This window comes from Dryas octopetala, chromosome 9, assembly GCF_963921425.1.
Source record: "Dryas octopetala chromosome 9, drDryOcto1.1, whole genome shotgun sequence".
Taxonomy (NCBI): Eukaryota; Viridiplantae; Streptophyta; class Magnoliopsida; order Rosales; family Rosaceae; genus Dryas; species Dryas octopetala.
In genome coordinates this window covers 1550198-1620952 of record NC_141374.1, presented here as the reverse complement: position 1 = coordinate 1620952, position 70755 = coordinate 1550198, and the positions used below count along the sequence as shown (strand labels likewise).

The following is a 70755-nucleotide window of genomic DNA, read 5'->3' as shown; positions in this document are numbered from 1 at the left end:
AGCTACCTGAGTTCCATAACTCCTCAACAGGGACGTGTCAATAGGACCTCCCGGGAAAGGCTCAGCAAGCTCGTTGGGATTATCCTCATTATAATCCTCAACCGGAACCTCAGCTTGTTCAAGAACTGCCTCACGACTAGCTTGTGCTTGTACTAGCCTTCTTCGCCCAAAAGCTGTGGGTCGTGTTCTGTGCACATCATCAGCAACATCGGGGACTTCCCCTCTAGATGAAGATGCACCACGTCTTCCTCTTCTTCTGTCCATCCTATATTTTCAAATAAGAAATTGAAAATTGTTTTAGCAAATATAAGATTTTTCAAAAGCTTTAAAAAAAAAAATCAACACAGGTGGTTCGGCAGGAAACCATCGAACCAATGTTCAGTGTTCGACAGTTGGCTGTCGAACCAAGTACAACTGTTCGGCAGATGGCTGTCAAACCAATATGAATTGTTCAATAGTCATCTGTCGAACCAAAATAGTAAAATCTGAAATTTTGCATTCTTTCGGTAGCTGGCTACCGAATGAAATGAATTCGTTCGGCAGACCAGTGCGGAACGAGCTGCGAAATCAGAAAAAAAAACCCCGAAAATCCTCACTCTAAAACCTGAAAATCCTCACTAAAAATCATCTCAAACAGACGAAAACGGTATTTGAGATGGATTAACTAATTGAAATTAGATAAAAAAGTATTAGATTTACATTTAAATAATCAAGAGAAATGTAGGTTACGGAAAAACTCACTTCTAGTGGCTGTGGTGGGGATAGGAGTGGCAGAAACTCAGTTCAAACACGGATGGAGTTCACGGCGGCGCTGACGATAGTGATAACGACGGTGATGAAGCCGGAGGTGGGTGTTGGCAATAGAGGGTGAAGAACCGGTTAGGTGTGTGCAATGTGGTTGGTTGGTTGCACTACTACAAAATTGTCAATAGATATCAGTCGTGGACTGATATCTATTAGGGTAATCGTCTGATATAGCGCGTCATGATATCTAATGTGCACATTTAAGATATCAGTTTTTAACTGATATGTAAATAATTTTATATATCTTTTTTTTTTTTCCAACCTGATGTCCTAAATACCAAATAGATATCATATTTTATATTATTTCTGATATCTACAAAATCTGAATATCAATAATTCTGTGTAACGACCCGACCCAAATTTTCACTAGAAATTTAAATTTTTATTTAACTATGTTTTTAAGAGATTTTTTTTTAATAAGATGTGGAATTGTATTTTAAAGATTTTGAGATATTTTTGGGAAATAAAAAGGGTTTTGATTTAAATATTTATTTTTGTTTTAATTTGGGATTGACCCAAAATTTGACTTTTAAAATAAATGGGCTTTCGATTTTGACTTTGGGTCCGTTAGATAGGTTTCGATCTCACGATTTCATAGACACGCGGCACGCGTCGTTTCGAGTTACAGTTTGAAAGATATGGGCATTTGAAGCGAGGGGCAATTTCGTAAAATGACAAATTGGGTCAGATTTTCTAGAAATTTCTCTCTCCCCCTCTCTAGAATATTCTCTCTCCTTTATATCTCTTTCTCCCCGCACTCTCTCTCCCTGTCTTCACTCCACCCCCGCGCCTTCTCCCCTGCGCCACAACCCCAGCCACCCCCACTCACCATCGGCGACCTCCCTGCCGGCCTCGACCTCCGGCGAGCACACCCCCCAGGCGCCGACCACCCCCCCCAGCCTACTTTCTCTCTCCTCTTCTCTCTCCCCGTGTTCTCTCCCTCTCCTGCACACGTCACTGCGCAGCACCACCACGACCAGAAAATCACGCCACCGGCCACCTCCCTCCGACCTGGGCTCACCGGCGTGATCCCCACAAGCCGACCACCACCTCCCCAGTCACTCCCTTCGCCGGCCAGCACCCACACGCGAGAAACACGCCAGAAAACCATCCAGCCGCCGCCCCTTCTCTTCGGCGATTCCGGCCACCTCTGGCCACCGTTCGAATTGAAATTAGGCGAAACGACCGTGGCTCGTGACGATCCGGCGGAGGATCGAAGCTAGGGCTGTCACTGTGAGTGGACCCTTCTTCCTTAAAATGATTTATGAAATTTACATTTTTATCTTGGTTAATTGAATTTGTCTTAGTAATAACAAATGTGAGCGAATTTTGGTTTTCAAATAAATTCATAAAAGATTTCATTAATCCTATTATGCATGATAGTTTGAATTTGATTTGAGATTTGATGAAAATGTTGGATTTCGGATTTCGGATTTCAAATGCTTCATAAGAAAGTTTTTAAAACATATATTTACATGTTGGTTTTAGTGAGTCGTTGGGCTTTGGAAAATGAATTTAGTTTCTCATTTTATATACAAGGTTCATTTAATATTTCGGTTTTGTCGAAAAGTAGTATTTGATTTTTGTATATTGAATTTGATTCGGATTTCGTATGTTGGTTTATGGATTTTAAGTTTCTTTTTAGAAAAGTATCTTGATATTTATTCTTGGTGGAAAAAAGATTTATGATTTGGTTATGGAAAATGGTTTTCAAAGCCACCAATTGCAGTACCCTACAGGTTATCAGATTTAATAGGTCTTTGGGACCCATCACGGCACACATATAGGCTTTGGGCCGTGTGTCGGGATGCTTCGCCCTTTGGGGGCTGCTCTGCGTGCACGTATGACCAGGATTGCCTGCACGTGCTGATTTATTCACACGTGTGTATGGCCAGGATATTGCCTGCACGTGTTGGATTTACTCCACGCGTGTGTATGGCCAGGATATTGCCTGCACGTGTTGGATTTACTCCACGCGTGTGTATGGCCAGGATATTGCCTGCACGTGTTGGATTTACTCCACGCGTGTGTATGGCCAGGTTATTCAGGGTATATAGCATGGTGGAAAATGAAATTGATATTTTCAAGAGTTTAAATATGGATTTCAAGTGAGAAATATCTTTCGAGTTTTATAATGATTTCGATTTTTACTATGATTTTGATAAATTAAATGATTGGCTTTTGAGAAAAGTGTTTTGAGTTATCTTTACTTTGAGTTCCTTTAGTTTTATAATATTCTAAAAGCTTGGAAATGATGGTTTTTTTTAAACTGGGGAATTTCAAAGAGTAACAAGAGGTTTTAGAGTTAAATGCGGTTTTGAAGGATTTTCTGAAACAGAAAGTTTACGTTTATTTTCGTTTCTATTAAACTGTCCACTCACTGAGCCTGTCTCACGGTTTGTTTTGTTTTGTCTTAAATTGTCCCCCCAGGTAGTGGCTTTGGTGGAGGTCGAGCCAATAACGTCGAGGCATTCGCGTCCATCTCCCTAGTCGGACTCTGTAGGCGACACTTTATTATATAAAATTTCCTTGAAATAGGATAGGAGCTCTGATAACCACTCTAGAATTTTTAAGTTGGTTTCTCTGTGAAATTGTTGGGTCTGAGACCCTATTTGGTTGTGGTAGAGGTGGTTGCTGTTTAGAAGTGTTTTTAACAGGTTTAAAATTTCTGGGTTAGTCCATTTTCAGGGGAGGTTCTGCCGAATTTTCGGTAGGATTTTCCTTGAATTTGGATTCCCGCAGGACCTCTCCGGGTTTCAGGGTGGAATCCGGGGGCGGTCCTGTCATTCTGGTCAATAGATATCCTATTTGACACTAATACTGACATATAACCTGATATCAATATCAGGTTTGAGGTAAAATATGATATAAAATCATGATATCAATATCAGGTCTATGGTAGAATCTGATATATAATCTCGATATCAATATCAGGTCTATGATAGGTAATCTGATATTTACCTAGGTATCAATATCAGTTTTTTTTTTTCACCTAAAAGGGATATCAATAAATTGAACAAACAATTGTGCCTGAAATTTGAATCTATTCCATTTCCATAAATTCCAACATCCAAATTAACAGTATTCTGATAGTTTACAAAAAGGATTTGACAACCCACAAAAATGGGGACAACCCTCGTCCATATCTCCATCCTAATATCTAAAGCTAGCCCTCTAAATTCTTTTCAAGTTCCCTTTACAAAAACAAATACGCACATATATATATCACTAATACTAAATCTTTGCATGTGATGATCACCAACATCTCTACATGTAATTACCGACAAAATTGACCAATGAAATCTGCACCTCATCAACTTCAATTTCCTCCCATGTGTTGTGCTGCCTCAGATATAACAGCCCTACATAAGAACAAAAGATGGTTCAATAAATTAAGTTAACTAAATAGTTACATGAACTAAAAAATTAACATTTACATGAACTAAACAACAAAAACCAAATCTAGGACAACTTGTATTACAAAAAGCCCCAACAATACTATAAGTCTGATGAAAAGAATGATCCACTTAGCTACCAGACTTGCAATCCTCATTCAAAACATGGTCTGAACCCAAATTTCATTGAAGTTAAAGTGCATCTCCAGTACTTTGGCTTCTTCCCTCTCCTTTCTATCAGCTTGGCTTCCAGCAAACTTCTTCCTTAAGGGGGAAAAAGTTAAATGTCACGAAGTTGTTGTGAAGACAAACACTCACAAGGTAAAAATGGCCAAAAATGAGAAGGGGGAAAGAAAAAGATAAGAGGAGGAGACATAAGTGAGGGTACATTGGTAGATGATATAAGAAATGGAAAGCACATACCAGTTAACTTTAAGTACTAAAAAGTTCAACATGACAAATCATTAATCTGAGCATTGGCAACAATTCCTGCAGTAACTGTTTTCATATTGACCAGGACCTTCCTCTGAACCAAACAACATGACTAACCAGTCAACATTAAAGAATGTCACAAGTTTTATAAAAAAGAAATATATTTGTATGGTGATGTCAAATTAAATGAGAAGTCAGGACATCAGTGAGTATTTATTTTTAAGTCATTTTTCTCTAAGTCAGCATGTATGATTTATCCACAAAGCCTAGCAGTATTTATTTTTAATACTGCTTGACACTATAAAACATGTAAGCAAAAATAAAATAAAAAACATGTAGCTTTATTATGCTAGAACAAAAAATCCTTCAGCAACCCAAAAACAAGTAACTCATGTAAACAACTAAACATAGCAAGTCATATGTGCCACTTTTATGAAAAAAGCAATATATCAGAACCACATTGTTTTAGATACCCAAATCTAGAAGGGCATTGGGGATTGATGAGAATAAGCATAGCCTCAATGAGAAACAATAGAAACATATAACTTGCTCAAATGAAAATTACAATTATAACAACAAGAAATAGTAATACTTACAATTGGCTCAAAGTCTGGACTAGACAAGTTCATGCTGAGGTTTCTCATCAACAGCAAAACCTGTAGAAATAACCAATTACAATTACAGTCACATCACCTCTCATAATTATAATAATTATAGGCACACCTGCCCTCGCTATTTATTTATTGGCCAAAAACCACCATTATACAGGGTCCTTTCCTCTATCTGATGACAATAAACTTTTCTCTGTAAAAATGCTAGACAGGCAAATCTTACACAATTTCAAGCATTATAGATTTTAAACTTGCAAGAATAAATCACTGAAAGTGATATAGTTTAATCCAACTCACAGTTTCGAAATTGATGGGATTCATTTCCTTGAGTTTCTGAGCATGGCCCTTTGTGTCTAGATCAAAAACACTCCCAATGAAGCTATAAACTTCAGCAAAATCAGGAATACCTGCAACATATGAAATAATATATAAATTTTCATTTGTTAGGGTGACCATGTTTGCAAGTATAGCTACAAACGTGAACTCATCACCCATTAGACAGGCTAGCTGGATCATTGCTCAGCTGGTGGCATCCGAGGAGACTAAGCATGCACCCTCCTAATGAAATGGTTCATCCCCTAAAAAACTCACATGCTCACATTCCAAATGAATCTGAAAAAGGGTGATCATATTGAACAAAATAATTAAACAGTAAAAAAAAAAAACATAGGTTCGTATATGTGATGAAAGCTTGTACTGATATTCAACCACAAAAATTGAATCTAGTACACAGACATGCTAGATAGAACACATGGGTTTTATTGTACACTTCCATTATGCACCCACTGCACTCTAAAATATGGTACACTCATATACATTATTCACCCCTTTTACCTGTACATAGAGGAAGGGATCAGCAACAAAATTACTTGGGAAACCAGCATCAGTAACTGAAGCACAAGTCACAACAGGGTTGGCCACGGGCCAAGCCGCACTCCTGTCCCTCCATGCATTCATCTACACCAAATTCCATCCCATTTTCATAATTCAAATCACCCAAAATCAATAATTTAACAGGTACCCATCTCAGAACAATTAAAAAAAATTCAAAGCCCAAAAAAAAAAAATTAAAGAACATACCCAGATAAGAAAAAAATAAATTAATGCTTAAACAACGGCGACGGCCAGAGACCTGGAGTGGAGAGAGGCTGGGGTGCGAAGCAACTTGCGACGGCCAGAGAGATGCCGGGGTGCGATGCGACTACAAAGAAGTCGCAACCAAGTCGACAGGTTCAAAGCGGCGAGGTGGCAGCGACGGTGGACCTCTGGACTGAGGAGGGCGAGATGACGGCGAGACAGAGGGGCGAGATGACGATGGACCTCTGGGTTTCTGGCTTTCTGAGAGAATAGAGAGTGAGAGTCTGAGAGAGTGCGATTTTTGGGTGAGGTAGATCGAGAGTGAGGGTTTGGGTTGATTTTAGTAATCGATGGAGGCTGAGAGTCGACGACGAGAGAGGCGACTGAAGGAGACAGAGAGAGGGCAGCGCAAGAGCGTGAGTGTTTCTGTTTTAGGTTTTTGCCTTTTTGGGTGAGGTAGATCGAGAGTGAAGGGTCTGGGAGTTTGGCCAAATTGGGGCTAGACCTAGGTTTTTAATTTTTAGTATATCTGTATATGTCTAAGTGTTGGGACTTGGGAGTAGGACAAAAAAATTTAAGTCAGAAAAAATACATTACATATCAGTGTTAGGATAAAAAATTATAAGTATTGTTTTAAGATATCAGTTAACAATTTATACTGATGTCTTTATAAGTTCTTAGAAAAAATGAAAATATTATATATCAGTTGAAAAAAACCATGTGATATCTAATAGAGTTTAGAAATCAGCTAAAAAATTATCTGATATTATAAGTTTTATAATATCAGTCATATTCAAATCTGATATAAAATGGGTCATATCTATTGACAATATTCTTGTAGTGTTGTGAGGTGAGATGGGGTGGGGTAGGGAGGGTGTGTAATGTAGATATGTGTGGGGGTGTGTAGTGTTTAGGTTGAGAGGGTGTGTAAGGAGAAATTTAGACATATTAGTGACATTGGGGTATTTTGGTCATAACATGGGTGTGTCAAAAAGAAATTTTATGTTTGAAAAATTGGTAAGGGGTGTGTAGGAGAAAAATGTGTGCAAAAAGAAATTTAGGGTTGTGCAAATAGCAGCTCTCTAAAACTAACCTTTGGGTTATAAAAACCCCTTTTATGCAATTTTACAAAAATACCCCTCACTTTGAGTGTCTATAAAACTCAAACTATAACTCCATTTTACGTGTGCTTTGTGTCTACGAACTCATGAACTCGAGACCTACCTAACGTGCCCAAAGTCAAAGACGAAAGCCCACTAATTTTAAAAGTCAACTTTGGGTCCACGAAAGTTTTAAAAGAAAATTAAAAATTAAATCACAACCTTTTTCATTTCTCCAATAAATTCCCCACTTAAAATAAATTCTCAAAATATTAAAATAAATCTTTGAAAAATACGAGGTCTCACATATATAGTTACTACTCGCCAATAACAGTTGCCCTAGCTATACTTCCAAATCGCACCCAACACCTACAAATCGCGCCCACAGTAACAATAATTGTCACTGTATGATAGTAACTATCATCCAAGATAGTTACTATTCGACAATAACAATCGTCTTCCAAGAAAAAGAATAAGAATCTGACAATTAACTATACATTCTTTACAATTAATTGGAGGAATGAAAGGAAATTAAAGTGCAACAAACAAGCCATCAAGGCATGCTTCATCAACCGACTTGACATCTCTACAGGTGGCAATATAAAACCAACATTTCTAGTACCGAGCATCACTTACTGTTCCACCACCTAATGAAAATAAAAGTTGTCTTCTTTTCCTTTCAATGCCAATTAGACAAAAAAAGGTGTAATGTAATGAGTATGCATTATTATCCAAGAGAAGCAATAATCAGTATGCATAAAAAGATCTAGTTTAAACATGGAAGTTATGAAAAATGACTCCTAAGGATTTCTCTTTAGACATTAAATTGAAGCAAAAACTGTCTCTATAGACAAATAATTAGCTAGACAAAACATGCTATACAGCTAGTGGTAACAATCATAACCTCATTTACATATTGTTACTGACAAACACTAACAATCATAGCCCCACTTATATATTGTTATTGACAAGCAGTAACAACCATATATTGTTACATATTATAGCCCTACTTACAAACAGTAACAATCATAGCCCACTTACATATTGTTACTGTTTGTTAGTAACAATCATAGCCTCACTTATATATTGTTACTGATAAGTAGTAACAACTATAGCCTCACTAACATATTGTTACTGCTTGTCAATAACAATCATAACTCACTTACATATTGTTACTGACAAGCAATAACAAGCATAGCCCCCACTTATATATTGTTACTGACAAGTAGTAACAACCCTAGCCCCACTTACATATTATTACTGCTTGTCAATAACATTAATCATATCTCACTTACATGTTGTTACTACGTCCCAAAAGTAGCTCCAATGAATCTAATTATTGTACCAACTACAATTTTCCAACCAAATTTCATTTCATGCTTATCCAATTTCACCACATCAAAAGTGCACCAATAACAATTAAAAAATATAAAAGAGACTAGGAGGAGCAACTAAAGATAGGTTGATCCTTTGTTTGAGTATGTTTTGTTTTAGAAATATGATGCCGGACAATTCACACATCATGTGCCTAAAACAAAAGGGATCGGAAGAAGGATCAAGAGTTTCGCGTTCACCTTTGTCTTCCCTTCAATAAAAAGAAGAGAAACGTCCTTAAACAATGAGAATTCGACTTCTACCTTTCCTTCTAGCTATGGCTATGCAGTGATATTTCAAGTAGTTTGGATCAATGAAACATGTATGAGTAAACTAGTTTCTATTAATCAAATTCAATTATTTCACCTATGCAGTTGGAGTTTGTACACATTTTTCCTTTTCTTTTTCTCACTATGGGCCTTCTAAACATAAATTCAAAACTGATACAAGCACATTATTGCTATGGGATATCTTCTGGCTCTTTGAATAGCAAACCAATATTTAGGCCAGCCCACTCTATAAGATAACCAGTTTACATATGTATTTGTTGTTATACATTCCGTACGTAATTTAGTTTGATTAAATTATCTAACTCATGTTTTTCAATAAAGAATTAGTCAGAAAGATTCTCTTTATATTTTATCCAATTATCCCCAGCCATACACAAAGTTTGATGCAAGACAAGGAGACCCTTTTGCTTTGGAAGAAATGGAAGCCTTTGCCAGCGAGGCCACCACACAATGAGCCATGTCTTTCCCAACAAAACCAATTGTGACAGCAACACACACACCACAATGACTACAGAGAAAGTATCAAAACAGAGCAAATTAATTGTCGAGACTTTGAGAAGACTAGTTATCTGGCCTTTATGGACTATTACAAGTTTTTCCTCTAAGCACAAATCGAAATCTATAGCCCATGTCAATAACAAGGACAACAACAGTAGGGGCAGTGATCTTAAGTGAGAGAGTACCTGGCCCAGAGTTTGAAAGGAAATGGCCTCCAAAAGCCTGTTTTTAGCACAAGATGCAGATTTGATTGAAATCGATCAAGGAAAAATTGAATCGCAGATCAAAACGAATAAATCAACAACAGAAATAGAGAATCGAAGCTATAGAGAGAGAGTGAGAGAGATGGATACCTGGATACCGTACTCGATGACCGGTCCACCACCAGCCCTATTGATGCCAATCGAAGCTATAGAGAGAGAGTGAGAGAGATGGATATCTGGATACCGTACTCGATGACCGGTCCACCACCAGCCCTATTGATGCCATCAACGATTCAAAGCCTACTCCGCCGAAGACGATTCGATTCCCAAGGCTTGTATCAAGATCGTCTTCGCTAGCGCGAAGAAGCTCTGCAAGCAAATCTTCCAGGGCATCGACATAACCATTCAACAACGAGCTCTGAGCTAACAAGGTGGGAGAGAGAGAGAGGTCGGAGAGAGTGACTGAGAAGAAGGGAATGTTAGAATGTGAACAGGTTAGGTGTTATTAGACTTCCTTCGAAACAGAAAAAAGCACATGGGTTTAAAGATATAAAGAGCCCAAATTTGGATTTTATAATTATTTACTTAAAAAAAAGTCATAAAGTTTTGTTTTTAAATAAGAAATATTATAAGGATTAAACTGTAATTGGTTTTATTTTAATTGTTCCAATACGTGTTTTTGTACATTTTGATTTTACCTATACAGGTAGGGCTGAGTTTAATTACCAAAATACCGAAAAATACTGATGTCATACCGGTTCTGATACCGACAAATACCGAACTAGTCGGTTACCGATACCGATGATTTCGGTAACGGGACCGGTTCACATAGCACGGTACCGACGGTATACCAATACCGACCGTATATTAAAAAAATATAATTAAAATAATTCATTTTTATACATTTCTATACTATATCGATATACCCTAAATAAAAAATACTAAAAATACTAAAATACTAAATACCTTTCTATATAATTTATAATGTTATATAATACATTTGTAATTTTCTATAATTTATATAAAATATATATAAATTTATAAACCCTATAACTTATTAACTTATATGTTTTTTAATTTATATAATACATTTCTATACAAAAACTAATTAAAAATACACTAAACCCTAATATTATACTAAATTATAAACCCTATATAGTATATGTATATGATATCTCATACTAAATTACTAATTTCTATACCCTAATAGTCTAATACTATAAATTTATACTTCATAGATTCATAGTTGGTAACTTAGAGTTTGATATATAGTATATAGTATAATACTATAATATGGTATAGTATAGTATAATATGATAATATTAGTAATTTAATTAGTATATTGTATAATATGATATAATATAGTAAAATATGGTATAATATATTAATATCAATATGGACTATGGAGTTATGGACTATTTATGATTTATGTAATTACCTCAATCATAAATGTATAATATGGTATAATATATTATTATTAGTATATGGTATTAGTCATTTAGCCTAACAACTCTATTAGGTATATGACCTATACCATATATCATATACCATAAGGTTTAGAAGATGATAAAAATTAAAAAACATGTAAACTATTAAGTTATTGACTATATACTATAAATTATAAAAAACATATGTAATAAAAATAAAAAACTCCAAACCCTAAAGTCCAAACCCCAATTGAAATTTGAAACCCCAAAATACCCTAAACCCTAAACCCCAAAATCCAAACCCCAAACTAAACCCCAAAATACCCTATTTATTCTTTATAAAATAAACTTTATTTTTCTTATTTTTTCTTTTCCTTTCCCCCTAGCCCAGTGCCCCCCCTTTCTTCTTTCTTTTTTTTTTTCTTCTTCTCTCTCCTCCCACCTGTGTCTCTTTTCTTATTTATTTTTCTCTCATCTTCTCTTCCTTTCCCCTTCCTTCTTTTTCCTCTCTGTGTGTGCGACCCAGCTCCCAAGCCCCAACCACCACCATCAATTCATCATCTCCGACCATCACCACCACCACCATCATCTATTTCCCTCTCCCCAAAATACCTTTCCCCCATCTCTCCCTCTCTGTCACACCCCCTTCCCCACCCCGCCCAACCCAGCCCAACCCACCACCCTCCCTCCCCACCTTTCCTCTCTGTCTCTGTCCCTTTCTCCTTCTATGTCGCACCCCCTCCCTCTCTTCCTCTCTTTGTAATTTTTTTAATTTGGTGTTGTAGTCGACAGCCCAATACCGCTTCGACACCGCCACTCTTTGATCGATACTGAAATGAACGGTTATCGATTACTGACGGTACGGTATCAGAACCAAAAGTCATCATTCCAACTCCTGTCGGTCGGAATTTGGTATGGGTGTTTCGGTATGGTAACAGTACCAAACCCAAATAATACGGGAGTTAAGAATATTCAATTATAATAATAATACAACCAATAATAATTCATTATGAAAAACTTAGAGAAAAATTAAAACTCCCAAATTTGAACATAAAAATATGGAGCAAATTCGAACCCTAGCAACTATACTACGATCAAACGAAATTGGAAGAAATATGGCCGGCATTCAACCATTCCATTACTAAACTCTCTCTCACTCTCTCCTCTCAGACTCCCACTCTCTCTCAGTCCCTCTGTCTCGCCGCCCTCTCGCCACCACCTCGCCACTCTCTCTCAGACTCTCACTCTCTCTTCTCTCAGAAACCCAGAAACCCAGTGGTCCACCGTGACTCGCCCCTCTGCCTCGCCGCTTTGAACCCATCGACCGTGAAGGTATGCGCTGCAACTCCAGTTATATGTTGAATTTGTTTGCATACTGATGATTAGAAGTGATTTGAGTACTGGATAGTTTTGTCCCTTTCTGCTTCCAGGTGTTATTTGTTTACCCTTCAGAAAAGCAGCTGCTGGTTGGGAAGATAAACTTCTATTTGTGTTTTGCTTGAATCATAGTCTTTGTCACCTTATTCAGATTTGAGGCTATTAATATGGTGTGTAAAGAGGCTGTAAATAAGTCAGCCTGCCTTGCATTTTATGTTTTCTGTCAGGAAAAGGCAACTTGTAATCTTGAGTGCAGGTGTACATGCTTTGTATTTTTTCTCCATTCCTTGCATGCTAATGGAATCTTCCCAGTTTTGTGATTGTCTTTTGGTGTGTGCGTGTGTGTTATGAAAATTTTTCACTTGGGCCAAGAAGCATGACTGAAATCAGGAAATGATTTAGGCTTGATGGGGGTGCTTCTGCTTAAAGTAGACTATGTTTTGGCATTATTAAGAATCAATGATAGTTTTTAGTAGTTAGCTGGTGTGTTTTAGTTACATAAGCTCTAAGCTGTAATAATTTCTCATTTTATTACTGAATTGCGTTCAAATAGAAATTTTATGATATCAAAAGCATACTTTTGACTGGCAGTAAACAGCATCTTGAACGACTGAGTATTGTTTGAGGTTCATATTCTGATAGTTATCTGCATTGTTTTGTAACATAGCTCTTACAATTGGTCAAATGCAAGACAAATTCCAGACAGTTGTTGTCAGACATACTGGGCATGCCATACAAGTATGTGTTGTGTTAATGAGTTTAATCCTATGTGTTGTAGGCTACAATTGCACTCTCAGCCAAAAAAAAAAAAAAACTACAAACTGCAGAGCAGCGAAGTGAAGACACAGAGAAGCAAAGAGTTGCAGAGGCTTTCTCACTTGAATTGCAATCTACAACTGTGTTTTGTATACAAATACAAAATTGGAAGAAGAATTAGAGAAGTGAGAGCATGAGGAAGAAGGTGGACGAGCGTATCCGAACCCTAATAAGCAATGGCGTCAAAAACAGACACCGCTCCATGTTCGTCATAGTTGGCGACAAGTCCCGTGACCAGGTAAAGAACAAAATGTTTGCGGTGTTGTTGTGCTTTGGTTACTGTTTGTTTGGATGCTGAGAAATTTTGCTGTGTAGATTGTGAATCTTCATTACATGCTAAGCAATGAAGTCAAAAAATCGAGACCTACTGTGTTATGGTGCTACAAGGACAAGCTTGAGCTCAGCAGGTTCAGTGTTTATTTATTTATTTTATGGTGCATTTTATTTTCCGTTCTTTTCCTTTTAGTCCTTAGGTTTCAGTTCAAAAATAGCCTGCACAATTTTGATTTGTTCCGACTATCTAATGCAGTCACAAGAAAAAACGTGCTAAGCAAGTGAAAAAGCTAATGCAGAGGGGGCTGCTTGATCCTGAGAAGGTTGATCCTTTTTCGCTTTTTGTTGAAAGTGGGGGATTGACATATTGCTTATACAAGGATTCCGAACGGGTTCTTGGTAATACCTTTGGAATGTGTATACTTCAGGTAACTTACAAATTGTATCATATCAAATGTTCGAAAGTCTATTTGAGCCCTTGTATAATTAAAGCTGTTGGTGGTGATATAAATTTTCCCCCCTATTTTTTCAACACTAATTTTTCTGTTTTCTCTGCATTAAGGATTTTGAGGCACTGACTCCAAATCTACTGGCAAGAACAATAGAGACGGTGGAGGGTGGTGGGCTAGTCGTATTGCTGCTTCGTTCTCTATCCTCACTCACCAACCTATACACCATGGTTATGGTATGAATAGAACCTTTCCTTCTCTTACACACACCATGGTTATACTGAGTTGCATACTGTTTAATTTTGAAAACTTTGAAAATTTCACATTTTATAGCTTTTTGAACATTCAGTACCGATCTTGAGGCCTATACTGCATTTTGACAACTATCTAAACAGAAATTCCTGTTTGCAATAATGTCATTTTTTGCTTGTTACTACTATTCTTCACAGTTCCTTCGAGTGTAAAATTATCTCTACTCTTATACATGGCTTTTTGATTTCAGGATGTTCACGATAGGTTTCGAACTGAATCCCATTCTGAGGCTACTGGACGCTTTAATGAACGTTTCTTATTGTCTATTGCGTCATGCAAAGCATGTATAGTTATGGATGATGAGCTGAATATTTTACCAATTTCATCTCATATAAGGTCAATTACCCCGATTGCAGTTAAAGAGGTAACCTTTTGGCATCTTCAATTTTTGGTAGGAAGGACACTGAAATTCAGAAATCTAGACATGCTTTTTTTCCCTTTTTTTTTCTGTGATATCTTGGGCTAAATTGCCAATAATAAAAAAGCTAAATCTGTCTATTTATGTGTATGTGCAATATTATTGTTCTTTTACCATTTTCATTAGGATAGTTTGTAGGACTTAGTGATAATATTGTCCACTGAAGCTTTGAATAACTGTTTTCTTTTGTCTCATGATCATGATCAAAGGACTCTGAAGGGATGTCAGAGTCAAACAGGGAATTGAAGGATCTAAAGGAACAGCTAAGTGATGCCTTTCCTGTTGGCCCTTTAATTAAGAAATGTTGTACATTGGACCAGGTAGACTTCTTTTGTCTGATTTGTATTAGTTCTCTCCATCATGTGTTTTACTTATATGACTCGTACTGTGTTGGTAACTGTTCTTAAATGTTTGAACAGGGAAATGCTGTTGCAACATTTCTTGATGCAATCTTGGACAAGACACTCCGAAATACTGTTGCCTTGCTTGCTGCTCGTGGCCGTGGGAAATCGGCTGCACTTGGGTTGGCGATTGCTGGAGCTGTTGCTGCAGGGTAGTATGCTTGCACAGTTTGTAGAAATTGTTAGTGTGTGTGCACTCATGTGCATGTACTCTTTTCATAATTCAGACTAATTTTTGTTAGATTATGACATGAGATATATATCTTCTCAGGTTTGCAAATATCTTTGTGACTGCACCCAGTCCCGAGAATTTAAAAACGCTGTTTGAATTTGTTTGCAAAGGTTTTGCTGCACTGGAATATAAGGTACATGCTCTCTGCTCCTTTGGGTAATTCCGATGTACTCTTGCGGTCTTGCTAAAAATGTATTTCTTATAGAAAATCCACTTCCTCTGCCTTATCTTCAAAGATTCTGTTATTTCTTTCCATGTAAACTATCCCAAAGATATGCTAAAACTTTCATCCCCAGAGAGTAAGAATAGCAATGTATTTTCCAAACATACAGCACTCGGAACATTTGCAACAACCTAACCCAAAGTTGCAAATGGAAGGACAATGCAAACGAATATGATCAATACTTTTTGCCTCACCTTTGCATAAAATACACCCATGTGGAGACAAACAAGCATAAGGTCTTCTTTTCTGGTGCTTATCACAATTATTATCTTTCCTATTGACTATCAACCATACAAATATCTGCACTTTTGTAACACAAGCCTTCTTAGTCATCTTATATGGCTCAAGTACGAGGTCAGCTCAATTTTATATGGCTCAACCGTACAAAAACCTCCAAAAATTAGATTGATAATGAATTGTTAATTGCTCATCTCCATTAGTGTAGTTAAGATTCAAATGTTCCATAAAGTTGTCAATTTCGTGCTAAATCTGATGGCTTTTACACTGAAATTGTTTAGTTCCCAAGCATGGTGGTAGTTGAATATTTTATCTGTGAACTGTGCTTTAGCTTTTATTCATTTCTTATAAACTTATTCGTATTCCGTATTCTTTGTTTTTCTATCATGTATTGAAAACAGTACACCAGTTTTATTAAAGCATACTGTTGTAAGTTGTAACCTATGATTACAGGAACATATAGATTATGATGTAGAAAAAAGTTCCAACCCCATGTTGAAGAAAGCAACTGTACAGATCAATATATACAAGCAGCACAGGCAAACAATTCAGGTAAATTGATATGGATGGTTGGTTTTATCTGTAACATACTGCTTTAGCATACTGTGGGTTTGTGAATATTTCTGCAATTTGGATAATAACCATTTTAATAATGTTTATGCAATTACTGCTTGTGTGCATATCAGAAACTGTTATTTAAAAATTATTGGCTTTAGCAGAGGAGATTACATTCAGCAGATACACAATATGGATGAACTTTTAATTTGTGCCCAATATTATTCTTAGAATTTTATTTTTTTCCCTTTGAAAAGAAACATAATTTTATTCCTGTCAACCAGTACAAACTGTAGACAAGGAGTCCACTAGAACAAGAACCTAAACACACAACATAAACAATGGCTTTTTTTTTTTTTTTTTTTTTTTTTTTCTTTTCTTCATATAATAGAAACTGACAAACTAAGGGCCTGTTTGGTATTCTATTCAAAAACTATTTTTTTTTTCAAAAACAAAAAAACAAGTTTTAGTCAAGAAAACGTGTTTGGTAGACCATTTTCAAAAACAGCTTTTAGAAAAAAATTCAAAAACATGCCTTTTTAAAAAACTGATAAAGCATCGTTTTTCTCTTTCTTTTTTTTACACTTCCTTCTTTCTTAGCTGTCATTATTTTTAAAATTTAAAAATTATTTTCAAATTTCATACCAAACAAGTTTTCAAATTTTAAAAATTGATTTTGAAAACTCACATTTAAAAAAAAATCTTAATTTTTGAAAAAAAAATTTGAGTAGGATACCAAACGGGCCCTAAGGTTCTAGAACCTGAAAATGAAAACATCTTTTCTGTAAGACACAAAGGAACCGTCTAACTAAATCATCAACCCACTGCAGCTCTTGATTCTAAAAAATAGCGGAGAAAGAAAGATCCCTGAATTCTACATCAACCGAAGCCCAAAGAGCTGACCAAAATCTAATTCTATCCCAAGGCTCCTCCACTTCTGCCCCTTCATAATCATAAAAATTTCTTCTATTCCGTTCCTGCCAAATAACTTGACATAATGCTAACACTAGGCAGCATAAGGCTTTTTCTTTGTTTTCCCTACCCGGAAACTTATGCTGCTCACTAAACAACGCATACCTATCCTTCAGTATAACCCAGCTCACTTTAGCCTTCTTAAACAATCTCCACCACAGGTTTAAAGCAAATAGGCAATGGAGTACATGTGATCAACACTTTGATGCAGCACAACACAAGGTTGGTGTTGCCTAAGGTTATGTGGGCTTAGGATGAGAATTTAAAAGATATAATAGGTATAGAGAACAAAGAGGATTTATGGCTGCTGGAAGTTTAGAGAAATAAGAGAGATGGAGAAGAATGTAAAAGGGAAAGAGAGGAGAAGTTAGAGGAGATACCAAAGGACCAAGCCTTTAACAACACTTAATTATTAATTATTCCAAATCTGATTAGGTTTACTGCAATAGTCCCTAATTTTAAACCCCTAACTACCATAAAAGTTTGCTTAAACCCCCACCCATCTAGAAACTCTCCCAAAACCCCCTATAATTTATAATAACTTTTTTACCCTTCTAACGCATATACTGACGTGCTGACGCACTAACGTACGGACTGACGCGCGCACTGATGGACTAATGCGCGTTGACAGCTTGCGGCCCCAAAAAAAAAAACAGTTACACCTTGACTAAAAAAAATTACATTATTACTTGAGCAAGAGAAAAATAATTACACCATTACAGATGATAGAGCTTTGTGCATTTTTTCAATTACAATTGAAACTGAACCAAAATCTTTAGAACTTCAAATCCTCAAATCTTTAAATCTTCAAATCTTTAAATCCTATCTGAAACTGAACAATAAAACAATTTCAATCAAAACACTATAATTATATACAAAACATAGTTATAAGTGAAACTGAATTTTCTAGAATTGAAATTGAATTTTCACGAAAAAATGCCCATGAGACCTTTTCTGTGTTTCAAAATGCCAGATATATTGATTTGAATTAAAATAAAACATTTACAGCTACACTGAAGCCAAAGAACCTGAACAAGAATTTCAATTTCAGTATCCAAACCTGAACCAAATGATGCAGCTCTCTTCAGCAAGGCAGTTTTGGGTACTTGGCTCCACTTTTGAAATTATGGTTCCATCTGGGAGGCCTTGAGAATTAGAGTGCATCTTTAAGGCTTTAATAAATGGACAAATCTCAAGCTCAGGATCCCCCATTTTGTCAACATGACTAAACGTATCCCTGTCATACACACAAAGCACGATTGGAAGATTTAGGTCTGCAACAGAAAGAGTCAATTGTTCATCCCACTCAGTATTCACATTCCTCTTCACCACACGAGTCTTCTCTTTCTGGGTTTATAATTGGAATATTAAAAAGATTCATTAATACTCAAAGATTCATTAATACTCAAAGACATTGCATTTTCCTTTGACCCAAATAAATACACTCTTAATAACACTAGACTCAAATAAATACTCTTAATAATAATTGACATTAACTTTTAGGTTGACTCTTCATTTATTTATTTATTTATGTATCTTTGTTGACCGACTCTTAAACTACCTTGGACACTTCTCTTTGGACCAAAAGGCTTTAGTTTTAGAGTTGGACCAATGAGCTTAGTCTTGGGCTTCCAAAGAGGATACTCCTTTTCTAACCATGCTGTAGCCACTGCATCACTCTTTTCCCCTCATTTTTGCACATACTGCATGAATGAGGAGAAAAACGTCCATAAGGCATCCTTCTTTGAACCTGATTACTCGTATTAGCCCTCCTGTGCACCTCAGTGCAAGCCAAAACCTCTGCTTTAGGTGAAACCCTGGCTTTCAATATTCACTGGCAAGGATGAAATAAGAAAAGAGAAAATTGTGGCTTATACAAAGAAAACTAAAGTAAGACCTGCAAGAGTATTCCCCCAAGGATTCTAACCTTCATTCTTTTCATCAAATCTAACCGGGAATAAATGCACATTCTCCAAAAATAGTAACAGCGCTGCAAGTTTCTCCACCTCTATTTTGTCTAGATTCCTTCTAACCCCAAGTCCCAACTATAAGGGTAAATGAAAGGATCAGAAAACCTGGAAATAAATGCATTATGCTGTCTGGACAGCGAATATAACCTGGGGAACAAAACTTGTAGAGGCCTCTCCTTCAAAACCTTACCCTTTCTCCATTGCCCACTTTTAGCTAATAGCTAGTAAATTTAATTATTCATTTGAATCGAATATTCTTAGTGAATGAATAATTAAATATCTGGATATAATCTGTTTTCTATAATGGATGTACTGATAGATTAGTAGGAAGTACATATTAGTACCAATGCAATTTAAGTTGACTCAGAAACTGCTGCGGTCTTTTCCCTTCTTTTTGGATGATTTGATACCCTTAAGATGCTAATTTGTCTGTTCTATATATTAACACATCATAATCCTAGTCTGTTACGTAGCCAATCACCTTTGATTGTTCATTTGTCTTACCTTCAGACAATTTTTAGGTTTTCCTACAACCTAGCTTAGACACAAGTAACCTCATGCCAGCAATGCATACTAACAATAAAACAGCTAATAATGTAATTCCTCTTATTCAGATGCATATATGATTGTTTAGGTTTGATGCACATCAATGCATTTTGTATGCATTCTTTTTTTTGGTTGCTCTGTGTCTCATATATAAGGTGATTTCCCTTGGTGTATTTGATTTCCTGATGATGTGTTGTTTGTCAACGAATGAGTATCAGGAGGGAACTTAGGGTCAGCTCAGGTAGTAGAAGGGCTAAATCATAGGTTCTTGTCAAGCCGCAAAGAAAACAAAAGGGATAAAGTGTTAATTCTAAATCAAAATACACAATTTAAAATGGAAAGGTTTTATGTTATATGCATATATGGAATCAACAATCAATTTATGAAATACGGGTTCAGTAAATGAAAAATACTGAATAGAGGTGAGGGGAGTGTAAAATATGATGGTAAGCAAATATCACTGACCATGAATTGTCTGTATCTTGGCTCAATTGCTTATAATAATGTAAACATAGATGATTGCTATTTGGGAGGCTCTATTGGCATTCCCAGAAAGTAATCCTGCACGACTTGTATTATGCCCACAAGAAAGCCCAAAGGGTTTTTAAGAAGAAAGGGGTGAAGCCTAAAACATTTTAGAAGGCTGAAAAGTAATTGATGGAAATTTTGTCAATTGAATTAATAGAAGGAGATTCCCTTTTATTAATTTGATTGCTGAAAGTCATTATGGCATAGAGTATTGGGTAGTTAAGGAAATGTAAGATGATTAATAAGCTTAGGATATTATAAATGGGACTCTTTGGGATAGCGTAAGATTTTGGAATTCACTTTGGGCTTCAATTTCTCATACATTTATCACTTTTTGTTATTCTTGCAGATTGGCGGACTGTGCTTAAATAATCTTCATCATCGTTTTATCTTTTGTCTTTTTGTTGGCTGGTTGATAAATTGTATGTAGTGGAAAACTTGTCCACAACTTTGCATTCTTATAAGGCTATTAATAAATTGGTTTCTTATAAAAAAATGAATGAGCATATTTGAAATGGGATTTGTTCAGGCAGCTAACGGAAACACTAAAAATACATAGAAAAAATAATTTTTCAATATAAGGTGGGGTAGCAACTGGTGTGGCAAGATCCGAGGGAGTTCCGTGAGTTGAATTAATCATTTACTCATGTGGCATGAAAACAAGATCACTGAGGTTGTGAACACCCTGTTGTTCATCAAGTGTCATGGTAATGCAGGAGCCAAGTTCAAAGTACTTTAAATCAGTCCATCCAAGTTCCAAGCACCACATGAAGAGTCTTTTTTCATTTAATGAATGCAATTTACACATGAAGAGTCTCTTTATGTCACCTGTTCAAGGCATTAAGTGTTATGAGTTATGTCTCTTAGAATTCCTAGGCGTATTAATGTGGGTCTTATTGTTCATGCATCAATGGCTCTATAAAGGGCTGGTTTGTAACCTTTGAGAGAAGTTAATGGTGAAAGAAATCAGATTTTTCTGCTTGTGTGTGAAGCATTAGTTGACTTGGAATGATTCCAAGCCACCTTCGGTGAGATGCCGAAGGCCGGTTTGATGCCGGAATTTTTCTATTTTTTATTGGAGTGATTCCAATACACTTTTGGTGTGATGCCAAAGGCCGGAGTGAATCCAGATCTCTATATTCTCATCCCTACTCTTACTATTGTCCTACATCACATGGTTTTCATTTACGTGAAGTTTTCATCCCATCTTTGTGCTCTTTATTTCTTTGCCTGATATATGATTATTTCATATCTTTTGTTTAAGTATTATAGAATTTATTTTCTCATTCCCAATGCTTCATTTTGGTTATGGTTGTGAGCATATTGAACAGCCTCTAAATAGTTCATAATATTGTGTGCGCAATGCATTAACTTTTCTGCTAAAAGCAATGTCCCAGAAATGCCAACCCTTTGGGGTCACCCTAGGGTATTTCCTGGTAATCATCTGGTATGTTTGGGACAGAGGCACTCCACACACTTATGAATTAATCGGGCTCTTTAAGAGACCTATATCCCTCGTGTAGCCAAAAAAAAAAAAATAGAGAAGTTTTTCATGCTGATTGCTTATAGGGCTACTTGTTTTTTTGTCACATCTCCTTGCAGTATATACAACCACATGAGCATGAAAAGCTTTCTCAAGTTGAATTGTTGGTTGTTGATGAAGCAGCAGCTATTCCACTGCCAGTGGTGAAGTCTCTGCTTGGCCCGTATCTGGTCTTTCTTTCATCTACTGTTAATGGGTAAGAGTTAGCCATGCTGATCTTCCATTGTATTGTGTGTTTTTTATGTTGGGTCTTAATAGTTTCATGGAAGGAATTTCACTTTCCTTGTGTTGTTTCCACGTTTCCTTTACTCATGCTTGATGATGTCTTCCAATGTATGAGGTCAATCTGAATGCAAATTACATACTAATGCTTATTTCTCTTAAAAATGTAAGCTATGAAGGTACTGGTCGATCTTTGTCCCTAAAACTTATACAGCAATTGGAAGAGAAAAGCCAGATGTCTGCTAAAGGCCCTATATCTGGTATGCTTATGCTTCACTGAACGTGTAGTTTTCCCCTTTCTTGCTCTTGTATTTCTTGGTGAAACACACACTGTTTTAACTCTATAATTGACTTCCTGCCTTGGTTAACTGAACTCAGAATGAAACTGATCACACTGAACTCAGAAGGAATATGATCACATTCATCTGCTTGTCTAGATTCATTGCTCACTCTTTTGGCTTCATTAATGATGATCTTACTTTTGGAAATATGGATAAATGATATGCATAAGATAAAATTTAGTAAGGAATTAGTCAAATCAAGGGAACATGCAAACCTCACAAGTTGATTCAGCTTGTTGAGTCAAGACTTTGAGAAACTAGATAGCTTTCTTCAAGTTATTTCTTAGTATAATAGTAAAAAACAATAACATTTCTTAAGATGCAATAATTTTTAGTGTGCATTATTTTCTTTTGTCTACAACTTGAAGTAGTCAGAGTATTTCCACAATGAAGCTTAAAATTTGTGAGTATATTTATGTCAATGTTACATTTCATCAACTTATCTTTCCTTTATGAAAATACTTTTTCTATATGTTTTTTAATTTTAGAACTTCTTTATGGAGTCTTAGAACAGCCTTATGCTTTAATTGTATAGGGCATGATGCTGTTCTGGTCTTCTTTTGAACATAACCTCTGGCTTAGTTCTTTTTGTCTTCTTGTTTCTTTTGTGAATTAAACTGACCTGCTCTTATAAAAAAACTCTGTTTCTTGGATGGGCTTTTTTTACTCTCATCATAGTTTTTGTATACTCTAAGCTTTAGGAGCCTTTTTCTTTTTGCTGCTCTTTTCTATGTACTTGCGTAAACTTGGGCTTGCTCCTTTCTTCTCTGTTAATTATTTTCTTCAATATACTAAAGTCCTTAAGACTAGTGGGGTGTAGCTGGATCTGATTTTCAAGATCCTTTGAAATATTGGCATTTGAATACACATGTATATTTGGAACTCAAGTGATTGTAAGTTGCCTTCTGAGTAATATCATAGTGACTTTTTTCGTCTCTATCTTATCCAACCCAATCAATTCTTAGGTTAAGTTGAGCGTTTTATTTTATTTATTTGGTAATATTCTTGTTTCTGCGACTGGAGTTGTTGACTCTTGTGAACGTGCAATGGATACAAATTTTCAAGGGTTCCGTTTTATGATATTTGGGCATGATTTGCTGAATTTATATATATCCTTGATTGTAGGTCGACTTTTCAAAAAGATAGAATTGAAAGAATCTATCAGATATGCTTCTGGAGATCCAATTGAATCATGGCTCAATGGTCTACTTTGCTTGGATATAACCAATTCCATCCCTAAACTTAATGGGTAAAATAACTGTTTAGAACTCTAGAACCTTATAATTGAGGAAGATGAAACCATCTCCATTATCTTCATTGATGACCCTCTGTCTCTCCCTCTCTTGGCAACTAGGTTACCTGCACCTAGTGAGTGTGATCTGTACTATGTGAACCGTGATACACTTTTTTCATACCATAAAGATAGTGAGTTGTTCTTACAGGTAACTATGTATTAATTTTATTTTGATCAGTAATTTTGAGTTTCATATTACTTTTTTTGGTGTTTACAAAATCTAATATTTGCAGAGAATGATGGCGCTATATGTTGCCTCACACTACAAAAATTCTCCAAATGATTTGCAACTAATGGCCGATGCTCCAGCACACCACTTGTTCGTATTACTTGGTATATATGTTTTCCTTTGAACTGGTTTTGCTTGCTTTGTTGCTATGGGCTGGACTTGATTCTACTTTGCATGTGCAGGTCCTGTTGATGAATCAAAAAATCAACTTCCTGATATTTTGTGTGTCATTCAGGTGCGCATCTGTTCTCCTAGCCCCAACAATAATAGGATCACCACTAACATTACAGATAATAATGCCTAAACCTGCACTTGAAGGTTGGCAAACAAAGCCAAGTTTAATTTGACAAAATTAGGTTCAGGAGGGTGCTATCTTGTCCCTGAATGATGGGGCCTATGCACCTGGAAGAAAAATGGAGCCAACAAAAAACAAGTAACCAAATGGATAATTTTACTAGGATGAGGCCTATCCTGCAGAAAAATGGCAGAATTCCTAGTGTTTGTCTCTTGGACAGAAATTTTGATTTTCAAATTTTTTGTAATTGCATGTGATATTGTGATTAGCTTTGGTCTATGCTGATTAGTTGTAGGTTTATGTTCTGTTAATATTAGTGATGGAGAATGATGGAAATCATAATTGTAGGGTTTGCTTGAGCAATTTGATGTGATTAAGGATATGATTAGGGAATTATAATTATTAGGATTTGATTTGGTTTGACTTGATGTTTTGATTACTTCTATAATTTGGGCATTGTGCAACTCCTTTGACAGACTTGAATTATGAAATAATGGAACCCTAGCCTTGTATTCTCTCGTCCCTTCTTTCTCTCTATGTTTCCCTCTTCTATTTATGTTTCTTTTCTAGCTATTGTACATCATCAATCAGTGTCTAATATTTGGTTTTATCTCCCTGATTTAACTGCTTAGACTTCTATTGGAAGGATTTTTAACTTTTTTTTTTTTTTTTTTTTTTTTCTGTTCATATAGTTGTCTAAAGGAATGTGATGCTCAATGTTGTATGTTCTATCCTTTTTTCCTCAGGTCAGCCTCGAGGGACAGATTTCTCGTGAATCTGCAATCAAAAGTTTAAGTGATGGTCATCAGCCCTTTGGTGACCAGATACCATGGAAATTCTGTGAGCAATTTCAGGATATTGTTTTTCCCAGTCTTTCAGGTGCTCGGATTGTACGAATTGCTACCCATCCAAGTGCCATGAAGGTAATCTCTCTCATTGTTGCCAAATTGAGTTTGTTTATCCAAAGTTTTATTGAAATGGTGATTGTTTCTTCCTTAATGATTCTTTTTGGTAGATTGGATATGGTTCACAAGCAGTACAACTATTGACAAGGTATAGTCTTCTTTCACTTCCTGCCCATCTTACCATTTTTGTATACCACATACTGGATCTGTATGCGGATGCCTTAGGTTTTGGAGAGAATTTGAATGAATGATTCTTTTATCCCTACATTCCAAACACATCCAAAGAAATGGTTGAAGCTTATAGGTATCAGTCATGCTTCAAAAATTTCCTAACATGTATTGCATGCCACACTGGAGAGTGGAGTCTGTTGATCAAATGTGCATCTCAGTGATGGAATAATTAGCGGCAAGTAGATCAATTGTATAACCCTATCACACAGATTTAAGGAACATCCAATGTGATACATGAGAGTCATTCTAGTGTTTACCTCTCTGGTGCACCTGTGATGGACTTTGTTTGCATATGGTGCACCTCATTGTTGAAAGCACAAATTTATGAGGGTTTTAATTTGTTAAATAGGCCACACATTGAAATCTTATTGTGTTTTTGTACTCTTTGGTTCTAGAATTTTTTCTTGAACATATGGTCCATGTGCTGTTTACTGCAAAACATTGTTGGGGAGACAGAAATTTAAGGAACATCTTATGTGATATGTGGGAGACATTCTAGTGTTTACCTCTGGTGCACCTGTGGTGAACGTTGTTTGCATATAGGGCATGGTGTTCTTTGTTGAAGTGCTCCAGATGGCTTGAGGATTTGTGAACATAGAGCAGTGGTTGAGTAGTGTTCAATCTTTTGACTTATCTTCAAGGAAATTTTAATCCCCCCTCCCATTAAATTAGTTGAAACATGCCCTTTAGAATTATTTTGTTTTTATGGCAGCAGAATATGTATTACTTTTGTCGCACTCTGTTAAATTAAAGAAATTGAATTCAGGCTACCGTATGCCTCATTATAATAGTCTTCCAATTATAACTGTTTTGGTGGAGTGGCTATGTTGAGAATGGGACACTGTTCAAGCATTATTTTGTAATTTGATTTTCTGATTAATGTAATGTCCGAAATTCATTCTGCTCTAGTATCGGTTGTACTTAATAGTACTTCATTATTGAGATAAAAGTGAGATATTTTGATTGAATGTTATTTGGTTCTCAGACACGATGCGACACACTTATGCTTTTAGATTTTAAAGAATGAGTGTTTATACTTTACTTCTTTACAGGTACTACGAAGGACATTTCGCCCCTATCTCTGAAAGGGATGTTGAAGATGTTGAGACACTGCCTGTCAGTGTCACAGAAGCTGCCAAGAAGGTTCATTATAATCTCTAAGCTTAGTTCCTTTGGTGCCGACTTTGTTTTTTCCCAAATTAACAGCCAAATAAATGAAAAGTTGCGACTGTTCTATGTATCACTGTATTATTGGTTACCTTAATTTCAATACAGCAAGCTAATATTGTAGATATTTTGCAAACTTGATACTGAATGCAGTACTTGTTCTCTCAAAGTATTTGAGTTGGTCAAACTTGGTTTTGGTGGTTGTATGCTAGAAAAAAAAGTTTTGTTGTTTCAATTTAGAAGTCTGAAAAACTTTGTGAATCGTGACTTCTCATATAAATATTGAGAAAAATGACAATGATAACTCCATGAAAGTATATTACGTATTACTTGTTTATTGGTCTTAATCAACTTGTGACCTGGACTCTCCTTTGATTCTTTTTGTGGAATCATACCTTTGTTATATTTAATGTGTAGGTTTCATTGTTAGAAGAAAGTATAAAACCTAGAACAGATCTTCCTCATTTGCTCATTCATCTTCGTGAAAGGCGACCTGAGAAGCTCCATTATATTGGTGTCTCCTTTGGGCTTACCTTGGACCTTTTTCGCTTTTGGAGGAAACATAAATTTGCTCCATTCTATATTGGACATATTCCAGTTAAGATTAGATTTTTCTTCCCTTTCTGAATTTTTTAATATTATAATTTGTTGATGATTTATTAAACGGTAATTTGGCATTTTTTTTTTTCCAATGGATTAGAGTGCTGTGACGGGTGAGCATACATGTATGGTCCTGAAATCTTTGAAGAATGATGAGCTTGAAGCTAGTGATTTTCATCCATTTTACCTAGGTGGGCACATTTTTTCTAAGAATAACCTATTGCTCTACTTAATTTTTACACGTAGTTTATATGGTTTCAGTTAATAGCTTGATAATTGGTTGACTACTCTAGATTTCAGACGAAGATTTTTGAGACTGTTGGGTCTTAGTTTTCGGACAATGGATTATAGGCTCGCTATGAGGTAGTATCAAAATTTTTCTTCTTCTAATACAGTTCATTGTTCAAGTACTCATACTACTCACAATCTTTCAGCATATTAGATCCTAAGATCAGTTTCATGGATCTAGAACCCAAAACACCAGCTATAGATGGATTCCTAAGCTCAATCAAAGATTTATTGTCCCCTTATGATATGAAGCGATTGGAGGCTTATACCAACAATCTTGCTGACTTTCATATGGTAAGATCTCTGAAAAATGGTTGGTGGCCACTGTAATAGTGCCATTTATTGCTTTTGGGTTTTTGTATTTGTATCTTTTGATTTCTTATATTGGGAGGACCAATTAATCCCATGCCAATTCATATTAAAAGGAAAAACTAATATTTGTATTGAAAAGCATAATTCGCTTTGCTTTATTATCGAAGCATCATCTCAATGTGACAATGTGATTACATGGTCCTTTTTTTGTCGCTTCTTATGGCGAACTCCCTGTTAATTTCGATTGGTTGGGGATGTTCAATTTTCCAAAGCATAAACAGTATTAAACAGCACCGTGCTTACCCTTTGCTTACACCGTGTTACCTGTCTCCTGGCACATGTTTTATTCTCTTCAAATTATGTGCCCCTCTTTTTGGTTAATAAAATTTATTTAATTAACAAAAACAAAGACAATGTTAATGTGCTTGTTATAACCCTGCACTGCTTATGACATATATTTCATCTTATGTTTCTCATTGCTGTTCTTACTGGTAGAAATTTCTAGTTAAGTTGATTTTTTTTATGAGGACTTACTACTAGTTCACCAACTTGATTCATGGATATGCTTTTAAATGAGGGATTAGTTTTGGCTGTTCATTTCTTTTTGGCCATTCCTTCTCCATTTTATAAATGAATATGAATTTGAATGGTTTGATTGAGAGAGTGATTTGTTTTCTTTACAAGAACTAAGTTCTCTTTAGGAATTTTTCCTCCAGAAGCAATTGGAAAACCGATGTTGCTGCCCTTGAAAGACTACTAATCTATGCATCGAAAACCCAACACCGTCACATTAATTCTGTGTTTGTGAGGTGGTTATTTGCTCTTTGTGAAAATGCAGCCTGCTTTGCATTTGTAAATTGATTTGTAATAGAGAGAGTGAGTGAGGTGGTTATTTACTCTTTTTGAAAAAGCAGCCTGATTTGCATTTGTATATTAATTTGTAATAGAGAGAGAGAAAGAGAGAGAGACAGAGAGAGAGAGAGAGATGATTTATTTTATTTTCATCCATTTTCTATAATTGAACAACTTGATTGCTACCTGTATTTAGACCATGATAGAATATTTCACCAGTGGAAATCATACTAAATGCTGCATATTTATATGTCTAAGTTATGTTTTGTTTTACAGATTTTGGATCTCGTTCCAATCCTTTCACATCTATATTTCCAAGAGAAACTTCCAGTGGCATTGTCATATGTCCAGGCTTCCATTTTGCTCTGCATGGGTTTACAAGGTCAAAATATCTCCTATATTGAGGTTTGTTTCTCTACTTGTTCATGTGATTTTCGTGACTATGTAGTCTATGTTACTAGTTAGATACATGTGAACATGCACTTAAGGCCCATGATGTTTGAGCTTGTTTTACCTCCCCTTCTCCCCCACCCCAACCAAAAAGGAAAAGACCCAAAAAAGCGGCAGATTCTGAAAAGGGATATTCTAATCATTGATCATCTTAGTGTTGGTTTTACGCATACTCTAAATCAGTTGTCTCTCTATCAATGTCAATTGGCCATGCTGTAGTACATTGTCTTGCATGTGTATAGTGTAGAACATTTTGCCTTTCGTGATGTCATTTTCACTTCATGTATGTAGGGGCTGATGGAAAGTTTGAAAAGGGAGCAAATATTGTCTTTGTTTATAAAAGTTATGAAGAAGTTCTACAAATATTTATATGCTATTGCATCTGAGGAGATTGAGTCAACCTTGCCTCAACCAAAAGAAGTAAGTTGAGCAGAGTGTTAACTTCTTTTTTTTTATTATTATTTAACGGGAAATACGTGTGAATGGGTTCTCTCTCTCTCTCTTCCCCCCCACCCCGTCCCCCTCCTCTCTTCTATTTTCTTGACATAGGACATGTTATCATTTCCTGCCTACAGATGCTTATATTGTGGGATCAGATTTTGGAAATTAGGGTTTTGGTGGTTTTTCTTGTGGCAAAGTATGTGTAAGGCTTGGAAATAAATTAGGTGCTGGTAGGTTAAAGTTCAAGGGGCATGTAGAGCTAGTTACATAGAAGACACCTTGCAACTTCGTTTTTGTATCCAATGTGGGACTACTGAACAGATGAACTTCCAAGTTTTGTTGGTTCTTTATTCCCAAGGTTAAAGAGTTCTAGTGTTTGGAATCTCGTGTTCAGTTCTCAACTCTTTGAATTAACACTTTGGCTGTTATGGATGGCTTGTCAGCCTAAAGAACTGAGCATGACAAAAGTCGGATGCTTGACTTTTTGACCTTAACTGATGCTTCAATTCGGCTTGATTAGTTGATTGAACAAGCTTGGGCCAAGCCTCATTGAGCAGCTTGTGAGCATTAGTTTGGCTCATTTGCACCTCCTGTTGTGATTTAGCTAAGTGATTAATCACCAACTTTTGATGTCATCTATTTTCGAGCCACTTGCTAGAGAAAGTAGATTAAATCACCAGAAGATTAAAGATTTCTATCATACTGTCCACTGAGATTAAAAGTGGAAACAAAATAACCCCCGTTGTAGTCTAATGGAAACATCAATATGCTTATGTATTAAATCAGTGGGCCCAAGTTGTGCAACAAAAGTGGTGTGGTGCAAACCTCCACAGTAGAATAGTTAAGTTAGCATTGCCCATGCATGCAAACATTTTATAATGTGTGTGCATGTGTGTGCAAGCATACACATCCTTTCTCAAATATATTGCTGATATCTAACTCCATAACTTGGTAATTTTGGGTTCAGATTGTCATGGAACCTCACAAAATCTCTGTCGATGATGATCTCAATGATGCTGCAAGGAAAGTTGAGGTATGATACATTGCTTTTACCTTCCCTATTCCCCTGAACTACCTCTTTCTCCCTCATTCTGATTTGCAAAAGAGTTTAGCTGATTTGACTGCACACATACAGGATGGGATGAGGTCTAATGCAGCCGGATTGTTAGATCCTGAGTTACTTGAACAGTATGCGATTGTGGACAGGGACGCAGATTTTGAGAATGCATTACAGAATGGTGGCGTAAAAATAACGGCTGGTGGTGTTGTTAGTGTTAAATCAAATAGAAACAAAGTGGAGGAGAAGGGAAAGCAGAGAAGTCACAAGAGTGGGAAAAAGAGAGGTAAAAATGAGCATGGCTCCAATTCCCACAAAAAGAAGAAAGTTTCACAATAGTGACGGTCTTACTTTAATATCAAGATCATGTATTCAAGATTGACAATTAGTGAATTACTGGTCACGCAGCGTTTACAGTTCACAATTTTGACAGGAACATGCCATGTATCAAGAATGCATTGTTGTCTCCAGACTAGAATCTAGATGCCTATTCACATGTTTAATACTACCTAATTTTGACCTTTTGTTAGTCATTATATCTTGTAGTGTATCAGTTGTATTCATACAAAAATTTGGAAGTTACAAAATAACAAATCCATTATGAATTCTGTCAAAAAAAGATAGTTAAATGCCACTTTGAACAATAATGACGTCGATTTTATGAATAATGTGGACACCAAATTTGCTCTATATGGATTAATAATGTCATATTGATTAAAAAAAATTAACAAAACTTTTAATTTCTCTAAAAATAAAACTAAATATGACATTATTAATCCATATGGTTTAAATTTGGTGTTTACATCATTCAAAAAATTCATGTCAACATTATCTATACTGGCATTTACCGTCATGATTAACAAAATTTGTAACGAATATATTATTTTGTAAATTTTTATTAATTAGTGTACTAATCTGAAATATTTTTTTATTCATGGACTAATCTGAAATACCCTTTATGATTGGTGGTTATGATTGGTGGGTGTATTTGTAATTGAGCCTAATATTTTTAACAGCCCTTGTTTAAAAAGGGAAAAAAGAGTAATCTTTCTACTTCTGTATTCAGTTACTGGTCGAAACTAGAAGCTGTTTAGAATGGAATTTAAAGAAAAGCCCTTCATTTGAAACTCTGTGAAAGATGAAGTTAGTTGGGGTATGGGACTCAGCCTCTCACGTCACCATTCCTCCATCAATGGTCAAGACCAGCAACAGATCAGTAGAAAAATTTGATATGTCAACCACCGAGAGCAACTTCACAATATAATAGTGCCAGTTTCCTATTTGTAGAAGGAAAAATATTAATTTTCAAACATTTACCTGTCCTGTAATATAACTCAATAACATTATTTCCATGCAGAAAACAGAACCACAGTCCTATGACTCAATAACATTTATATTTCTAATTTAACTAATGAAAATATTTAGGGTTTATTTCATATTTAGTACTTAAACTTTGACCCTTGTCTTAATGTGGTACCTAAACTTTTATTTGTCCTAATTGAGTACCTGAACTTTTATTTTGTGTCTAATAGGTACCAAAATGAATTTCTATTAAAATTATCAACAAAAGTTAGGGACAATATAGTCAAAGTATATTTTAATTATTTTCTTTATATGTTTAAAATTATTAAAAAAAAACACACAACAAACAAAAAAAATAAAAAAAATATAATTAAAATATAAATTTTTTGAAGTGACTATATTGCCCCAAACTTTTGTTGACAATTTTAACATAAATTCATTTTGGTACCTATTAGATACAAAATAAAAGTTTAGGTACTCAATTGGAACAAATAAAAGTTTAGGTACCACATTAAGACAATGGTCAAAATTTAAGTACTAAATATGAAAAAAAAACCAAATATTTAATTTCTCATAAATTACTGCACAGCAACTACAAAAGGCTTGATAGAAATGTTTAATAGACTAATAGTCAACTGACTGATCTCACCTAAGGGGATGGACCCCAGAATTTTCTTTTCTATGTCTTCTCCAAGCTTGGCAGTCATATCAGATGCAGTAAAACCAGGAGCAACAGCATTGACCACCATGTAAGACTGGAAATATGCTAGAAATTTAAAATCTATCTGCTTGCATAATTAATGTCTTGAAACTTGAACCCCATAACCACTGCTAAGTTTGCTGTGGTGGTATTACTGGTAGGGACTTGTTTCTGTGCCATAGCTACACTCAAGGCGCTACAATCTTGCCTAGCAGACCACCCGTCCCGCCCTTCCCAAAAAAAAAAAAATGAAGAAGAAAAAGAACTTGTATCACATATACATACATTAATGTTCCTACTTGAATATTCCTTTGCAACACTCTTTGTAAAGCCAATTACCCCAGCTTTTGCAGCACTGTAGTTGGCTTGTCCAACATTGCCAACAAGACCAACAACAGATGCTAGCCTAAAATTAACACATAACTCTATATAAACTTTTCTTTTTACAGACAAAAATTGAATTTTCCTGATTAATACATCTCTTCTTTTTCTTTTCATCAAAAACCCACAGCGCATCCTCCATGGGCAAAATTGATTGAATGGCTTTACGTACCAAATTCCAACTCCATATCCCAAATCAAAATCAAAAAATCATTTCAAAGAACACAACCCCACTCCCAATCCATAACTCATTGTTGCTGACAAAGCTTCTCCTGCTATTCCACCTCTCTCTCTTTTTCAGGCTAAACAGCTCAACGTTCAATCAGGAAAGAGATTATATTCTGCTCCACAAAGCCGATAAAAGGATCCCAAGACAATGACCAGTGCACTCAAGCTCATCTTTTTATATTGACCATTATGAGCATTTTAGATTGAACCTCTGATTCTTATGTGCTTAATTTTTCAAATAAACAATAATGGTTGGTATTACTTTATAGAATGCAAAAGATAACAGCCACAAGAGCCCCTGCCACATTGCTAGTTTTCAATAATGAGAAGGGTTTTTCTTCTAAAAACATAGACTCCATTTGCAGTGTTGGACAGTCCACCAAGAAAGGCAACAGGAAATCAACACCAAAACTACAATGCACCAAAAATAGACTTCCTTACCACCGATACTCACCAACAATACAATGCACCAGTGAACACCGCTAAGAAAGTTGAAGAATAAAGAACCATATTTCAGTATAAGACTAGAAATCTCTCAAATGTAGAGCAAAATGATGAGCCAAATCAACTATTACAATTGTAGATGTATAGTTAGCCCAGTTCACATACCAACACACAATCTGCACCTAATACAAAATCTACCAAGTCAAATTCTGTCATTAGGTCTCAAGATGACAGCTTTACTATACTGCTTGCTGAACAATACTGCCACCTTGTTGAACCCGTGACTCGAAAAAGAGTCTTACAGTAGAGTAAATTAAAGAAGGTTCAGCCATTGCACCATTCCCGTAATCCCCGCAAGCCAGCCTCTTCGTGACAGGTGGGATGAGTGAGACTCCAAGTTCATCTATTGACATGAGATGTCGCTCTGTGAAGGGATTGTTCCACATTAAGGTGTTCATGGACGGTGCAACAAAGAAAGGCTTGCTGTAGTCCCATGCTCGTACAACACAGGTGAGTAGATTGTCACAGAGTCCCCCAGCAATCTACAAGAGCAACATTGGACATTAGTTAAATTGAAATTTAAAAATAAAGGAGTCAAATTATAGATTCTGCACATGATCAAACCAGATAGAGGGGATGAGCAATAAAATGACAGCTTGAGTGACATGCATTTTCCAGTGAAATGAACTTTCACCTATATCACTATTGCTTTTTCTTTTTGGATAGGAAACAGACATCATCCTGTTTGCTAATCTTAGAGGGAAACATGCCTTTCTTTGTATGTACTAACTTAACACATTTCTTTTTCGTTTTTTTATTTTTTATTTTTTTTATTTTATAAATAAGAAACAAGCTTAAAACAACTTTCTAAGTAACAAGCTTTCCACATTGCTAAATATTACCTTGCCTAGTGTGTTTGCTGACAATGGGGCAATAACTAGGATATCAGCCCATCGGCGGAGCTCAATGTGAAGCACGCTATCACCTATTTTGTTCCAACTGGCCCATTCATCCTCATCGGTGTAAAGAATTACATCTTTGGGAAGTGATGCTCTATCAATGAAATGCAAAGATGCTCTTGTGACAACTGCTCTCACTTCTGCCCATTCAGAAAAGCTATGGCAGAGGTTACCAAACTTTATGGCAGCTACACTTCCGCTAGCAGCGAGTAGAATCCTTGGCTTCCTCGGAGCACCATTGGTTTGTATTGGCTGGATTTGTGCACTCTCAGATTCAGAGCAAGAAGCCATAACCTATTCAAGAGATGTCAGACACCTTAAGCATCCTAGATGCAACAGTGGTGATTCCCTCAACAATGTCTATGGTTCGCCCAATCACTAATACTCCATACAAAAACAGGTACCAAATTGACCAGAGATGATGCATTCAGATTATCAAAACTCATAAACCCAAAAATTATTCCACTTAGAATTTCAAACCCAATAAATATTGCATACATATTATCAAAACCCATGAATCATTTCGCCCTCAAAACTCATGTATGTAAAATAGATAAACATTTGATAACTACCTAAAATAGGTTGAGAATACACAAACTTTTGACATGTACGAAGATTTTCAGTAAGCTCTTCTCCTCCTCTGATATCAAAATTAGTGTTTAATATAACTTCCCTCAACCAAACACCTGCTAACTAACTTGACCAATGTTTTATATATATTTGAACCAAAGAGAACTTGTCAAATTAAATAAAATATATATATATATATATATAAAAGTTCTCAATTAATGAAACAATATGATGAAAGACTACCGAGAAAGGAAAATTATTTTCCCTTATTTTCTAGCCAACGAAACGGATCAAGCATTAAACAATCTCAAGCATAAGTGAAAGTGTAATTCGTATTTGTTGAGCAAGACGTAAACATTGACTTTATCCCATGGAATTTAGTACTAAAACAAAACAAAATTCCAGTATTTTTGCGTAAGAAACTGTGACTTACTTGGAGTGGTGAGTTCCCTGTGGTTTCAGTTGCTTTAGGATTTTGGCAGAGAAACTCAGCGAGAGAGGTGGGTTTCAGAGCTCAAAACGCACTGTATTGACCTTCTGTTGCAGTGGACAGGTCTCATATTGTGTCTCTCCAGAGCGCTCCAAAGTCCAAATTTGAGCGCAGATGGGTGACGCGTTTCTTCCTTTCAGACTAGATAGACGACGTCGTTTTTGTTCCCGTAAAGAAAAAACGTAGCTGGGCTTTTCTTTTTCTCTTTTCCGCCAGAGAATTGGACTATAAGCCTATACCCCACTCGTATACGGTCGCACCCGTAGACCCGTTAACAGCCAATTGGGGTTTTTCTTTTCAAAAGTGGGTTTTTTTCTTTTCAAAAGTGGTTTTTTTTTTTTTCTTTTCAAAAGTGGTTTTGTTATTTTGCTTCTTTTTGTTTTGGGTTATGAATTTAAGTCTTTTAACAAAATATAAAATTCTAAAATTACTCCATTATTTGATTTCAAATTCCTAATCATATACAGGCAGCAAACAGGTATAGCAACCAATATCAATGTAGTTTACTAAATTACTCACAAGTTAGCAACCAGATATCAACCTGCCAGAAATCAAATCCATAAAATTAAGCAACCAAACTCACAACTTAGTTTACTAAATTCGTTTAGAAAAAATTAGCTTTCTAATACACTTATGTAAGCAATTTTTTTATTATTTGTTTTTTAAATCCCAAAAACAAATATAAGCATATTTGCATATATGATATATCGAAATCTTACCTTGCTCCTGTTCTGAAACCAAACTTCAACATGTCTTGGCTTCAGGTTAAATTGCTGCAAGTGCCTGTTTCTGAGCCTGCGTAAATTAGTTCAAAATCCAAATATTAAGTTCATGAAAGAGAAAGAGAGAGAGAGAGACTTTGACATATGAATAAAACTACAAAATCAAATGTACACAAATCGATAGCCCTAACCTGGGTGAGAGAGATAGATAGAGTCTGAGTTTTATGGTTTATGAGAGATCGAAACTCGGTGAGAGAAAGAGTCTGAGTGAGTTTTCTGGGTTTCTAGGTTTCGAAACTCAGTGAGAGAGGGTCTGAGTTTTCTAGGATGATGGGCGATGGACGTGCTAGGATGGGTTTCTAAGTTTTTTGTGTTTGTGGTGAGAGGATGGCGAAAGGGTGGCGAGAGGGCGAAGATTCAACGAGAGGGCGAGGACGATGAGAGAGAGTCTAAACTTTCTGGGATGGGTTTCTGAATTTTCGGTGAGAGGATGGCGAGATCGAGGGTGGCGAGAAGGCGAGGATTCAGAGAGAGACTGAGAGGGCAAGGGCGAGGGCGGCGGCGAGAGAGAGTCTGGGTGAGGCTAGGTTATTTCTTTTGAATCGAGAGTAAGGTGAGAGTGAGATGAGAATGTGATTTGTGTTTTAATTTTTTGCTTTAGTGAATTTTTTTTTTTTTTTGGCCAAAGTGATTTTCTGTTTTAGTTTTTCAAATTTCTAATTGGAGTATTAAGTATTAACTAGTTTAATAAAAACCTTATACTAAAAGTCCAAAACTATATACATTACTTACATATTTAGTTATTTACATATGTTTTAAACTTTTAATTATTATGTGTTTTATAATTTCTATAAAACATATATATAATTTATAAGGTCCGTTCATTATAACTACTAAAGTTTAATAAAGTTTTAGTTTAACTACCAAAATATAATTAGATTTTAGTTTAAGTACCAGTTAACTTTTCAAAGAGTCTGAATACATAAATGTATCCAGTTATCATGTTATTTACAAATCTGCCCTATTAAAATTTCCGTTTGTCTCATTTTGAATAAATGCACTAAAATCCAATACAGATAGGCCCACAAAATCTCATGACCCACACATCCTTACTCACTCACACACACGCAAAAACTTCACTCACTCAAAAACTCTTTTCACTCTAGAACTTTCAGTAATGCTCACGCACAACTCAATCTCTAGATTGTTCTTCACTTTCGTCACCCATTCTTTCATAGATTTCTTTCAACGAAGCTATTGATTCATCACGCCTGAGTTTGAATTTCTTATATGCCTCACGAAGCTACCTGAGGTGAATTTCTTTATTTTTTATTTTGATTTGTTTAGTTTTCATGTTTGAAGTTAGAGTTTCTGAATCTAAACTCTAACGCTATTACATTTGGATTCAAGAAAGAAATACTCACAAATATGAAGAATCTAAGTCCAAAATATAGTTGTGAGTTTGGGTTTGAAAAGCTTTGAAAGTTTTGTTTCATTATTTTGGTAAATTAGGTTTTCATGTATAATTTGGATCCAAAATATACTTCGTCTTCTAAGTTTTTTTTTTTTAATTTGTAATTTATTTACATGATTTTGGTTGTTTATTAGTTAGTAGTCTATTTGAAGAAGAAATTGAAACTGAATGGTGGACTATAATTTATGTTAGAGTGACATATATAAGTTTGAATCTCTGAAAATCTAATATGTGACTGTTGTTCATGAGCATATTAATTTTATGTTAGAGTGACATATATAAGTTTGAATATCTAAAAATCTAACATGTGACTGTTGTTCAGAAGCATATTAATTTTATGTTACAGTGACATATATAAGTTTGAATATCTGAAAATCTAACCTGTGACTATTGTTCAGAAGCATACTAATTTTATGTTACAGTGACATATAAAATCTAATATGTGACTGTTGTTCAGAAGCATACTAATTTTATGTTACAATCACATATATAAGTTTGAATCCCTGAAAATCTAACATGTGACTGTTGTTCAGAAGCATAGTAATTTTATGTTACAGTTATATATATAAGTTTGAGCACCGTTAATCTTGAAATATGAGTTTTCTTTCTTTTGTCTGATATAAGTTTTCTTTTCTAATTTACACTTTTTGCATTTGGTTTAGGTATTTCTTTAAAGAACACTGGAAATCTTAATAAACATACGTCTTAAAGGTCAATTTCTTTACTTTAGTGGTTGTTTCATTAATATAAGTTTTGTTTCTTTTTTAATATGAGTGTTGTGATTGTCATAATTTAAAGCATTGTAGATGCATGACAATCACACATTTGCACATTTTCACTCTAAGGATATGGTTCAACCCTAGTTATAATGTAGAGATTGAATTTAATGGGTGACTAATAATGACAAATACAGAATTGTGACTGACATGAAAAAACCAAACCCAAACTAGCAAAATTAGGTGTATTAAAAGCCAATCCTAAACCTGTGACTGACAATGAAAATCCAAATTTAATTTTGAAGATTTATCATATCATACTTTCCATTGTAGATTTATCACAATTTAAAGCATTGTAGATGCATGACTATCACACATTTCCATTATAGATGCTTATCTAGAACCTAAATTTAAAGTATTTGGCCTTTATCATAATTGAACACCAATTATCTGTGATTGAACACTTATTATGTTAATGTGATGAATGTGGTAAGCTTCTACTGTAAGGATATGGTTCATATCTAGTTTTAGTTTACAGATTGAATCTAATACGTTTAACATATGTATATTTTCTTTTAAATTTAGTGAAATTTGTTTTTTCAAGTGTGAAAATGGAAAAAAGAAAAAGTACAGAACAGAAAAATAAAGATATAAAGATCGTAAGGAAAAGGCCTTCTTCTAGACAATTTAGATGTAACATGGTCTTTTTCTTAAAGAAAATGGATGCAATCAAGGAAAAGTTAACACCAAGGCAGATTAAACTGTTGAAAGAGACCATTGTGGAGTTTTATAAAACCATTTGACAATGGCTTGATGAACAATAAGTTTTTGTGGAAGTCGGATGCAGATATTGAAAGGTTATTAAAATCTTTTTATGCACAAACAAACAGTTTCTGCTTTCAAAAGAAACATTTGAAGATAAGAGCAAAAGATGCCTTTACCATATTTGGCCTACCAGTAGAGGGGAAACTACCAAAGCTCAAATTTGAAAAGAGGCACGAGTCATCATTTCTTGATAGGTATTTAAAGTCAACTAAAAGGCCAACTCTTGCATCACTGTATACTGCACTTCAAGATGCATTTGATGCTACCACAAAACACAAAACATAGAGGAAGAAGGTGAGAACATCAACAAAAGATGTAGAAGCAAAAGACAAAAAGAAAAACAGAGAAGGTGATGATGAAGATTATGACAAGGATGTTGTCAGATTGATTCTGGGCATCTTATTCAACCAAGTTCTTTTTAGCAACTCAAGTCAAACTATATGCTGGAAACCAATGAAGTATTGTGAGAATTTAAGCCAGCTTTCAAAATATTCTTAGGCGAAAGCTGTTCGAAATTGTCTTTACAAATCAATGAGAAGTAAAGAAAGAAGAAGAAAGTCAAGAGAACAAGCTCTTGGAAATGTTAATGGTTGTGTTGTATTGATACTGGTAAGTCACAACATCATAAACTGACAGTTAGTCACAGTTTGAATATTTTTCTTTATGAATTTTTTTTTTTTTAAATATGCAGTACATACAATTCCAGGACATGAAAAAAAGACACCAAATTTTGTGAAGTGGAGTTTGCCAAGTTTGCACTCAAGTCTTGATATTTATGATGATAAAGCAATAATAGTAATATCATAAAATTGATTACCATTTGAAGTTCAAATTTTATTCACTAAATACTAATATGTATATTTAACAACAATTGGCAGGATTCGATCATTGAAAACCAGAATGATGACACTTCTTCTGAAAATTATGAAGAATATGGTGATTATGATAATGATTCTGATGACAATAATGGAGAAGAAAACACAAATACTGATGAGGATTCTAATCAAGATGGACATGATGATGATGATTTTGACAGACATGGTGGTGAACATTTAGGTGACAATTCTGATAATTAAGACAGTGATGACAATGCAAGAGAAGAAACATTAGTAAGCATGGTAATGTATATTTAACTTTAACTACCCATTTAGTTAAGTTTGTAATGTATATTAGGGAAATATGATCTTATAATATTAAACTCACAGTTTCATTATATATGTCAATGCTTGCTTGAGTTCTGAGTGTTAACTTGCACAAAGTTAGAAAATGTTCTTAGTGAATGGGAATGATGATAAGACAGTTAGTTAATCATAGAATTCACCCTCAAAACTCACATATAAACCAATTAGAAGAATGCGAAGCTGTGACTGTTATTCAGAAACATACAAGCTTTATGTCAGTCACATATATGAGATTGGATCACTAGAAATCTTGTAATATGAATTTTCTTTCTTTTTCAAATATGAGTTTTGTTTGTTTTCTAATTTACATTAATTTCATTAGGTATTAACGTTGCATTAAATTATGCAGAAGGAGAAATTGAATCAAAAGGGAAAAGAAACAAAAGAAAGTCATGAAGAAGATAGTGATGGGGAATCAGATGGATATGATGATGAAGATTTTGACAGACATAGTGGTGGACAATTAGATGAAAACTCCAATAATCAAGACAGTGATGACAGTGCAATAAAAGAAAACATAGCAAGCAAGGTAATGTATATTTAACTTTATATAACTAACCTAAAATTAACTACCCATTTATTTAAGTTTCTAAGAGCTACATACCTACATAAATCAACCTCAAACCACAAATGTATAATTCCTCTTATTTAAAGGTTCTTTGAAATTTCAATTAGAGTGATAATATTAATCTTCTACAATATTTTTGCTCAAAATCAAATGACATCTCTGTGACTGTGGGTTCTCTAGACTATGACTATTGTTCAGAAACTATGACTATTGTTTAGAAACTGTGACTATTATTCAGAGACTGTGATTGCTATTCAGAATTATACAAGTTTTTTGTCACAGTCACATATAAGTAAACATATATGTGATTGTGACATTGATGAGCTCTGAGTGATAGGTGTGATTGCATTATTATATGTGGATTTTAAGTTCTCAGTAGTTCTGCTTTTTTTAATTCAAATTTTGCAGAAAGAGAAATCAAATGAAAAGAGAAAAGAAGGAAGTGAAAGTGATGGACACAATGCTACTGTTGAGGAATTTGAAGAAACTGATGACATATATGAGAAAATAGTGAAGCTCATGGAGACTCACATAGAGCAAACTATGCAGCACAATAAAAATTGGAAACCTCGAGAGGAAATCATTACTTGGAGAAATCATGATTTTCCTGTTCAAGAGCTGAAAGTGAAACAACTATTTGATATTCCACTTGATTATGAAGAAGAGACATTGGCATACATAACACTTTTAAAGAGACTGAAGGAACTAGAAGATGAGAACCTCGATTTAAAGTTGAAGAATCAAAATTTGCATGAAAAGGTGAAAGGTTTGGAAAATATAATTGTGCTTTTGGGGGGGGATGTAGATGATAATTCAGTCTCATCACAGCACCAAGTTCATAAAGAAGGAGACAAAGATGTCAATCAAGTTCTTGATGATAGTAACGGAGAAGAAAATGAACAAAAAGGAAATGAAAGACCTCTAGTGCAGTCACATAACCAAAATGCTAAAGAAGCAGAGAAAGATGTGAATCTGAATGAATATCCAAATCTAGAGCAAATTTCTATGATGTTGGCAGAAAAGTAAATGAGAAGATCAAGAATGGAGAATTTCCAATCGAAAGTCCATTGCCGGAACAATTAATGTCAGAGCATTCTGAAAATTGGGCAATTGTTGTATCATCATTACCAAAATATTTTATGGATGATGATTGGGGTGAGGCAGTAGAAGAAGAAGATAATGAAATTGTGGAACGACAAATTCCAAATGAGGCTTCACTAAAAACTAAAGTGAAAACAAGAGCAAGAAAGAAGAATGAGTTGGAAGAATATGATTACAATTTAAACTACTCGATCTTCCAAGAGAAAAGGCCAGAAAAGTACATCAAAGTGGTGATATAGTTCATTTGGTTGCCGTCTTTCCTGAAATGAAAACACAAGAAGATGTTAAAAAGGAAGAGAAGAAGACAAAGATTACATGGGGAAAATACAACGTGTTCAAGAAGTTGTTGCAATTTGAGAAGGAATTAATTAAAAAATTTTGGAATAGTACAAATAAGTAAGAAGTTCTTCATATATAAGTGAACACATTTACTCATTATGATTTAGTTTTTGTAATTGAAAAACAGTCATTAATCACCTAATTACTCATTTTTTTACTTTGAACCACAGGGGAACAAAATTTTGGGAAGGCAGATATGGGAGCCTTGGCAAGCAAGATGTCTTGGATGTAGTGAGAGACCTTGCACTTGGAGACAATGTAAGTTAAAATAAAATCATCAAGTATACTAAAATATAATCTATTCTTCATCATATACTAATATTGTTTTATTTCTATATGCAAGATTGTTGACTGCTTCATACAAATATTGGAAGAGAGAAGCAAAAAAGCGGGAGATGAGACTTTACAACATATGCCAACACTGTGTTGGCATATAAAAAAATTCTTAATGATCAATTTTTTGATATAAGTGACTGACAATCAGATGCTTTTTTTTTTTTCTTTTCTTTTCTTACAGAGATTTGTTGAAACTAAGCAGGAACCCAATTTGAGTCTGATGGTGTTTGACCCTCTGTTGAAAAAGTTTGGAAAAGCTAAAAAGCTATTCTTTCCAATCATTCTTGAAAATGAATTTCACTACACTTTGCTTGTACTTGACAAAGAAGAGAGAAAATGGACTCATTATGATCCATTAAGGAAAAAGAAGTTCAAATCAACAGACAAATGCAAAGAAATGGCTGAGAGTTATGTAAGTAAGAATTTAATTTTATGCTTTTCTATATATGTCAATGCTTGCTTGAGTTCTGAGTGTTTGGTTTGGCCATTTCATCTTTTTCAAAGTAATTTTAGCTTTTTTATATCTCTCTATTCTTCAAATATGAGTTTTGTTTTATAATTTACTTTGGTTCCATTAGGCATTGATGTGACTAACATATATAATTGCCAAATAGAGTGATGCTATTGAAGATTGGATGTAAGGGATCAAAAAAAATGGAGAGCAAATGCTCGAAACAAGAATAAGATTGAAGAAAGTTCCACAACCAGGTGATGGAGAATAGGGGTGGGCATTTAAACCGCGAACCGGACACACCGAACCAAACCGGGGGTTAAAAAACCGTAAAAACCGTGTTGACCAAAACTGGTCAAAGATTGGACCGAATTGGACCGGACCGGTCCTATACGGTTTCGGTTCCGGTTTTGATTTCTTTGAAGCCGGGCCGGACCGGACCGGACCGTATGTGTATAAACATATATATATTTATACCATTTTATATTTTTATACACTTTTTTAGCACTTTTTTATACACTTTTTTACACACATTTATATATATTTTAGATAATAAAATTAATATTAACCTAGCTATATTTTAGACCCTAAAATATATTTTATATATATATATCCCTATATGGCCTATATAGTATATTATATATATATAGTACTATATAGTATATAGTTTATAATACTATAGTATATCCTAACTTATAATTTTTTTATATATATTATTGTTTACTATAAGACTATAGTCACTATACCCTATACCCTAAATGGCCTATGGCCCCTATACTCTAAACCCTAATTGAAACCCTCAAACCCCAATTAGATTAGTTAATTACAAATTATCAATTTAAACCCCAATTGAAACCCTCAAACCCCAATTAGATTAGTCAATTACAAATTACCAATTTAAACCTCAATTGAAACCCTCAAACCCCAATTAGATTAGTCAATTACAAATTACCAATTTAAACCCCAATTGAAACCCTCAAATCTCAATTAGATTAGTCAATTACAAATTACCAATTTAAACCCCATTTGAAACACTAATTATATATTTGATAGTACTATATAGTATATAATTTATAATACTATAATATATCCTAACTTATAATTTTTTTATGTATATGTTTACTACAAGACTATACCCTAAATACCCTATACTCTAAACCCCAATTGAAACCCCAATTGAAACCCTCAAACCCCAATTAGATTAGTCAATTACAAATTACCAATTTAAACCCTAATTGAAACACTAATTATATATTTGATAGTATCCATATAATATATAGTTTATAATATATTATATATTTGATAGTACTATATAGTATATAATTTATAATACTATAATATATCCTAACTTATAATTTTTTTATGTATATGTTTACTACAAGACTATACCCTAAATACCCTATACTCTAAACCCCAATTGAAACCCCAATTGAAACCCTCAAATCCCAATTAGATTAGTCAATTACAAATTACCAATTTAAACCCTAATTGAAACACTAATTATATATTTGATAGTACCCATATAATATATAGTTTATAATATTATAGTATATCCTAACTTATAATTTTTGTATGTATATGTTTATAAGTTTATTATAAGACTATATCATATACCCTAAATACCCTATACTCTAAACCCCAATTAAAACACTAAAATTAAATGAAACCCCAAAATCAAATGAAACCCCAATTGAAAATTTGAAACCCTCAAAAAGTCAAACCCCAATTACTAATTAGATTAGTCAATTACCAATTTACCCATTTGGCCATTTTTGGCAATTACCCTACCCAATTACAGATTAACCCCGATCCCCAACCCTAAAGCCCCAATTGATTTATGTCTCACACTCTCACGCATCCAATCTCACTCACCCAGCCAAGTCTCTGCCTCTCTGACTCTCTCACGCAGCCAGCCAGCCAAGTCTCTGCTGTGTCTCTCACTCTCAGCTCTCACACTCATCTCAGGTAACCATCTCTCATCTCGCATCTCTCATGATCTCATCTAGTCATCTCTGTCACTCATCTCTCACTCTCACTCGCGAATTGCAGTCAGCTGACTCAACCACTCAAGTCTCTGATCTCGTCGGCGTCGGCGTCGTCGCAGCGAATCAAAAGCCGTTCCGGTACATCTCGTCGGCGTCGTCTCAGGTAACCATCTCTCTCACTCTCATCTCTCATCTCGCGTCTCTCTCTGTCAGTCACTCAGTCTATCATCTCTGTCTCTCATCTCTCACTCTCTCATCTTGTCATTTCTTTGCAATTTGGGGTTTGATTTCGGGTTTGGGTTTATATTAAGGTTATTCTGTAATTTTTGTGCAATTTTTTTGTTCTTCCTTGCAATTTCGATTTTAAATTAGGGTTTATAGTTAATGACTTAATGTGGGGTTTGATTTCGGGTTAGGGTTTACATTAGGGTTATTCTATTAATTTTGTGCAAATTTGTGGTTCTTCCTTGCAATTTTGATTTTAAATTAGGGTTTATAGTTAATTTGGGGTTTGATTTCGGGTTAGGGTTTACATTAGGGTTATTCTGTAATTTATGTGCAATTTTGTGGTTCTTGCTTGCAATTTCAATTTTAAATTAGGGTTTATAGTTAATTTGGGGTTTGAAAGTTTGAACTACATATGCAGGTTCTGGATTTTGTACTACATTTTGGGGATTCAATTGCTGAGCAGTGAGCAGCCTGAGCTACATTTTGGGTACTTGGGCAATGGGCAGTTTTGTGAGGTACTACATTTAGTTTTTTTTGGCAAATTAGCATGATGGTTGTGAACTTGTGAATGAGGGCTGCTGAAAATTGGGGTTTCTGTTTAGTGTTTAAGACTTAGGAGGGATGGACCCCCTATCACAAGGTACCCCTTGGTCCCCTAGTAGCTTCTCCTCCGCCTCTGCCTCTTCACCAACACCAACTTGATTTGCTAGCTTGTGGCTTTGTTTTCTCTTGGATTTTAATTTTCTGTCAATTCTTGAACTGTGGTGCAGTGAAAAGCTTATGAAATGAGTGTATGTTAATTTGTTCTGAAATGAGAAGTGAGAACATGAAAAGCTTATGACTGTATGTTAATTTGTTCTGAAAAGCTTATGACTGTATGTTAATTTGAACTGTGGTGCAGTGAAGTATGGTTGATTATTTTTTGGCCCAAATTTTTAATTGGGCTCAGACTAAAAAAGCCCAAAACAGTAAGGCCCAAAACAGAAACAGTGCACTGGACCGGACCGGAACTGTTACAGTTTGGTTTGGTCCAGTTCTGCTGCAACAATTCTCCCACACCGGCACCGCACCGCACCGTATTGTCCTCTACAGTGCAGTGCCGGTGTGGGGGGAGAACTGGGCCGGACCGCACCGTGCCCAGCCCTAATGGAGAAGGATACATTGTAATAAGGGAAGCATTAAGCGCAGATGAAATTGATACCATAAAATGGATCAATAGGCATTGTAATAAACTATGTAGATTCAACTTTGAGCATGACAAAACACGTGCACAGCAAAAACAAACTTCGTAAGTGTATTTCCTCCATGAAGTTGCAATTTTGTGAAAAAATGAAACCTGTGCTTATATTTAAATATGATTTGCAGATTAGATTGTGGAATGTTTATCATCTATTATATGGATGAACTATCTAAAGGCCATGATTTAAAGAAGAAATTTGAAAAAGAAGCGGTGATAGAGTTCAGAGCCAAGACAATTTCAGAATTCCTGAATCATGAAGGTAGCTGGATATCAAAGTCAATCACAACAGCTTCATTTAAAAGAAAGAAGGCACAAAATGAAACAAAAGATGACTTTTGTTAAGAAGGGAAACTGAAACATGTTGCTTTGAGAAAGGCACTTACACAGTTACACTGTTTTTAGGAACATCTTCATTTACTAGGAGTCTAGATTTGCAAATCTAGTTTTTGTTATGTTTTGAGGTAATTAGAATACTTTGTATTGAATCTTTCTTGGAGTGCTGCTTCTTTGGTGGATAATGTTCATTTTATAACCATTTAAACTTGTTAAATTTGTTGTTGGATATATATTTCACTTTCATTAAAGAAAGACGTTCCTCTTTTTTTTGGTCTATTCTTTAACTTTTTATTTAGTTTTATTTATTTATTTATTTTTTTTGTATAGATAATGGTGTAAGATGCTTACCTATATTTTTCTGACAGATTTAAGATACTTACACCAATTATGTTCTAATATTCTTTATTAAAAAATATGTGACTAGTCAGCCACAAAAGCTGTGACTGACGAAGGAAAACTCTAACTTTTTATATCCTAATATACAAATATACAATTATAAATATGTGACTGCGACTTAGATTTCGAAGTTTCTATATCCTAGAATAGTGCACACCTAAACCTTAACATTAGTATTCTTGACGATTAATATGTGAAGTTGTGACTGCCTTTCAATAACATTCTCAGTAATCATAATAATTAGCATGGATGATACTTCATTTTCAATTATTTTTATATTGATACATTAAACATAATCTCCAAATCCTTGAAATCATTCTATACCCTACACCTTAGTAATAATAATAATAAAAGCCTCTCAATTTTCATTGGCTTGTACATGTGTTTGCCTCAATTTCTCTCCAGCCACGTGTCGTCTAGGCTGTAGATCAAAGAAACCGCGTCCTTCTAATTTTGTGTTGGGCGTGCCAGCACACAGCCGAGAGGCCGAGTACAAAGATGATGATCCGCCCGTTTTTGACTTCCGGTCAGGCGACTGTGGATTGAGGAAGGAACACCCCTCGGTCTCAAAAGCTCAATTGCCTTGGCTGCAAGGACTTAGAATAAATGCACGCTATCGAGTGTGATAGTGATGCAATATGTAAACGTAAAGTGCGAGTGACTGGTGTGAAATCAGGATCAAGCAAATAACAAGTGACAGTAAAAACAAAATCAAAACAAAGATGTTCTTCAGTATTGATAGTAGCAATACGAGTATGAACTGTAAAACACATAATCTAAACTACTTTAAACTAAGAAAGTAATAAGGATGGACCTAAAAAATGGACGGTCTTGATCATTGAATTCCCCGCACCGTGGTGAGCTGGTGGTTAGGTGAGCGGGTGATCATTTCTGTATATATATATATATATATATATATATATATATATGGGAGGCGATTTTCGCACTCCTCTTTTCTCCGTTTGCACTCCATCTCTTTTTTTAATGTATTTTGTATATTTTTATTATATATTTTTCCAAATCTACCCTTTATGGCTATTAAATTTTTATTTTAATTATCTTTCAGTAATTATTATTTTTTCCTAAATTTTCTCATTGTTATTAAAAAATAATAATAATAAGTAATTTTCTCTCCCCCTTGTTGTATCTTCTTCATATTGCATCTTTTTGCCTTCTAAGCCTTTTTTTTTTCTTTTGTGAATCAGTCTTGTTCGTGTTTTTAATCATCATTCTATACTTTCATTAGGAAAATATTTAGCTTGTCATTATTTTTTTTCGTTTTCTTCATGAGGGTTATGATTTATGTGAACCAGTCTTGTACGTGCTTTCAATTATCATTCTATACTTTCATTAGGAAATATTTAGCATGTCATATTTTTTTTTTCGTTTTCTTCATGAAGGTCATGATTTATGTATCTTATTCTTCTTTTGATGATGAGTTTTGTGTTATGAAATTAATTGAGATTTTCAATTAGTCCACTCCCTTATTTTTGGGTCTTTTGACACTGCCAAGAAAAATGATCCCATAGCAACAACTACTAATTTGTAGCATATTTGATTTTTAAAAAAATGAATGTCACATGATAGCTTAATAAGAAAAGAGAGTTAGGTGTACTATATATCAAAAAGACGAACAAAAGTGTAGAGAATTACATAAGTTTTTCTTGCCTTTTAAAAGAGAGTTATAAAAATAGATATATTGTTATGACAATTTAAAAAAATTAAATGTGTAGGATTTAATATTGCATAGGTGACATTTTATAATTAAAAGCTAAATGGTATATATGAAAAATAAATAATAAAAATATATACAAACATTTAAAAAAATAAGAAGGAGTACAAATGAAGAAAAGAGAAGTGCGAAAATCACCTTCCTATATATATATATATATATATATATATTCATATTCGACCCCTCAGTTTCACTATGCCTTTATGATGTCAATTGTAGTGCCCTGCACGTTAGCCTTTCCATTGAAAGTTGAAACAAATGCCCATTCGACATATCTTGCCAATAAAGCCAATGGGATAGCAGCAGCTATCGGTCATTTTTTAGTTAAAATATATATAAGATAATTATACACATAATCTCACTAATATATGGTTACATGGTGTCCATTTATCAGTATTAAATTAATTACAGAAAATCATACGCTATCTTCCCACTTCAATAATAGTTTGTTGAGTGTCATGGTTGAAAGCCCTGTGAGTTGGTCAAATGGATTATTAAAATCTCAGTCTAATTGGCATTTGCCGCATTTGTGCCCAAGAATGGATGTTAGCTTTGGCATTTTGTAATATATATTAGGCACGAAGCAGGATGACATACGGTGAACTAAGAATTTATTAAAATATATGTTTGTTAAAATTAGCGCATCTAATTCAAGGCTCAATATATTGTGGTGCATGGTTTATTGGTTTCAAATATATAGCTAGCTGTTGTGGTATATATAAGGTACAAAATATTCTGAAGCTAACTAGTTAGCAAGTTAATACGAAGCTAACCAATTTTTTGAACCCACCACGTGATGTATCTCATAATCTAAACCGTTCATTTTTTAGATCCCACTTCAAATATCATCTCTGTAAAAAAATCTTCAAAATCGAAAGTCTTATATATATAATATAGGGAAAAATTTACAAACATGACACATATTTTGATGGTTGTTTCATTTCAAGACATTAATTTTGATTCGTGTTAATGAATGACACATACTTTTATTTTGTGTCAATTAAGGACCCTGTTTTATCTCAAATTTGGCCTGACATTGGATCCATCAAAACTCCATCAAATCTATCAAATTTATATTTGGTTTAAAGCTATACATCTCCTCTTTACAACCATATAAAGATCACTTAAATTGGACATCTACAACGTACTCCAAATAATTGGTCCAAAAGTAGGGTACCCGAAACTGTCAAATCGAACATCTACAACTCCAGATAAATACAAAAAATGTAAAGTGAAAAAAATAAACACAATCGAAAAATAAGAACATAAAATAAAATGAAGAACAATAACTTAAAGGAATGAGACGAGAACGAGAAAACTAATAGATAGCTTTCATATTCATATGTGGAAATAAAACTAGAGTCCATTAATTATAAGGTACTAACAAAGCAAAATATTAACCAAAACCACTCAATCTATTTTTATTAACTTGCGGACACTATCTACCAGCCCCCCAATATATAACATGCGGACACCTTCCAAAAGAAACGCATAACAACCAAACCAGCTACACAAACAGCCCAAAACTGATCTTCTTCTTTTTTTTGCCAAATCGATCTCTTTCTTCAACTTTACCAAATCGACAATTGTTCATCTTCACTCACAAGCATCGTTCTGCAATTGCAAGCCTGCAACTCCAAAAAAACTGCAGTTTCAGTTTACTTTGCAGTTTCAGAAATTGCAGTTTCACTTGCAGTTTCAGAACCTGCAGTTTCACTTACACTACAACTGCAAGCTTACAACTCAAATAAACTGCAGTTTCAGTTCATTTGCAGTTTCTGAAACTGCAGTTGCAACTCAAATAAACTGCAGTTTCAATTCATTTGCAGTTTCAGAAACTGCAGTTAGTAACTACAACTCCAATAAATTGCAGTTTCAGTTTACTTCCAATGTTCCAGAAATTACAGTTTCAGAATCAAGAACCTTCTACTGATAAAAAATCAAAGTAGGAGTCTACGTACCATAAGCTGTGTTCATGCCCAATCGAGGAGAAGTCGGAGTGGTCAAAGCAGATCTAGAAGGCTTCGATCAAGCTCGGAGCAGATCCATTAGAAGGCTTCGAGCAGGCTTCGATCAAGCACAGAGAGAGAGAGAGAGAGAGAGAGAGAGAGAGAGAGAGAGAGGAAGTCGGCGACATTACTCCCCTTTCTCGCATCGATTGCTGCAAGTGGTGGCCAGCTGGTAGCGGGGAGGGTGGGTACGTTGAGTCGGCGCCGGTGTAGGGAGCACACCGGTGGTCGCCATTTGTTGAGAGAAAGCCGGAGCAAGAAGCTTCGTTGTGGAGCAGTGTGGATCGCGAGAGAGAGAGAGAGAGAGAAAAAAAATATATATTTTTTTAATATCATAACTTACAAATGTGACCTTATTGTTAAATTTGAACAATAGGTATAGTAGAGGTTAAATAAAATACTTGTCATATACCCTAGAGTAATTAATTCATAAAACTAATATATAAAAGTGGATAAAGTTACATGTGAGTTAGCTAGCTTTTGGAGCAACTAAAGGATACATGTATATTATCAATTAACTTTATTCACCAAAAAAAATGGCATAGAACTTCCACACACACAAAAAAAATGGCATAAAACTCAAGAAATGAACTTTATGTGCAGTTGAAGCGCAACCTTTATGCTTAGAGAATGTGCCAAACTGTTAGCTGTAAAGCCATGCTCTATGCTAGCTTCTCTCTATTCTCACTCACTGCCTTGCAGCTTACGGTATACGTACTATATATATATATATATATATATATATATATATATATCCAGTTTTAGAGACCAGATAAAACTCAGCTACTTCTCATAATTAATGATCAGTTTGACAATCAGCGTTTATTATATATTTAAGTAGCCATTTCAATTTTCAATGAATGGGGCCGGGTACCAAGTTTCCAAAACTGAACAATTTTAGAAGGTTGAATAAACTTTTTTTTAATTCATTTAGATGTGAATAGATATATAATTGCTACGTTTAGAGCATCTCCAATAGACTTTTCAAATGGTTTTGGACGCTCCATTTGTTGTGCCATGTATGAAAAATTTACTCCAACAAACTCTTCAAATAAACTCTTCAAAATATGGACCTAAGATCAACTAATCAAATTTAAAGAGTGAATTAGGCTCTTCAAATCAAATTTATTAATAATTTAAAACTTGTTTAACGTTTAAAATTTAAAATTTAATATATTCATAATAAAAATCAAATTTTGTTTAAATTTGAAAAGTCTATTAAAGTGAATAATTTTAGCTCTTCAATTTTCACTCTTCAAATTGCCACATACGTCAGCAACGTGGGATTTGAAGAGTCTCTTGGAGATAATCTTAGTTTGTGACTCGTTGGTTTTTTTAGATAAGTTTTATTTTTTATTTTTTTATTTGAATTGGATCGAGAATGGGACTTAAACTTATGACCTCTTTAACATCACACAAGCTAATTGGTCAATAATTATCTTCATTGGTATTGTTATCATTCTTAATATTTGATGATATTATTATGGGTTAATTTCATTTCAGTATCTCAAGTTTGCTTCAAATTTCAATTTAGTACATCATGTTTAAAATCTTGCAATGTCATATCTCATCTTTCCAATTTGTTGTAATGTATGTCATACTTCCGTCAGTATGATTGTTAAGAGATTTCTTCAATGCTGATGTGGCACTTACATGGCACTCCCACAATGCTGACTGAATACCACGTGGTCTGACAATATGACACATTATGCCACATGGCATAATAAAATCTAAAAATTGAAAGGAAAAAAATTAATAATTATGTGCCATGTTTCTAGATTTTGAATTATTTTTATGTCACGTGGCATGACGTGACCTGTTATCAAACCACGTGACATCTAGTCATCATTGTGGGAGTGTCATGTAAATACCACATCAGCAATTAAGAGATCTCTTAACAGTCATACTGACAGAGGTATGACATTGCAACAAATTAGAAAGATGAGGTATGACATTGTAAAATTTTAAACTTAAGGTACTGAACTGAAATTAACCCTATTATTATTTGTCTTGTTTCACATTCTTGGGGCATTTTGGTGAAAAGTGAGAATTGTCAAGATGCTCTTTGTACAGTTTTGCACCAACAAAAATGTCGATACTTTACTCAACCAATTAATCCAAAGAGAGAAAAAAAAAGTGCCGAGATTAATCGCAGATGGAATAAAAAAGGGAAATTTTCAAATTAAGCTTGGAAATAAACACTGTTTCATTGATAGAAGTACACATGGTGGAGTATTATTAGCTAGACCAATATGTAGGAGATAATAATTGTATAACTTACGAGACAATAAAGTTTACGTTTTTCTTCTCACCAAATTTTTTTTACGTTTTCTTTATCCAAAAACTACGTATTGAATAAATTGAATAAACTCTTTTTTTATGAATAAATTGAATAAACTTTGTTGTCTAGCTCTTAACTTTGTTGGCATTAGCCTTCTCGCACAATTCAAATTCTAAATATAAAATCTTACAAATAAAATAAGAAATCTTAAATGCGATATTTTATATAAGATAATGACACTTTTGTTTTTGGTTGAGAAGGATAATGTTACTTTAAGAGAGAAACCCTTATATTCCACTTTGAAATTACAATATCTAAGTTCAAGGGGACTAATTAACCTATAAGATGGAAAAGTATTTAAAGTTTGAGTTGTTAAGATGTTATTTTGTGTTTTCTCAACAAAAAAAAAAAAAAAAAAAAAAAGATGTTATTTTGTGTTGGTAATAAATAGTAATATTTGAGTAAAAAGGAAATTAATTACGTATTTACAATAGCCAATAGGCATACCCCAGGGAGATGCAAGTTTGCAACGATATCGCAATGGATTTGAACCAAATTCATAAAAGCCGAAAATTATTGAAAGTCAGTGATCGTCACAGACTGGCTCTTAGTTGTGGCTGGCACAGGTTGTTCCATATACATACTGATGTTTTTTTTACCAAATGAAGAAAAAAGTCAAGCCACGAAGCATTACACGTGTCAGCACCAAAAAAGGCAGCAGAAGAAAAGGAGGTCTAAGCAAGCAAGCAATATATACTTGTCCTATGAGGAATATTTGACTCTTTTTAATTCTTATGAATTAATTAAAAAATAAAATATCCAAACAGCATTCATTCATTCTATCTCTCTTGACTCTGATTCTGTTTGAAAGATCCCAAATTGAAACACAATTGAAGAAGAAAAAGAATTGCATCAGAATCGAGTAGCAGATAGAATTTGAACAACCCAATCAATCGATTGATTGATGAGGAAGAGCCAAATAAAACAGCAACTCCCTGCCTCACCTTCTCTCCATGTACGTAGCACCTAAAATAGACAACCACCCCCACCACCACCACCAGCGGTCCTCTTCTTCTTCCTTCCTCTCCCTCTTTCTCTACCTCCAAGACGCAATGCGCCGTACTCTTCCCACCACCTTCCTATTCGCCTTCGCCGCCCTTCTCGTCTTCGCCTTCTTCGTCTCTCTCCACCTCTCTCGCAATGCCATCTCTCGCACCGACCTAATCCACCACTACCCCACCGCCGCCCCCACCACCACCTCCGCCGCCACCATTACCGCCGCCGCCGTCAACAACCACAACAGCAATCTCAACCTCATCCATGACGATTCCGATCGCCAGCTTCAAACCTCTCGCCACGTCTCCTCCCTCAAGGACTCCGAAATCTCCGCCGTCGCCATTCTCTTCCCCGCTTGGGACGTCCTCCTCGTCGCCGCTCCCCAAACTCCGCTTTCAGATCCTAATTCTCGCTCCGCCGCCGCAGACTACGTCTGTATCTTCCAGAACAACGCCACCTCCTCCGCCCGATTTTCTGGAACGTTGCCGTTTACGAATCGGACCGCGCTCGCCTGTCCAATGCCGAACAGCGTCCGCCGTCTCAGGCCGTTTCTGCAGCCTGTCTTACGGAAGAAATCCGATCACAATGAACCTCCCGGCCCGACGGCGGAGCTGCTCCGGTGGACGTTCATGGCCTACGAGTCTTTTTCGACCGAGCACGACGTCGTTCTGTTCGTGAAGGGCGTGAACCAACGGCAGGGGGTGAACCGCCATCATAGCGAGTTCAGGTGCGTGTTTGGCGACGCCTCCAAAAACGACACCGTGAGAACCGCCGTTACGAGCTCCATACAAGAGGTGTTCCGGTGCAAGCATCCAAATCCAAAGGAATTGCGTTTTGGCAACGACAAGGATGATAAAGATCAACAACAGCAACGAATCGTCAAAGTCTCACTGGAAATCGTTGACGGAGGCGAGGTGGTCCCATCCGTAGCGTATTACACGCCTCCTCCGCCTCCAGCCACGTCATCATACACGCACGAGCTGTGCGCGTGCACAATGGTGTACAACGTGGCAAAGTTCTTGAGGGAGTGGGTGATGTACCACGCCAAAATCGGCGTGGACAAGTTCATTTTGTACGACAACGAAAGCGACGACGATTTGGAGAGAGTGGTGAGAGAGCTGAACGAGGAGGGTTATAATGTAACGACGCTGTTTTGGATTTGGCCCAAGACACAAGAAGCTGGCTTCTCCCACAGTACCATATACGCGAAGCCTTGGTGCAAATGGATCATATACATTGATGTTGATGAATTCGTGTTTGCTCCACATTCCTGGCCTCTCTCGGACCAACCCTCCAACCATATGCTCAAGTCTTTGTTACCGCAAAAACCATCAAAAAAATCAATTGGTCAAGTTTCAATTCGGTGCAACGATTTTGGTCCGTCAAGCCAACCGTCGCACCCGCCGGAGGGGGTGACGCAAGGGTACACGTGTCGTCGGCGGATTGAGCAGCGACACAAGTCGATGGTGTTGCTGGACGCAGTGGATCCGTCCCTGCTGAACGTGATACACCATTTCCAGGTGAAGAGGGGGTTTCGGTCGAAGCAGCTGAGCATGGAGGAGGCAGTGGTGAACCACTACAAGTACCAAGCGTGGCCCGAGTTTCAGACCAAGTTTCGGAGGAGGGTGTCGGCGTATGTGGTGGATTGGACTCAGGCATTGAACCCATTGTCCAAGGACCGAACCCCCGGGTTAGGGTTTCAGCCGGTCGAGCCCAAAGGCTGGGCTGACATGTTTTGTGAGGTTCGAGATGAGCGCTTGAAATTGTTGACGCAGAGATGGTTTGGGTCTCAAACGCCCGACGGCGGTTACAGAATGATGTGGCAATAGAACTATACAAGTGATATATACCAACTAGCCATAGAAATGTTGGTGTTTTCTTCTTTCCATGATATCATAAGAAATGGATGTAATCAAGTTTTGGGTGGTGAGTCTCACTTCTATTAAAGATTTGTACAGAGTTGATTTTGTTTATATACATCATGACTTTATTGTTCCTTGTAGCTAATTAGCTAGCTATAGGTCAGGAGATAAAGGAAAAAAATTGCTTCCTTCTTGTAATTAATTATTTCGTTAATTATTAAGTCCATGCAAAGAGAAAGATATATGCTATCTGAAAATATCTCCTATCAGACCAAAAAAAAAATATATATATCTCCTATCGGTACTGCTGGAATTCAATGAGTTGACATTGTAGGGGAAAGACTGTATAACGCAATACATTTATAGACGTTTTTTTTTTTATGTTTTCTTTCTCTAAAACGCATGAGGTTGTAAGGCTGACCAATCATATATATTTCAAGTGGGGCTGCCGCCGCCATTGGAATTTAAAAAAAAAAAAAAAAAAAGATAATTATTTCTCTATCGACATGATTTTGGAATTTTGTGACCACATCGAGCCGTTGCTGGAGAAGAAAATCAATATATTGCTTATGAACAAAACTTACCTATTCCTGGGATGGGTACCTGTGTGGTATCACCGGAGAGAGAGTGAGAGAAAAAGAGAGAGAAAAAAAGAGAGAGGAGAGAGATAAAGAGAAAGGGGATGGTGGGGATACCACCTATTGTTATCACCTATTGTTATCCCGGGCAGGTAAGTCTCACTCATTGCTTATATATGTAGCTTAATTACCCCTTAGACATATCATTATGTAATTATTGAAGGTTTTTTTTTTTTTTTTTAAAGAATTTGCTTCATAAAGAGACACTTAGACACTTTGAAGGTCTTTCAATTGAGATTTTAATATATTTTTAAAAAGTTGCAATTTCATAAATTTTATAGAATTCATCAAAATTTAAAAGGAATTGGCTGGAATTCTCATGGTCTTTGTTATGTGAACAAAATTCATCCAAATTAATCCACCAAAATTCATTACTTAATAAAATTCATGAGTTTTTCAGGACACCTGAGTTTTTAAAGAATCTATTAAAATCTGAGTTTGGAACACTTAGATTTCTATAGAATCCATTAAAATCATAATTGAGAACACCTAAATTTTGTTGAACTTTTAAAATTTATTAAAATTCGAGTTGGGGACACCCTTAGTAGCAATAGCACATGTACAATCAAAAAGTCATTGAGCTTTTTCGTATAATGTTCTCTCCATTTTTGCATATGTTTTTGTGTATATTATAAATGAATTTTTTGGATGAGGATATCATTCTGGATGAGCAATTTTTGGAAGAGACTAAATGACTAAGTATTTTTATCGTTCATTAAATTTCATTCGTTGTTTTTATGTGTCCCGTGCTTGTAATGTTGTAGTTCTCTATTACACATTCTGCATGCATGTTTGGACATGGGATGGGTTGACTCCCCATGAATGGTTGGAGTCCGCCCTTCTTCATGACTATGTAATTTCTTAGCCGTTTTCAATAAAATGCCTTTTATAAAAAAAGAAAAAAGAAATTTATGTTTGGGTTAAAGTGGTATTAAAATTTTGTTATCTCATTCTTGCTTGATTAAGTTTGTCCCCAGTTCAAAAGTGAAACCCTGGGTCCGCCAATTCATGTGTCTAAACGTGTAACAAGTTTTGGTTGTGTATATAAGAATCTAATATTTAAGCAATATCTTTTAGATTTAGCTTAGAAAAGAATCTCCCCCACCAAAAGTAGAAAAAAAAAAATTAAAAGAAAAACGAAACAGAGCTTCTTTTTCCTGCAGGTAGAGTATCTGATCTCTCCCAACTCTCAAGCAATGATTTTCAACAAACAAAAAAACCCAATAATGCTAAGAAATTTAATTTTTTTTATTCCAAATTTGGATCTTAAATGATGTCTTGTATAAAGTTATAAACTATGTTTTTCACTATGATGGCACTCTTTTTTTTTTTAACAAAACATTAGTTGAAATGATTTGCTTGGGTGCATTTTAGTTTTACTAGTATGTTTTTTATTTTAGTACTATGCATGGTTTTATTTTGTTTACATTTAAATATTTTTAATTGGAGAAATTTCTTGTATTAATTTTTTTTTTCATAGTTGACGTTTTATGATAATTTGCAACCTCTTGATCATTTGTCCAGATTAAGTCATTGTTCCATTGATATTTGGGAGGCTGTCATTGCTTATACTGCTGTTAATTTGGATTTTTCTGGTAAATTTGAAGATTGGCTTTGTAGAAATTTAAAGTCTGATTTTTTTGATTAGCTTGTGTTCGTTGGGATCTAATTTTCTCTTCTTCCTTGTGGATAATCCAGAAATCTAGATGCTTTGGAGTTTTTAATGGTGACTTTAGTATGTCGGTTATACCTCATATTTCTCTTTTCCAGTTTGCAAATGTTTTGACATAAAACTAACAACGTGTAATTTGGCTCTATTAATTATGTATAGGTATCATAATATTATTGAGAAGGGTACATCCGTTGTACCTAATAATTTTCCACAAAGACCAGTAATCCACCTGTAACCTGTTTGAGTATTGCAGCTTTGCTAAAGCAATTTGGATGATGATTAGAAAGTCCTGCCTTAATCCACACAACACTGAGTGGCTGGAGATATTTTGATTGATTTTTTTCCCAATGGGGGGTGACTAAATCTAAACAGCAGGTAGCCAACCACACTTATGGAACAAATTATCACAATATGATGCTATATAAATACTACTAACTTGTCCTTTAGGTTATACAAAATAGCAAAGATTAAAAGAACAAAAAACACCAAGAAAACATATAAACTAATGCAGCACATACATAAAAAAATATAAGTTAGGAGACATACAGTAAATATGGAACTCAAAACAAGAAGATCAATATGGTGAGTAATCATTTCCAGAGGCTTTTTATAAATAAAAAATAAAAAAAATCACTTCAAGAGGCTCTTTTTTTTTTTTTTTGTTGTTCTTTTTGTCATTATAATAAGATTTGCATGTTGATAAATATCATATCTGAACTAAATCATATTATATCAGTACAAAAGCTCTGACCCACGCATGTAAATGAAAAAACTTCGGCCAAAATCAATGCACGAGAACTAAAATGACATTAATACTCCGACATACATAAAATGAAGAGAACCCAATAGTAATATAACAATTAATAATTAAATCAAAAGATAAACATATGAGAGAAACATGAAATTCACATAAAAATACCATAAAACCTTGATAGGTGCATCAATCTCCAAAAGTTAGGCTGCCAACACACATGTATACCAAAATGACAGTGTTTTGGGATTAAGAACTCTTCTCTCTCCTTTGCCAAGGATTTGACTGTACTGCAATCAAAATAACAGGAAACGAAGAAAGAAAAAAAACTAGAACAAATGACACAGAAATGTGTACTTACTCTGTCAGATGATGTATCTACGAATTCATATTATCACTCTTTAAGGAAAGGCAATATACCCTGTTTCAGCTCATAGCAATGCATTCATTTTTATTGAATCTATTGACAGTACGTCCACAATGGATTAAATTGTTAAAACAATATATTTTAACATAAAAATGAATAGTTAATCTGTACAAAACGTTTCAATACTACTGTAAATTTGTAATGATTTTGTGTGGCATTCAGAAAGCCACGTTCAAATTTTAATTATAAAAAGAAAAAGAAAAACTGTGTTGATAATTCATCAATTCCTACTATTCTCTATATACCAAGGCAAGGAACTCCAAAACCAAAGATATAACTGGTCCATATCATCAAAGTTGCAAAGCTAAATCTGGCTGCTGTGGCAAACCAATTTGAACAATAGAACTGGGTGAGCCTGGTGTGCCAAATTTGACGTTCAGGTCAGAGGGGAATGAATAAGAAACCTGTTTATTGCGTATGGATAAACCCTGCCATGATGCTTCCCCACCAAGCGCCAATTCAGGTGCCAGGGTCAAGGGATTCCTAGATCTCGATCTACTAGAAATTTCTGACAATTTGGCTTCATTTGAATCGATACCATTGATAGCCATTGGATGGATGATGCTCTCTGAAGCCATGGTGAGCATTTGAGAAGGTATTGAAGCGTCGGTTGAACATGACTTCCCTGTTAATGTAGCAGTTATATTAACATTCTCGTTTGAAGCAAAACATAAGACATAGACCTACTATTAAAACCATAATTACCAGAGTGAACTATGGAATTCTGCTGAACCAGGAAAGGAGGCCCAGGTCTTATCCCACCAACGCCACCACTGTTATGTGATACCAACTCATTTTGGAATTTCAATTCTCTACTATTTTCCATTTTATCACTGCTTTGCAGTGAAAATCTATTTTCTACAACAGAATTTGAGCCGGATATACTTTGAGGTAGAAGTCTGTCTGTATAGTTATCAGATGCAGGGTTGCATTGAGCCTTCTCCCTCTCACAGGATGAAAACTGCTGGCACCTTGATGCCTCATTTTCTCCTATCCATCCAGGACCAAACTTGAGTCCGGTAGGCAAAACACTTCCTATTTGCCTTGAAGCAATCTTCCAAACAACAGGTCCAAGATTTGCAGCAAATCGAGCTAGACTTCTTGCATAACCATGCTCCAACTGTAGACCTACCTGGTTTTTATTGTGGAAAGAAATAGTAATAAAAGAACTAGTCATACAAAAAAGTCATATCTTATATAACTCCCAAGAATAGAAGTATCCAAGCTATTGTCATCCCATAAATTGTTTGCAATTGATAAGAGCTATCTATTGAAATACATGATAAATGATATTTGTTAAAGAAAATAGATTTGGCATAGACTACTCTTATTATAATCTCCGCATTTAAAATCCTTTGTTCTATTTTTTTTCTTCTTATAACAAGCCCTTCCCCTTCATCTTGCACATCACAGAGCAATTCCACTATCCCATTTAGAACACAATAAAAGAAGTTTCTCATTATACGTACCACCACAAGTTGCTTCGACTCTTGTTCAAGACCAGTGAAGACAATTGGTTCATGCCCAGAAGCCAGATCATGCCTGTAAGTGTCACGTCTATTCTCATCTACTGGAAACTGTTTCTTCCCATACTTTAACACACTCCTCAATACCGAAGCTAAAAACAAAGGAAAAAATAACACTTGGTATCTATTGAAAAAACTAGAGAATCAAAATGAAATTGAGAAAGAAATTGAACAATAAATAATGAATACAAAGCAACGGAACACACCCAGTTGAAATCTCATACCTGGAAATTCATTCTCCAATTCAGACAACCAGCTAGCACAAGTTTCACCACTAAGAGACCCATGGGGGGCCCTGATTAATGCATCAGCTGATCGTACATTGTATGAAGCAGGTCCTTTTCTTAAATTGTAAGTGTTGGACAAGCTGGAATTCTCTCCTCCAGGAACAAAAGTCGTTTCTGAGAAAAATTGAGGACCAGCACGTTCCACTGGAGAACCATCAATTGACTTTTTATTGCTCTTACCAGGAGGCCTGCCTCTCCTCACAACTTTTGGTTTGGGCTCACAATCATCGGTGTCTTGCCTCAAATTTTCAAAGTCCTTTTTCGCGAGTTCTTGAATAGATCGTGCCTAATGACATAGTCATTGTTAGCCTTCAAAAATGAGTAAATGACCAGATTCCCTAAATTGGAACAAAAGTAGCCAAACCTGTCGGAAGTAAATAGTGTCTGGTGCATTGTACTGCATTGCATTTGAACATATCAAGAACACATCTTTCTGCACAAATTATACAGTAAGATTCAAATTCCTTCCACATCAACATCAATTAATTTTACAAGAAAATCAAACCAGAAGTGGAGGAAAGTAACTTCCATCATACATACTGAGATATCATCAGAGTTTGGTACACTTGGAATATAATTCTCAAAGATTGAGTCCGCAATCTAAATCACAACCACTTTATCACAATTTCTAACATTTAAGTGATAAATTAAGGTGCCATATAATGAAATTGATTTCTTTAAATAGACCAAGACCAATAAATTAAAAAGAGAATTGCCATCAAGTTCCTAGTCCTTGATTCGTTTGCCTTCTTATCCTAGCAACAGACTCAACTTGAATTGAAAAGCTCCTTATTCCTATTCATTGGACAAATTACCATAATTGGCACTCTCCCTAGCTTCCGAAAGACAATGATATTTGTTGTACTTATCAATCATTTAAAACCCGTATCTCAGCAACACTCATTCCATAGACACTTGTCTACTTGTCCAACTCTGACAGAGATGAGCAAGCCAAGGAGATAAATAGGGGAGCGGATGCAAGCACATGGATGGACATTCATGCAACTCTGGTGGGTGAATCTGTGAGTGTCAAAACTCAAAACTAGAAAGAAACAGATTGTAATACAAACCTCAAACTGTTCCAAATTGGCATAAACTCCCTGATCAAGTTTCTTCCTCACAGTTCCAAAATCCATTGGGTTCTCAATGATGTCATGATAATCAGGAAGCTGAACCAACATATTTAGATCAAATCAAGAAATGGGTACTCGTAAAACAAGCAAAAATTAGCATCATAATAAGCTCGTTCAACATAAGTATATGCACCTCTTCTGGATCCACCGGCTCAGAGAACACTCCATGAGTGTCCTTTCTGCAAAAAAGTAGAGACCAACCAGTGAGCACCCACTTCAAAGAGTCAAATGAAAAAGATAACAACTTTGGAACCTAGGACACATACTTTTGAAGCCTATCAAGGATGAACACTAACAACTTTTTGTCTGGCAAAGGTGTCGTGGGACCGGACTCCAACTGCGACCCTGTCCACAAAAGTAAGTTGACATTCATTAAAATTTAGAAGCACCAGGACACCTTTTGAGCAAGAATTGGGATTGTTAACAGTTTGATACCAAGTATACTACTGTCTGTCGCTTTCAAAACCTTTTGGCTCTGCAAAAAATGTAGACCAATGTCAATTCTGAAATTACCCAAGAAATATAATTTTATTTCTGCCATTATTGAAAGAGAAAATAATCAAATAGGAGAAAAATATAAATTAAGAAAAGACAAATTGAAGCTTTTACAGACAATAGGGTCTGCGTATTGTTATGGTACAAAAAGGGTCTGATTATTAATATAGAATTGTAGTTAGAATAGAATGACATTAAAAATTATGAAAGATATAATTTTGGAAATAAAGAAGAACTGAAACCCACCCCAGATTTCAAAGAAATAAATAAATAAAACTGAATAATGTCCAAAACTTGACAGGTCAAACACATCCCCCCACATTCAGCCCCCAAAACAACTTCACGTTTTCGCGCGAAAATCCCAAAAGATTCTAACTCTCAAAATAATCCAAAAATCAAATAACGCCGAAATTTCTTTTCTTTCTTCGTTTTAAGAAAAAAAAAAAAAAAAGAATAACGGGAATAACGGCAACAAGGACATGGATTTGTTTTTTAATTTTCGAGACGCTCTCACTTTTCAGGAAAAAAAAACGATTGGACTTTGATGATCACCATATGATTAGATCCGTGGAGGGTGCTGATCTTGCGCCTCTTGAGAGCAGCCTCTGGATCCTCACCATCCGCATTGGAATCGGAGCCACAGGAACCCGAATTAAACGGCGACAATGTCGGGTTTGGGTGATGAGCTGAATTCGGATTAAAACCCAGTAGGGGCTTTTGCTTCTTCTCTGTGCGCTCATCTTCGTCATCTTCGACGGCGAGCGAGCCCGTCGCCGGAGATGGGGCCTGAGGAGTAGGGTTCCGGCGAGTGGATGGACGGCTAGGGTTGAGAAAATTAGGGTTTTGTTGTTGCTGGAGAGCGCGCTTCTGAAGATCCAAAAGAGAGGGACGTCCCTTCTTCTTTTTGGTGGGATTTTGCATTATCGTCATCGTCGTCTCTGATGCCTCAGCCTCGCCCATTGTTCCTTATCCTTTGTTTGTTTTCAATTCTTTACTCCCCCTTTTCTTTTCTCGCTCTCCAAAGAAGCTCTTCATTATTTTATTTTTTTATTTTTTTATTTTTTATTTCTTTATCTTATATAGTTATATTTGGCCAAATTTCATTTTTGGTCATTATAGTTTGAGCCTTCACGCAAGTTCCACGCTTCTACTTCAATTCTCGTTCTGTTTATTTTTTTTTAGGGCACTTTACTCATTTTAATTTTGACTTTGAGATCACACTTCATCATCTAAAAAAAAAAAAAAAAAACTAATTTACCACCTTAATTTTAATTTTTTTGCAATATCATTCAAAAAAAAAAAAAAGGCCTCGGGCAAATTGCATCATAATTTTCGTTAAAAATAAATACGTGCGTCGCCACATCACCACCTTTCATGTGGCTTTTTAGTCTTTATATATCTAATTAGAAGTGTATTTGAAATATTTTTATTGTAAAACAAAGGCTATGTGTAAAAAAAAGCAAATCATCTCTATAGCTATTGCACTCAAGAAGTAAAATTTCGGTTTTGAGGAAATTTTCGATTAAAATTTCAATTTCGACAAAATTAAACAAATACAATAAAAATTACTATCAAAATACGAAAATTTTGAATGAAACTTGATCATATGTATATTTAATCTATTATCTACTACATTGATAAAAAACATTGAAGAAACCAAATTATATAGTAGGTTTCATATGATATAAGGTGAATATAATGCGCGCTGGAGATAAATACTGTTAAATAAAATTAGTATAATGAATAAATGAAATTAGTATATTCTTTATACTTTATAATCTATAGACTAAATTTTAATACTAAACCCTATATACTCTATAATATTTACTTTATATTGTTTATGCTATGGTATATAATAGTAGTGTTTAGGCTCTTTAAGATACTTTTAATTATTTTTTATGTAGAAATGTATTAGGGTTTAAAAATAACTAAACGAAACACCAAAACGGCAAAAAAAACCCCAAATCCTTTTTTTTTTTCCAATTGCCCAAAAACCGCAAATTCCAATCAATCCTAAATTTATTTATTTATTTTCCTTTCTTTTCTTTTCTTTTTTCTTTTTTTCCTTTTCTTTTTTCTTTCCTTTTTTTTCTTTTTTTTTTTTTTTTTTTTTTCTTTCCTTCCTTTTCCCTCGTGACCTCTCTCTATCAATATAGTGAGTTCTAGAGTCAACTCATACCAAAAGATAAGGAAAGTTACAATATGTCCTTCTGCCTTCCATTCAAAAGTAAGAATCCAATGTCCATAAATTTTTTTTTTTTTTATTCTGGGCTCTTCTCCATTCTCCAATCCTAGTGCTTCGCCTTTACCTTTAGGTAAGCTAAGCAAAGTCTCTAGTAGTCCATTCTTCTCTTCCCTCTCACCTCCTCCGACTCTCCTAGTCCCTCACCCCGATCTCCCTATCTTCCTCCTTTCCCTCTCTTCCTCCTCTTCCTCCGGCGATGGGTGGGTCGATCTGCCTCTTCCTCCCCTTTCTCCCTCCTATCTCTACCTCCCTTCTCTCCCTCCGGTTTGCCTTCGATATTTTCGCTGAAATTTCTAAAATCTTGACGAAAATATCTTGGTATTTTTATAAAATCTCGCCCTCTCCAAAAAACGAAATTTTCCTCTCTGATTGCACTTCCAATATCCCAATATAAAAAGAAAATCTTCTAAATACACTTCCAATTAGACATAAAAAAGACTAAAACGCCCCTTAAAAAGGGTCACATCCAACACACGTGATTATTTTTAGAGTTAATTAAGCTTAGATCTCTTAAAATATATTGTTTAGACAAAAGCCGGAAGTGATTTTAAATTCATAGTCAAGTCATTTGCATTCGTATTTAAGTCTTTTTTTTGAATGCCAAATCAGACTATTAATTACATGTCAGCATTTCTGATTTTTTTTCTAATAATTATCATTTATTGTGTAGATATTGTTCAACATTATCTTTTTTTTTGTTTAAACAATATTATCTTATTTTGAATTTCAATTTAATGCATGAGATAATTATCATCAAAATATATCTTTTTATCTCTCCTTATCTCTTCTTCTTTCTTTCTGCATAACTTTCCCCTCTCTACGAAGATGGAAGATTTATAGGCATGTTTGATCTCCAAATTTTTATTCTCCATGTACGCATGTAAAGTTGTAATCTTTGTTAGAAAATGATCATATAAACGCAGCGGAATTTAAATTTCATATGATTATGCTTCGGATTGAAATATGATGCAATAAAACATGATTTATAAAAGAGAATTCATACATTGTTCTCTTGATTGAAAGCCTACCAAGGTGCGAATCCACACGCTCTCCTTCAGTTGGTCCTTTTAGTCACACAAGTGTACGACCACTAATAAGTCCACGCTAGGAAGAGATAGACGGATGAACTGGTTGGAGAATGAGAGTGCTAGCTTTCTTCTCACAAGAATGGCCTTTGAGAAAACATAAAGAACGTAGAATGAACTTTTTTAGGCTTCACACATACTGACTTCTTGACTTAGGCCCCTTTATATAGACTTGAGTGGAAAACTATTTTCCACTAAAGGGGAGCCGGTCATCCTAAATGAGCTAAAGAGAGTGGCGCCGGTCATTTATCCTAGACAATGGTGCCAAAGAGAGTGGCTTCCTCGAAGAAGAAAACCTCCAAATCAAAAGCAGTTGAGCCTCCTGTAACTGAATCGAAGGTGACAAAGGAAATTGCTACCACAGATAGCTCAGTTAATGGAAAAAGAAGAGGGGGATGGTTACAATGCATCGCATTGTAAAGCGAAAAATAATGAAAGTCAAAAAGGTGGTGGAGTTTAATTCAAAAGGGCAGCCATATGGGAAGGCAACAATCGAGATGCAGTCTTACATTGGGACTTTAACACGTACAAAGATCCCAATTACCATAAAGAAGTGGAAGGATGTTACGGAGGACATGAAAAATAAAATTTGGGAAAATGTAGAGGTAAGCAACATTATTTGGTTATTTATATGACTAGTACATCATTTAACTAAAACATTATATAGTATCATTTATTTAACTAGTACATCATTGATTGTAGATGGCTTTTGTGCTGAGTCCTCAATGTAAGAAGATGGTGTTAGCATCATGTAAATTTGTTCTCCCTTACAAAGACCAACCTGAGCTATTAAGTGATCCTCCTAAAGAATATCAATTTATTGACAAGTCAGATTGGAAGGAGTTTGAGCTACATAGGCTTACGGATCAGTTTGGGGTAAGCTATTACTTTCTACATATATTTTCCTACAATTGTTGTCTTTAAATTTGTATATAACTCAATGTGTGGAAATTAATATTCTGTTTTGAAGCAACTTTACCAGGAACAAGTGAAGAGGAAATCTAAGCATGAGTATCATCATAGACTATCGCGTAAAGGGTATGCTGGTTTGGAGGATGAACTGGTTAGTGTTTATTTTAACTGCCTTGGTACAATGATTATTAAAGATGAACTGGTTAGTGTTTACACTTATTTGTTATTTTAAAGATGAAAACAATGCTTGAGGGGGAGTTTGATCGAGCAACCCTTTGGATTAAAGCACATGAAGATAAAAATGGGAAGATCCCAGATGCAAAGGTAGCTGAGACTGCTGCCAGAATTGTAAGTGAGCTATATATAGATATTTCATTGATTATAATCCTGCCAATGTTGGATTTGAAAGTGTTGAGTTCTTTAATAATTTAATTTATCTTGGCTTTATTGGTCTCTGATTATTTATATTTCATGTATGGTTGCAAGATGATTTGAAGAAACAAGTATCTAAGGGGACATTATCTACTTCTGGTACCAGTGATGTGCTAACAGTGGCATGAGGGACCCCTGAGCACTCAGGGAGAGTTAGAGCTATGGGAAGTTATGTGAAGCCCAGTTCTTACTTTAACTTCCCTCCACTAAAGAGTTTGAAAGAGAGAATAAGAGAAAGTGTCAAATAGATCATGAAAGAAGAGCGAGAAAAAATAATAGCAGAGGATCGAAAATATTAGATGAATAAATTGAATTTAGTAAAGGCAGGGAAGAATTCCAAGGCTGAGGGACCACCCCCAGTGATGTTAGTCCCTATTCCCCGTACTCCCCCAACTCCCTATACTGCTGAATATGGCTTTAATAAGGCAAGCACCAATGTGGAGAAAAAAGTTGTGAAGAATATTGATATGAATGTGGAGAAGGAAAATGGAGATAAATGAGGAGAATGAAATCGAGAAGATTGAGAATATAGGAATACAGAAGATAGATGATCCAAAGGAGGAGAAGCATAACATGAACATGCTGGATGCTGGATGCTGACTGTGTCGACCTAGACTATGTGAGTGACAAGAATAGTGTTTCGAAGGTATATATTTCATTCCAACTTACCCAATGTTTAATTGCCTTAATTTTTGTCTGTGAAAGTCATTAAATTAACTTCTATTTTATCTTGGCTGTTTGCACAGGAGAAAAAAATGCATGTTGGCTGTTGGCTCACTTGAAAATATTGTTGCATACGCTACATTACTTGAAGTTGATTATGCCAACCCACCGACACTGCATGGTGTTCCTTTGACAGAGGGATGCCTGCGGGTTGCAATTTATACTTCATTGGATTACTCAGTTTTGCTTCCCATCCCAATTAAAGACGAAGTAGTAACTGTTGGTCAAGCTGTTGGGACAATTGTAGCATGGTCGAAAAATATTGTAACATATCAGAATCAGCAAGAAGTTGGTAAAGAGGTATGTTTTTATGTCCCACTTGATTGTATTGTTGTAATTTTAACTGATTTGGGTGTTTTTAAAAGCTACATGTAACATATATTGATAATTTAACTTAGAAACGTGCCAAAGGAAAGGGTGAGAAACAACATAGGGGGAAAGGGATTGTTTAGAATCTTCAAACAATGCCTACGCCACTAAAGTTGTTGTGCATGTATGCACAAAATGTATTGAATGACGTTCAGACAATCAACTTTGTAATAGAGGCGGATGTTTTTTGGGCAACTCGTAAAATCCACCTTCTGTGTGAAGATATTGTCCAATTTGGTGGCATGGTTGAAATATTAGCAACCTGCATTGTGATTTACATGAGGTATTTAATGAGACTACTTTTCTACACATATTTATATCTAGCAAAAGAAATTATGCAATTACTTACGAAATATTTTTTTAGGCACCTCTACGATGTGGTAAAGAGGTCAAAATGCTAAGTATAGTTGGTTTTGTTGACCCTGCGCGAACTGGTGCGATAGGGTGTGGAAATGTAACTGAAAGATCAAGGTGGCAGATAGGTTCGCTGGATCTCGTGATGATAAGATTTTTTTGGTCCCTTACAATTCCGAGTAAGTTAATCTTTTATGTGGTCATTGTAAATACTGTTTTCCAGTCATATAAGGTATTTAATGAGAATTATAAATGTGTAGAAATCATTGGATACTGACTGTTATCAATCCGGACAAGGAGATTGTCTATTTCATAGACCCAATGAGAAACGTCTGATCTTTGATTAATGGAAAATTGTGGTGGACAAGTAAGTTGATTAGATGTCTCATCAGTTTATAAGTTCATTTAAATATATCAGCAAGTGTTAAAATCATTTGGTTTTTCATGCGATAGTGGGATTAGAATCTTCAATGCTCAAGGGAATAGGCAAGGGCGTAAGGCAATAATCTGGAAAAATATGGCGGTAGGTTGGCTTGTTTGTAGTTTGCTTTAAAACTCAAATAACATATTGTTAAGTGGACTGTATATGTGTTTATTCTAATTAATGTTTATTTGCATTTAGGGCATTTCTCAACAGCCAAGTGATAAGGAGTGTGGCTATTTTGTTATGCGTTTTATGAAGGAAATAATTAAAGATGAGAGCTTAGCTTTTTTGACTAAGGTATGCATTAGTGAAGTATAAGTAACTTGACATTAAGTTGGTCATGTGAACTCTGAGTAGTGATATGAAAATTGTCTTTTACTTGGAAATGTTGAAATTCTTTTATTTGTTTTGTGGCTGAAAAATTAGAAATGTAGTAAAGGAATAAAAGGAAACAAATTAGCTTGGGGGAGTCTGTTTTGGATGCATGCAGATTGGGAATACTGGATGGATTCTTTCAAACTTGTGGAAGTAGACATGTTATATAGCTAGGCCCCTGTTTTATGATCACTTGTGAGAATTTGAGGTTGATTTTAGCTTGATTCTTAATTAATGTAGTTATACAC

General features: G+C 35.2%; 6 protein-coding genes, 1 long non-coding RNA gene and 1 other non-coding gene across 10 annotated transcripts; 4 read left to right on the top strand and 4 right to left on the bottom strand.

The window, feature by feature from the left end:
- Positions 1–4339: 4339 nt before the first annotated feature.
- LOC147273110 (protein REVEILLE 4-like) lies at positions 4340–6172 on the bottom strand. 2 transcript variants are annotated; one of them, XM_086228564.1, is made up of 5 exons: positions 6077–6172; positions 5734–5854; positions 5540–5649; positions 5228–5287; positions 4340–4459 (listed from the first exon to the last, which is right to left on the bottom strand). In XM_086228564.1, exons 2-5 carry the CDS (start codon positions 5756–5758, stop codon positions 4358–4360), a joined length of 297 nt encoding a protein of 98 aa, XP_086084690.1. In that variant the 5' UTR covers positions 5759–5854; positions 6077–6172; the 3' UTR covers positions 4340–4357. The 2 variants fall into 2 exon arrangements, with proteins under 2 accessions (XP_086084690.1, XP_086084689.1); XM_086228563.1 differs by lacking the exon at positions 4340–4459 and adding an exon at positions 4570–4743 and having other exon boundaries at positions 5540–5854.
- A 6108-nt stretch (positions 6173–12280) lies between these two features.
- Positions 12281–31260, top strand: LOC147273108 (RNA cytidine acetyltransferase 1-like). The gene is made up of 27 exons (XM_086227363.1): positions 12281–12543; positions 13367–13642; positions 13720–13811; positions 13934–14105; positions 14240–14362; positions 14629–14802; positions 15066–15176; positions 15276–15409; positions 15529–15622; positions 16403–16501; positions 22123–22259; positions 22457–22545; positions 23752–23875; positions 23981–24068; positions 24154–24253; positions 24332–24384; positions 25191–25367; positions 25460–25497; positions 26633–26723; positions 27165–27344; positions 27448–27538; positions 27641–27710; positions 27782–27929; positions 29076–29204; positions 29541–29669; positions 30658–30723; positions 30826–31260. The coding sequence occupies exons 2-27, from the start codon at positions 13538–13540 to the stop codon at positions 31084–31086; spliced, it is 3075 nt and encodes a 1024-aa protein (XP_086083489.1). The 5' UTR covers positions 12281–12543; positions 13367–13537; the 3' UTR covers positions 31087–31260.
- LOC147273109 (small nucleolar RNA snoR137) lies at positions 28157–28289 on the top strand. Its single transcript, XR_015119805.1, has one exon. It is a non-coding gene; the product is annotated as a small nucleolar RNA snoR137 (small nucleolar RNA).
- A 657-nt stretch (positions 31261–31917) lies between the features above and the next one.
- Positions 31918–33272, bottom strand: LOC147273107 (3-oxoacyl-[acyl-carrier-protein] reductase, chloroplastic-like). The gene is made up of 4 exons (XM_086256709.1): positions 33259–33272; positions 33035–33155; positions 32699–32834; positions 31918–32024 (listed from the first exon to the last, which is right to left on the bottom strand). The coding sequence occupies exons 1-4, from the start codon at positions 33270–33272 to the stop codon at positions 31918–31920; spliced, it is 378 nt and encodes a 125-aa protein (XP_086112835.1).
- Positions 33273–33849: 577 nt separating this feature from the next.
- LOC147273106 (phosphopantothenoylcysteine decarboxylase HAL3) lies at positions 33850–35914 on the bottom strand. The gene is made up of 3 exons (XM_086227498.1): positions 35765–35914; positions 34705–35055; positions 33850–34344 (listed from the first exon to the last, which is right to left on the bottom strand). Exons 2-3 carry the CDS (start codon positions 35050–35052, stop codon positions 34042–34044), a joined length of 651 nt encoding a protein of 216 aa, XP_086083624.1. The 5' UTR covers positions 35053–35055; positions 35765–35914; the 3' UTR covers positions 33850–34041.
- A 9467-nt stretch (positions 35915–45381) lies between these two features.
- Positions 45382–46434, top strand: LOC147273105 (uncharacterized). 2 transcript variants are annotated; one of them, XR_015119764.1, is made up of 4 exons: positions 45382–45499; positions 45584–45682; positions 46166–46262; positions 46350–46427. It is a non-coding gene; the product is annotated as an uncharacterized LOC147273105 (long non-coding RNA). The 2 variants fall into 2 exon arrangements; XR_015119763.1 differs by having other exon boundaries at positions 46166–46434.
- Positions 46435–54597: 8163 nt separating this feature from the next.
- On the top strand, positions 54598–56762 carry LOC147273104 (glycosyltransferase family protein (DUF23)). Its single transcript, XM_086227831.1, has one exon. It carries the CDS (start codon positions 54755–54757, stop codon positions 56624–56626), a length of 1872 nt encoding a protein of 623 aa, XP_086083957.1. The 5' UTR covers positions 54598–54754; the 3' UTR covers positions 56627–56762.
- A 3379-nt stretch (positions 56763–60141) lies between these two features.
- LOC147273103 (DNA-binding bromodomain-containing protein) lies at positions 60142–64609 on the bottom strand. The gene is made up of 10 exons (XM_086257030.1): positions 64141–64609; positions 63529–63568; positions 63360–63438; positions 63227–63272; positions 63031–63129; positions 62325–62393; positions 61898–62246; positions 61617–61765; positions 60853–61279; positions 60142–60772 (listed from the first exon to the last, which is right to left on the bottom strand). Exons 1-10 carry the CDS (start codon positions 64546–64548, stop codon positions 60438–60440), a joined length of 2001 nt encoding a protein of 666 aa, XP_086113156.1. The 5' UTR covers positions 64549–64609; the 3' UTR covers positions 60142–60437.
- Between the last annotated feature and the right edge of the window lie 6146 nt (positions 64610–70755).

What these genes read in the sequence shown, in the direction of transcription:
- LOC147273103 (XM_086257030.1), bottom strand. Translation starts at nt 64,548, where the DNA reads ATGGGCGAGGCTGAGGCATCAGAGACGACGATGACGATAATGCAAAAT. An exon ending in GACAGACAGTAGTATACTTG is followed by an intron (nt 63,439 to 63,528) that starts GTATCAAACTGT and finishes TTTTGTGGACAG; the next exon opens with GGTCGCAGTTGGAGTCCGGT. An exon ending in ATTGGAGAATGAATTTCCAG is followed by an intron (nt 61,766 to 61,897) that starts GTATGAGATTTC and finishes CTTTGTTTTTAG; the next exon opens with CTTCGGTATTGAGGAGTGTG.
- LOC147273107 (XM_086256709.1), bottom strand. An exon ending in ATTCAAGTAGGAACATTAAT is followed by an intron (nt 32,835 to 33,034) that starts GTATGTATATGT and finishes TTATGCAAGCAG; the next exon opens with ATAGATTTTAAATTTCTAGC. An exon ending in TCTGGGGTCCATCCCCTTAG is followed by an intron (nt 32,025 to 32,698) that starts GTGAGATCAGTC and finishes TTCTACAAATAG; the next exon opens with GAAACTGGCACTATTATATT.
- LOC147273110 (XM_086228563.1), bottom strand. Translation starts at nt 5,758, where the DNA reads ATGATCCAGCTAGCCTGTCTAATGGGTGATGAGTTCACGTTTGTAGCT. An exon ending in ATCCCATCAATTTCGAAACT is followed by an intron (nt 5,288 to 5,539) that starts GTGAGTTGGATT and finishes TTATTTCTACAG; the next exon opens with GTTTTGCTGTTGATGAGAAA. An exon ending in GTCCAGACTTTGAGCCAATT is followed by an intron (nt 4,744 to 5,227) that starts GTAAGTATTACT and finishes TTGACTGGTTAG; the next exon opens with TCATGTTGTTTGGTTCAGAG.
- LOC147273106 (XM_086227498.1), bottom strand. Translation starts at nt 35,052, where the DNA reads ATGGCTTCTTGCTCTGAATCTGAGAGTGCACAAATCCAGCCAATACAA. An exon ending in CAGCAAACACACTAGGCAAG is followed by an intron (nt 34,345 to 34,704) that starts GTAATATTTAGC and finishes TTGCTCTTGTAG; the next exon opens with ATTGCTGGGGGACTCTGTGA.
- LOC147273108 (XM_086227363.1), top strand. Translation starts at nt 13,538, where the DNA reads ATGAGGAAGAAGGTGGACGAGCGTATCCGAACCCTAATAAGCAATGGC. An exon ending in ACCTATACACCATGGTTATG is followed by an intron (nt 14,363 to 14,628) that starts GTATGAATAGAA and finishes TTTTGATTTCAG; the next exon opens with GATGTTCACGATAGGTTTCG. An exon ending in ATATTTTGTGTGTCATTCAG is followed by an intron (nt 24,385 to 25,190) that starts GTGCGCATCTGT and finishes TTTTTTCCTCAG; the next exon opens with GTCAGCCTCGAGGGACAGAT.
- LOC147273104 (XM_086227831.1), top strand. Translation starts at nt 54,755, where the DNA reads ATGTACGTAGCACCTAAAATAGACAACCACCCCCACCACCACCACCAG.